Source organism: Rattus norvegicus, chromosome 19, assembly GCF_036323735.1.
Source record: "Rattus norvegicus strain BN/NHsdMcwi chromosome 19, GRCr8, whole genome shotgun sequence".
NCBI classification, from domain to species: domain Eukaryota; kingdom Metazoa; phylum Chordata; class Mammalia; order Rodentia; family Muridae; genus Rattus; species Rattus norvegicus.
In genome coordinates, this window is record NC_086037.1 from 17955488 (window position 1) to 18027576 (window position 72089).

A 72089-nucleotide genomic window follows, 5' to 3' on the forward strand; every position below is an offset into this window, starting at 1 on the left:
ATTTGTATGCACTCTTAATGTGGACCTAAAAAAAGAGAGATCAAGGTCCTTAAAATAGAAAGATCAGTTCCAGTTGTTTTCTACCATTCCAAACAGAACGACTGGTAGGGAGAGAATGGTAAATAATCGAGAATTCGTAGATGATGCTTTGAATGAAGTGTGGATTTCTGTGCTGGTTTAAAACAGGGTCTCAAGTATCACATGTTGCCCTCTGCCTGGCTGGCCAGGATCACTTTGAGCCTTGATAAACCTCCTTTCACTTTGCAATGAATAGGCTTATAAGAGTGGCCTCCAAGGACTGTGCAGACAGCATTAGCCTTTCACAGTTGAGGTGTGTAACCCACAACTATAGTTTTAGCCATGTTTTTTCATGTCTGTCAGCTATTTCAGATTGTTGCTGTTATATGCCTGACAATCAAGGATGCAGAAAAATAACCTGATACAGAGTAAGGACATGGTGACCACATGGTGATCACATGGTGCCTCTTCCGTACGTTCTGGATGAGGTTTGTTAAAATTCCAATATTGCAAAAAGCTTTATATAGGGCCCATCACATTAAGGGTCACTATGCACTGTTCTATCTAAAATGGCCTAATCAGAACTGACTCCCATATAACACTTCCTGCAATCCTCATATGAGAAGCTTGAGCTTTTAGTTTTGACTTTTTCTTTTCTCGTTCTTTCTTATTTTTTGCTATATAAGTTGAGACAAAGATAGTTAAGGCCATGAATTTGCCCCCAAAATTTGAACTACGGATGTGATCAATCAGTGTTAGTGGGTGCATTTTATAAAGTATTCATTTTTTACCATGATAGATGCTTTTGTGTTTGGTGGGGTGGCCATTTCCCAGTGTACAGGTGCTGGGACCTTGCTCTATCCACTTAATCATGTTTATAGCCTCATTTTAGACGTTTCTGTGCACCCTCTATATCTCTTGTGTATTTTATTTTTCTGATAGAAGCTCATGGTACATCTTACTCAGGCCTGTGAGCAGTGCTCCTTTGGTAACATTGGTGCAGAGAGGAGAACCCCACAAGCAGCATGAGGTTCCCGTCATTGGTGGCTCCAATATTGCACTTTCCTCTGCCAACTGGTCTCCACACATTTCCTAGCACCTTAAAGACTTCAACTCTTTCTCCTAAGGAATTTTCTGGCAATTGTTGATTGCTAAGCACATGACTTCATGAGTGTTCCCCTAACACACACCCATGTTGTAACCTACCATGCAGACTATTTCTTGATGTGATATAAAGCACCCGTACAGAATGAGACAGGAGAACTTTTGACTGCATATTCAAGCTGGTGTGAAATCTCAGGAAGTTTTAATGGCTAACATTGGTGAATGAGGACAATTTGAGTTAGGATGAGACATTTTTTGGGAAAGATTTGAAAGGAAACATTCATTTAGATGCATAGGAATTACTAAGGTTTTATAATCAAGCCTTGAGGAAAATTTGGCTTTGGAAGCAGGAGATGCTCAGTGGCTCTCCCCAGGAAAGTCTCCTGGAAAGGGCACCTCAGCTTATGCTCAGTACAGGGAGAACATTAGCAGGAAGGCAAAGTCTGCTCCCCATGACATCAGTTGTCCCTTCTTGGACATTCTATTTTCTCCTAGAGAGTTCTGGCATCCTCTGTGATGTCACCAGTGTTGTAGTGACAACCAGTGCCCTAGTTTCTCTCAGTCTGAGTCTGGCGGTTACAAGCTAAGACATGTTTTCCCGTCTTCGCAAGCTTTTTGGGAGGGGGAACGTCGATTCTGGAGAGACTAGAGTGAAGGAGTCTGGCCTTTCGTCTCAAAGTAATGATGGACAAAGACAGCACTTCTGGGGAATGTGGAGTAAGTTCTGGGCAGTGTATTTTGAGCTTCCTGCCAGGGTGGCTGCAGGCTTAAGCTGACCTTTCTAGCAATGGGCCACAGCAACTGGAGCATCTGAAAAGGAATTGAATTTCCATGAATAGCACAATTCCCTAAAGTCAAGGATTTCAGAACTTTAGTTTCCCCATCCCCACTGGGAGGATATGGTAAGGCCAATGCTATTATACTGTGAACTTCTGGTCTTTACTTTTCAGTTCATTTGCTCTGTTACATTGATATAATAACACCATCAGTGGTCATGGAGGGTCCACCTTTTCTGAGTTTAGACAGGACAGCAATGTATTTCACTATCATTGCTTCTTTAAATACAGTGGGTATCTGACAGTAGTAACAGGGAGAGATTGTGCTTCAGGCAATAATCTTATGTTCTTAGACCTTCTCCGATTTCTTCTAACTGGCAGGGTCATCGTTTGCTTTATATATTAGAGGTTGTATGTTACAAAAATTTTTCTACAATACCAAAACTATTTGGAATGTGTAGACCAAGATTCAGCCTGTAACCTATTCGCACTTCTGGGGCATTTGGTATTTCACATAGGGACACTGATAAGTCTGTTGAACATATCCTCCCTGGAAATGCGTTTTAAATCCAAAGTTGTTGCTTTAGAGTATCAGGGTAGGACATCTGAGTGTCTCCAATCACTCAAGTTTTGTGGATGGTGAATTTATCATCTGAGTTCTGAAGCCACAGGGGTGAGGGTCCTGAAACCAAGCTGTACCCTGTTCAGCTGATAATAATCCTGGAGAAGCCATCTCCGTGGTACATGTAAGCACGTGATGTCCAGCATAGGGAACACCTGGATGCTTACATCTCTTGGTCTCTATAGAGTAGTGCGAGAACTGAGATCCCCTGAGGAGGTCTCTTAAGCATAGACCAATCGCCTAGCAGTGACACTGGGTTCCAGGCTTGTTCTCCTGTTTAGGCCTCACTGTGATCTATGTACACTCTATGCATTCTCCCCATGCAGGTTCACTTGTGTTCTTCTACCTACAGACGCTGGGATAGAAACATCTTCCCATGGCACTGACCTAAGCAAGAATCAGGCCATGAAGGAAAAGGAGAGGCTGATTAAAGAGCTGTAGCTCATTACCGAGGAGAGAAATGACCTGAGAGATCGCCTGAGGTTTCTGACAGAGAGATCCATGAAGAACAGGTATGAATCACACCAAATGCTCTTGTTTCATTCCTGGGTCTGCAAGGTCACCTTTTTCTTATCCTGTTAAGGTTTTGGGTTCTAGAAAGCTGTGCCTCCCTAACCACCCTGTGCTAAACCTCACCTCCCATATAGTGGAGATTCAGAACCTTACCCTTCCTCAGGAGTGAGATTGAAAATGGACTCATCTGCTTCCACTTATTTAAAAGCAGAACTTGTGGTCTGAATGAAGAATTCAGGGATAAAGTCAGGGAGAGTGAGTTCCCAGTGTGCATTTGCAAAGCCCTTGACAGCTGGTGGCTTTGCAAGATTGTAATTGCAGTGAGTTTATGGTGAGTCTCTGTACTTGCTAGGCAGGGGACTGAGTGCTGGAAGATCCAGGCAGCAGCCTGGAGTAATATAGGACCCACCCTGAGTTCATATATTCCTAAATGCCGATGTTCATTGTATTCTATCATTTGGGGCCAGGCCACACTTCAGGCCAAATCCATATTATGAAGACCTGGAGAGAATGGAGGAGGCGGTCATGTCAATTCTGCACAACTTAGAGATGGAGAACACTGAGGTCCATGAGAACAACCATAAGCTGAAGAAGGAGATTACCTTCTCTAGGTAAGTCCTGGTCAGAAAGGCTATCACTTGTGGAATGGCCATTTCTGACTTTCTTTGTTCTGGATTGGACGGTCTTCAGCTCTGGTTCTATCTCTTGTGCTATTTACCCATCAGTGTTCCAGGGTCATTAGGACTCAGTTTTCAGTTCCATAAAAGACTGTTACTCATCCCAGGATTGTCTAGGCATCTTCAGAAGGCTCTAGATAGAACAGTACTGATTGAAGTCAGCAGAAGGTTATTAGGCTGACCTGGACCTATGGTGTCACACCAGGTTTTATAAAATTCAGTGCGTGGACCACATGGTTAGCATGACCTTCTCTTGGTTCTACTGACCTCCTTTGAGGGTGTTAGCCCACTACTAATTGATGTTGGCCCCATGCATTGGGCTTTCATGGATAGTTGTAGATCCATGTTCTTTCTCAGAGGTGTGGACACTAATTGGTGTCAGGCCAAGCAAACAATTTATTCTTCCCCGAATTAACTCTTTATGGTTTGTGCAGCAGCCTTATATGTATCAAGATGCATTTTATTAAGTCTTCATGGGTATCTGGGATCTGGTAGAGTTAGTGGGACTTGGGAGTAGGAATGGGAGGAAGGGCCAGCATGATCTTACTATGCATACTGTATTTCCAGAAACCTGCTTAGCCAGCTCCTGATGGAGAACACATGTAGGAAGAAGTTGGTCCCCCTGAAGCAGGAGAGCAAGGAGGTACATCTTGATTGTGCACTGAACCAGAAATATTTGGTTGACTGCAACAAGAAAGATAAAGACCATCAACGGCCAGAACCAGCATTATCAGGTAGGGATGAGCAGATGTGTTAGCTTAACAATATCTGATAAAATTTGCCAATTTGATACATCTTTGCTTCTCTTACCACCTTTCTAATTTACACTCACAACCAGCCAACCACCTCATGTAATGGAATTGTTCATTGCTCTGCCTATGCACAAGTATTCTGGGAAGTTAACCACTTTTCAGAAACTGAATTATTGTGCAAGCATATTTTGCTGCTCTTTTTGAAGCTGCAGTCTAGAAATGGTGACAGATGAATAACATATCTAAAATTGCATATCCATGTGATAGATTGGATCCTATGTAGAGTTTTGAACAATTTCTTGGTTCTTGAACAATTGACACTCTGTGGTCATGTGACCTCTTGTGTAGGAAGCACCTTTGGGATAAGAACCAAGTGCAAATGTCAAATTAGTACTTGTCATTGGCTTTAACCTTGGTGACATATGGACATCTCCTTTCTTCCTGCAACCCGATGAGGTCTCTTCCCATTGCCCTGTTCTTGGTTTGCACTGGTATAAGTCTGGGTCCCAGATTGGCAGCCCACATTACTGTGAGGCTTGCTGGAGATTTTGCCCTGCCCACAGAGTTAGCAACAATGATATCAGTTAAAAGGTCCATGTCGATTGTCCAATAGAACTGAGGTGGTAGAAGGCAGCATTCTGACAGCTGGCTTGCATTTCCCCACCAAATCAGTGTCTGAAAAACTGCCTTCCTCTCCCAGGTCTCAGAAAGTGCAAGAGAGCTGGAATTGGACACACCCCAGTAAGAGAGCTTCCTGAAGAATAAGTTGCTTTCTCAGGAGTCCCTGATGACCAACATCCTGAATGGTAACAACATTTTTTGGATGAGTATTCTTCCTCAGAGTTAATTTGTCATTTATTAGAGACCCTAAATTTATATACCACTAAGCCATCCTGACTGATTGAGGTCTTACTCACTTTCTTCTTCAGAAAACAGCACTTGAGAGACAACTTGGGGGACCGCCTTTCATTATTTGTGCTAGAGGAGAAACAGCAATACGTCTGTGCTTCTAAATGTTCGTTAAGAATATGCTGTTTAGAAATATTTTTGATATGATTTTAATTGAAGTTTTCTTTTTGTTGTTTCATATTTATATGTTCTTGTTACTATTTTTACTTTCAAATATTTTTAAATATTTTTATTCATTTTAATCCTGTTTTGTTGTAAAAATGTATTTGTTATGAATAAAAATTGAATTCTATGTCTTGACTCTTAAGACTATCTTTCTTACTCAAGGGTTCTGTCCCTTCCTGTGGACCTAGAACTTACAGCTACAGATGGATCTCTGCATGTTCCATGGAGCCTGGGCTAATAAGTGAATTCAAAGTCACCCAGGTGTACCCAGTGTGACAGTGTCTTTTGTGTGGATAATGTGGCTGTGTCTCGGACACACACTTTATGATGTAATCACTGACACACTTTACCCAATTGTTAGGGTCCATGTGGTTCTTCTGAGAGAGCAGCAGATGCTCTACCCTGTGAGTCATCACCACAGCTCCTGCAGGTGGCTTTTGTTATTCCACATGAGGTGCTATATTAGGTGGACAGGATCACCTCCAATTAAATAGAGAGATCTCAGGAGATGTGTGTTCACAGGGAACTTACTGAGGCGTGCGTGCTCAACGTGTTAGGTTGTCAGGCATCCCTACAGAGCTCTGGTGTTCCCACTGCTCATTGTGTGTCAGGATCATCCTCCAGCATCACTTAGTTTTCATATTAGAGCAGATCTTTCACCTATTATCAGTGATGACCATATGTATTCTGCACATCTGATAAAATACAGAATAGAAACTAGCTTCTTGTAGGCCAGATTGGCATAATCAGTTTTTTGATTGTTAGCAAGAAAATTATTTTAATCTAAGCAGTTTAGGAAGGAACCTCCAGAGCATCCATAGTGAGTGTAGCTTGCAGCTGTGAACACAGGTTTCTTTTGGAGAGCAGGCCTGTGCAAGCCCAACCTAGGTGGGACAGTTCAAGCTACCCTTTTTCCATGGCCAATCTGGGATCGTATTGAGAATGTATTTTTTCCAGGTGACTGATTTCCAATTTGTGGAATTGATCTAACTTGCTGAGAGTGGAGGTGACTCAGAGAGTTAAAGTACAGAAGGACCAATGCAGTATGTCCACAAAAGCTTGCTGTCACCCCAGGGCTTTTAAAAGCTCAGCAGCTAGAGAAGCAATGTAGTATTTGGTTACTCTCATGCTTAGGTCTAGTCATTCATTAAAAGCTGACCATGACACAAAAAGTGTCATTTGTGTCACAATACAAACTAGTTGTAACTAGATTCACCCCACACTATCACATCACTACTGTGTTTGAGGTTCTCAGTTACTATCTAAGAACCTGGAAGAGGCCTGGGTCTTGCTACACAAACTCATAATTTATGTCTTCATGACACTGTGTGCTTTGTTCTGTTGATGCTACCATTGGCATACAATACCTTGGATACTTTGTGCTGACATCTGTGTCCTAAGACAATAGTTCATGTCATCCTAACCTGAATAAACTGTCCTTAGAGTACAGTGTAGTGGGAGGGGCCTTCTTTTCCTATGAGATACCAAAACATTTCCAGTCTTCAGTCAAGTCTGTCAGCCATTGTCCAGTGCCTGTCTTGAGATGTCCACCTTTTCAGCTGAGAGTCTTCATCCAGGCAGCTCTGTAATTCTGTAGAAGATTAATAGGGTTCCAGCCCTATTATTTAATTCACTGTGACTGTACTTGCCGAACATGCTCAAAGCCCTGTGATCCACCCTAGCCCTCTGTGCTTTAGAGAAAGAAAATAAAGAACCACATTGCACTTGAAGTTTCTCCTCCAACAAAAGGAGAGCCTGCATAGGGCCTTTAAGTAACTCTAAGCCCCAGCTTCCCCACAACTCCCTCCATCAATTCCATGATTGGTGTGTTTTCACTACTACTCACTTTCTTCTGTGTGCAAAGAATGTGCACCATGTCAGTAATTGTGTGTGTATGTGTGTGTTTGTGTGTGTGTGTGTGTGTGTGTGTGTGTGTGTGTGTGTGTGTGTGTAGTCCCTAGTGAAAACTGTCGAGATACATGCAGACTCATGCTACTACTGTCCCATGGCACCTTGCAGGGAACCCTGAAATGGTGGCTACTTTAATACAGTCTAAACCGGGTGTGCATGGTTTCTGTAAGGTCACCACTACAGAGAGCAGGAAAAGCTTCAGTAGTCACATGGATGTGATCAATCAGTGTTAGTCATGCCCTTCCAGCGTGGTAGACTGCAGGTTGTCTGTCCCCATCACTTTGCTCTCTTGTGCCCAAACAATGCCAAGGTCAGGGCCATTGAGCCGTGAGGCAGAGGCTTACCACCCTCAGTTCTGCCTACGACCCCTAAGACTGTCTCTTTCGGGTGTGTGTGTGCTGGACACTCATGGATCCTGAGATCTCCGCAGCTGAGGTGAAACAGTACCGGAGCCATTGCAATGTGGGCACACATTTGGTTGTGGAGCTGGGCCACTCTTTGACATTTGGTGAGTGGAGAGACAACTGTTGGCTGAGCCTTTGGTGAACCGGATGTCCCCTGGCCACATCAGCAGTCAGCAGTATCAAAGCTGAGCAACCAGTGTTTTATGTTCCATTTTGTCATCGCTGGTCAGTGTTCTGATGCCACAGCACATGGCTGGTCTCAATCTCCCCATGTGGCCACAATCCCTAATTGATATTGCCTCCACTTCCCAAGTGCCACTGGGATTTCTGTAGAACCCCTAAGGCAGCAGCAAGCAGGAGCTCCTGGCTATTCCCTCCCTGCTCTCTGCATCTGCATGTCGTTCTGTGTACATATGGCTATGTCCTCATATACACTTGATGCCATGATACCTTAATAAACACTTGAATCATGCCCTGATGGCCAGTTTTCAACTGCTACCTGACACAATCTATAATCGCCTGGGAAATGAGGGACAGTCTGGATCAGACTGGCCTTTGAGCATGACTATGAGTGACTGTCTTTGTTGCTGTGGGAGATGCCAGGCAGCCTCTTTTCTGATCCTAGAGTCCCTATACCCAGCCACTTGTCCCCTCTACAGCCAGACCCTACTTCTGCTCCTAGGCACTGTCTTGGACTTCCTTCCCTCAGGTGGCTTCTCTCCTTTGGCTGCTACAGAAACCTGTTATGAGGACAGGAACAGGGAGTTAAGAGTTCAGAGCCATCTTCCCTTTGATGTTCTTTCTCAGAGGTCAGTGGGACACTTAAAGAGTTTTGTGTATACATTTTATTAAGCAAGGGACAATCATGCATCAGGCACAGGAAACTAACAGCACATCTACCGGACCTCCTTCAACACCTGGGCATCTCTTCTGGCCTGTGCTTCTGTGTGCTGAAACCTGGGGACCAACTTCCTGTGGGGTTTCCCAGGATGACTGTGCACATTACTACACTGACGTAAATCCTCAAAACTCACAAACAGCAACAGGACTGACCGCCACAGGAACGGTTCTCCATCAACAGATACCACAGACCAGCAAGCAGAAGCATGGGCAGGTGGTGCTGTGGTTCACACACTTCTCTTTCCTCACTAGGGCAGGTGACCCACTGAAGAAAACAAGGAGGCAGCAGGATGGAAGAGGAAAACTACAACCCAGTCCTTGCATTAAACACCCAAGCACATTTAGACTAGAGGAGAGAAGTTTGCCAAGAATGAGGGCCACTTTGGACATCCATCATCAATAGCCCTGGCTGTCTAGGCCAGCATCAGATCCAGCCGTCTCCAGGCAGGTGTCCGCCAGGCCCTCAAGGGCACTAAGAGCATTAACCATGAAAAATAGAACAAGATATCTGCCTCTTGCCTGCCTGACAGCCAAGCATGTGTATGCCCTGGCTATGCTCACGCTGGGACCCCTGCTAGATATTAAGATATAGAGACCTGATAGTTGATTAGGACCCTGTTCGAAAAGGAAGATACAGGATATTTCCCTCTGGCATCCATATGTGCATGCATGGTTGTACAAGCTGGTAGAATCTCTCTCTCTCTCTCTCTCTCTCTCTCTCTGTCTCTCTCTGTCTGTCTCTCTCTCTCTCTCTCTCACACTCTCTCTCTCTGTCTCTCTCTGTCTCTCTCTCTCTCTCTCTCTCTCTCTCTCTCTCTTTCTCTCTCTCAAAGTTTTGAAGCACAGCAGAAGAATCTCTGGGACTCTAAGCCTGAGCAACCTCATCTGTGAGCCACAGCTTCTGTGTGAGAGCTCCTTTGTGTGAGAGGCATAGGGTGACTGAGGAAGGTTGCTGGTGTCCATCCCTGGCCTGCATGTGCATGCATACAGACACATGGATACATGCACACGCTGAGTTCCCCTCATCCAATCCTGAAATCTGAAAACACTGAATTTCAAATCCAGGCGTTCTCCTAACCTACACCTTCCCTCAGGAATTGGAGATGAGGCCTTGCAGGAATCCTCAACCAGTGAGACTGGCCCAGACCTTCTGAGATCCATTCTGCCCCAGGAGAACACAGCAGGTGTTATCAGGACAACACAGAAACTCAAGACTCCAGCCTGATGCAGGGACCGCCTGCTGGGTTAGGAGAAGACTCAGCATCAGGTTCCTGAATGAAAACATCACCTCTGAACACACAGGGTCGCTGTGGCTATGCCTTCAAGGCATCTTCAGCAGCAGCTTAAATGGACTAGGGATGACTATGGGAATCTGCCTGCAGGGTGATTTGGGAATCCTTTTGCTAAGGCTTGATCGCTAGATGTTGCCACAGAAACCCTTGAACTCTTCTTGGAGTACAGTCCAGGCAGATGCTGAACATAAAACATTCTGATTATGAACTGAGTTTAACAGATAATCCGGAACCTGAAGGCCACAGGTCCAAAGGTCTGCACTGCAGGGGTGAGGCATCACTGCAGGGATGACCACACAGTGCAGGGGTGAGGTGTCACTGCAGGAATGACCACACACTGCAGGGGTGAGGTGTCACTGCAGGGATGACCACACAGTGCAGGGGTGAGGAATCACTGCAGGGATGACCACACACTGCAGGGGTGAGGTGTCACTGCAGGGATGACCACACACTGCAGGGGTGAGGCATCACTGCAGGAATGACCACACACTGCAGGGGTGAGATGTCACTGCAGGGATGACCACACACTGCAGGGGTGAGGAGTCACTGCAGGGATGACCATACACTGCAGAGGTGAGGCGTCACTGCAGGGATGACCACACACTTCAGGGGTGAGGAGTCACTGCAGGGATGACCACACACTGCAGGGGTGAGGTGTCACTGCGCGGATGACCACACACTGCAGGGGTGAGGTGTCACTGCGCGGATGACCACACACTGCAGGGGTGAGGCATCACTGCAGGAATGACCACACACTGAAGGGGTGAGATGTCACTGCAGGGATGACCACACACTGCAGGGGTGAGGAGTCACTGCAGGGATGACCACACACTGCAGAGGTGAGGCGTCACTGCAGGGATGACCACACACTGCAGGGGTGAGGAGTCACTGCAGGGATGACCACACACTGCAGGGGTGAGGAGTCACTGCAGGGATGACCACACACTGCAGAGGTGAGGCGTCACTGCAGGGATGACCACACACTGCAGGGGTGAGGAGTCACTGCAGGGATGACCACACACTGCAGGGGTGAGGTGTCTCTGCAGGGATGACCAGGAAGCTGACTGAGCTCCTCAGGGCTCTCCCTGTCCTGAATGTGCTTCCCTTCTAGGTGAGCACTGCAGCTTTCAGGGTGCTGAAGGCCTGTGTGGGCAGCAGTAGAAACTGCTAGCCTTGTTATTCACAGCTGAAACTATCACACAGGGAATTCCAGAAGTGAACACCACCAAAGTGGGGCCTTTCACAGCATTCTGGGTAGGATGGCACAAAGCCCCATGACAATTTCGCCTGTGATCCATACCAAATGTCTGCTGTCACTGCCTGTCTCTTAGGAGCCACCTGGATGATCCAGGGGATGGTCCTGAAGAAAAGGCTTGGCAAAATTGAGGTCTCCAAAGCCAGAGGAGCAGTGAGGAGGTGCAGGGGCCGTAGACCATGGAGACTGATATATTCTGATGTTAGACTACCCAGACTCATCCCTGTGTCCAAGTCTGGATGTCACAGAGGCACCTGGCAAAGGTCCCAACAGTTTCCTTCAGGATTCAGCTGTCTCCCTACTTGCCCTCCACCTAACCCACTTCCTGTGGTTCTGGGAGTCAAGGACTTCATCACCTTTTTCATTTTCTTGTCATATTGCAGGTACTGTGACTCGACCACTCTTCCTCCTGCAGGAGACACATCGTTTGTCACAGAACAGGACTGCTGCACCAGGAAGACCCATAGCATAACCAGGACGCTACAATGAAAACATGACTGGCCCTTCATGCTGAATGACAGGAAAAGCACCCAGCCTTCTCTTTGTTGCAGACTGGATTCCTCAGCCTTCCTGTTATGAACAGGGCATTAGTACCCTTCACAGGATACTTAGTGTTTATAAGACATTTATAGAATTCATCTTGTATATAAGGCCATTGGGCTAGGAGCCAGCATCAAGGCATCAAGTAGGAGGAAATACAGAAACATTCTAGGAAGGGACAGCCAGGGGCCAGTGGGATGGCTCAGTGATTGAGGACCAGAGTTCAGTTTCCAGCACATGGATGTTCACAGTCATCTGCAGAATCAGATCTAGGGCGTCCCATGACCTCCGCAGCTCCCAAGCAGCTACATGTATGGGTCTTAGACACTTCCTACTCACCGTGAAACAACCTAAGCCACAAAACATCCCACACCTTCTTGGATGGGCCCATCCCTGGGGGAGTCTTGTGTGTTCTGGGCTTCAACTCTAGGAAGGCTTGGCCTTGTTTTATAGGATGTCTTATTCCTTGTATCAGCAGAGAGAGAAAAAAAAAAAAGATCCAGTCCTGGAACCCTAGAGGACACTGCCATGATGTCACTGCTGTGCTGGCATAGGCTTAGAGATATCTCCATGATCCATCCGAGTCACCTAGAGCTCAGGGAATGATGGAAAAGTCCATGTGAGATCGCCCAGCGCTTGCAACCATGAGAAAGCTTGGAAAACACAGGGCACATGTGGTGTTTGATCCTGTGACAGTTCAACCCTCTTGAGCCTGCAGCTAAGACAAACAGTTACACTGGCCTGAGTGCACAGGCCAGATCTCAGAACCTGTTTGCCAACCATGGAACACTCTGGATCCCTCCTCACAGCTGGACCTTGATCTGCTACACCTCATCCACCCAAGCTTCTCAAGAAATGAAGCTACCAGGTTAATATAACAACTAACTGAAGGCAGCAAGAGCCTTCAGCCGCCCTGTGGCAGTAAGGTCAGTCCATAGGTCTCCTGTCCCTGCACCCTCAGTACCTGTGAGAGCCATGGCCACCTATTCCCTTCTGAGGTGAGAACAATTATACACACAACCTTGCTTTCAACAAATCCTGCCTTGGCCACTGGTGGGACCCTCATGAGATGCAGCAATCTGATGCAGACCTCCTCAGACACTTTGGCTTCCTTTCTGGCTGCTGGAGCTTGGGCCCTCTGGCCTGGCCTAATGTAGGATCAGCAACATCCAACTCTGTTGGGCCTCAGCCATCCCACATTGGGGGCCCTGCTTCACTCTTAGGTGCATCCGTTTCCCACATCTCTCCAGTCTCTCCCTCATCCCTAATTCCCCTAGCCTCTCAGGCCCAGCCCTTCAGTCTCTGATGGAGACTGTCCTGGAAGGACAGGAGCCACTCCCCTGAGATACTCTCCCACCCCATGCTGCTGGACTCATCTCTACAGGAACAGCCTGCTGCTCCCCTGCCCCTGCAACCCACTTCCTAGCTCTGCTTCACACAAACACTCTAAGATCTCTACACTGGATTCCTGTTCTATTTTGCTCCCTCTCTGTCCTCCAGAAGTTCTGCTGCTCTCTCTCACCACAGCAGGACCCACCAAGACACTGCTCCTGACCCCAGCAGCCACCAGCAGCCCAGGTCATGGGGCTACTAACAGCTTTGGCCCAGGACTCAGGGCTCCTTCCTTCTTCAGTATCGAGTCCAGGCTGAGACCATCTGGCCTGCTGCTGGGTCCTTGAAACCCTCAGTCTCACAGCCTCTGGGCACTCTGAGCCCTAGTCCTTATGGCTAACAAGTAGCTGCCCAGTCAAGCAACATGGGCCTCACTGGCTTCCTGGTGTGCCATGATGCTTTCCCTGCATGGCCGGGGATGACTGCATGCTAGGATTATGTCTGGAACTAGACCTGCAGGTAACACCTGATGGGTTGGCCAGGCTGTCCTCCTACTCCTGTTCTCAGGAGATTCTCCTGACTAAGCCTCCCAAGTGCTGGGATGAGAAGTATGTGCCACCATGCCAGCTAGGGGTCTTCAGGTGTGATGAAAGACTGGGATCTGTGGTCCTGGTTATTTCCAACAGTGGGGACACCAGTGTTCTGAGCATTCTGTCATCTAGGACTTATATTCCATGTACTTCACATGAACACTGTGAGACTTCTGCACTGGTTACCTGTTCTCTTTGAAACCTGTCTTCAGGTATCTGACAGTGGGAGTCTCCATGAAGTTTTTGTCACCCTGAGGATGTGGCTATATTAATAAGCTCAGGCAGCATGCAAACACAGCAGAGGTTACAAACAAGACTACCAGGCTGGGGCCACTAAGTGATAGAGTGCTCCTTTGGCATGGTGAGGGCCCAAGTTCTCTTGCAACCAACATCTGCTGGGGATGTAGCTCAGTGATTAGGCACTTGCCTAGCGTATGTGAGGTCCTGGGCTCCATCCCTAGGACTAAACCCTCATCCCCTACCCTGAACTCACCAGGTCCAGGCATCACTGTCAATCCTGAGGGCTTGAGTTTGATCCTTAGGCCCTCTCTGATACAAAAAGAGAAAAAAACTCCCTTGATTTGTGTTTGACCCCCACATGTGTCATGCCCGCCCCACTTCGAGTGTACAATTAAGGAAAGCATGAGTAAGTGGTTGAGAGGCACACACTGCCCTTGCAGGAGACCCCAGTTTGCTTCTCAGCACAAACTGCATGTGACTCAGCAGGTCTCAGGGTGGAACTGGATATGTGACCCTGTGCTATAGCACTGTCCAGAGTGGTAAATGCAGCTTCTGAAGAGGAATGCAGGCCTGGCCTCCAGACCTCCACCTTCAAGTCCTGTCTGGAGAGCCTGATGCCCTGGCAAAAGAGACTCCTTCTCTCCAGAGGAGCACTGCACTCAAATGACACCTCAGTGATGAAAACTATCTGTCCCCAAAGGCATGCCACTGAGCAGAGATAGCCTCAGTCATGCACCTCTGCCCATCCCCAGTTCCTCATGTCAATAACTCAACCTTTCATGAACTAGATGGTAATGCTTGAGGTAGGATGATCAGTAGTTTACTGGCCAGTCTGGGCTGTATGAGATGCTCTCCCTGAAATCAGAGTCAGCAAGAAATTCAGCATGAAAGCTCTTTGTAAAGAAGCTCAATGACCCAGTTCAGAGCCTGGGACCCCGCACAGTAGGATAAAGTGACTCCCATGGCTTTTCCTCCACCTTCAACACTCATGCTTTGGCATGCACACCCCTACAAGGAGATCAATACACATGGAATAAAAAATTAAACAGAAACATTAATGAAGACAATGCAGATAATGTTTTAAAGGATCCCGGGAACCCTCACTTAGCACTTTCCTTTCCTTTGTCTTGGGAACAGCACCTGCACCAGAGACTGGAGACTTCCTGCAAGAGAGAGAGGAGAGATGCACTGTTCATTCAGCTAGAGAGCTGTGCAAAGACCAGAGCCACCCTCCTTTTTCTGACAGTGGGAGCTGGGCCCAAGTGTGGGCTGCTCCTACTAGAGGCACCACAAGAAGAGGACCCCCTTCCTCAAACCTTCCTGGAAGTCAGAGCACTGGCTATGGATGTCCCTCAGTCCTCAGAGGACTCTCTTTCAGCGATGGCTCAGAGCCTGTTAGGACAGAGAGGGACCAGAGCTTCCCCCCAAAGCAAGATCCCTGTCTTATCTGACAGGTATGAGGGCTTAGGGATGGGACAGAGGATGTGACAAGGTTACATGTAGCACAGGGCTAGGTTAGTAAGGCAATCAAAGAGGAAAGAATCCTGGAACATTCCTCATCTGTTCTTTGGGCTATGTTCGTAGGGATGAGGGGCAGTGTGGGTAGAGGACTAGGACACAGCACAGCCTTCTCTGCACATGGTTAGCTTTCTAGGCTGCCTGGTCACTGTGACCAGCAAATTTTCAACTGTGCCATTCTACTACCAAGGCTGACACAACTGGTGCACCATGTAGCAATAGGACTTTACTGACTTAGCGACATTTGGAATCACACAATGATCATGTGTCACAGAAGAGTTTTTTTTTTTTTTTTTAAGAAAAGGATTTTAAAAAACTAATTATTTTGTCCATCTGAGTACGCTGTCCCTGTTTTCAGACACAACAGTAAAGGGTAGTATATGAGAGTAGAAATGGTTATGAGACACAATGTGTGGTTGCTGGGGATTGAACTCAGATCCTCTGGAAGAGCAGTCAGTGGTCTTAACCACTGAGCCATCCCTCCAGCCCCAGTATACTGTATTTTCAATGTTGTTTGTTTTTATTTCCTTTTTCACGTATGTCTGTATGGCGTTTCTGTGAGTACAGGTGTGTGTGTGCCTGTGTAAAGGTCAGAGACAAACTGAGCATAGGTCCTCACCTACCTCTCATCCATGGCTGTGATTGCTAGGCTAGCCCTTCCCCCTAATCCTAGAGACTGTCCACTTTAGGTTCATATTTCCCAGTAGGAAGGGCAGGATGACAGACACTACTGCATCCAGGTTTACGTGGCTTCTAGGGACCTAAACTGTTGTTGGGCTTGTTCAGCATGAAAATAAATCCCATTTCACAGCCCTGGCTGGGCCAGGCAGCGCACAGGTCTTTGCTGCTCTTGCAGAAGACTTGGGTTCAGTCTCCAGCACCAAGGTCAGGTGGCTCACAACCAACTGAGACTCCAGGTCCAGGTACTTCCAACCTCTTTCTGGATAAACCTACATGGCAAAAGCAGGGCTGGGAGCTGGAGGTTTCTGGTGTTGGCTTCTCCCTGCTGCAGGGGGCAAATCATGGGCATGTGAAACATATACCCCTGTAATTCTACAAAGTGCAGAAGCTCCTGAGGTCCCTCATGGTGCCCTAGAGCCTGTCCACCACTCATGGAGGCTTCGGGAACATGGCTTTTTCCTGACCTGTGTGCACTGTGCATCCTCACTCTCTACCCCCTGCTTTTCAGGGTTGGAAGTCTCAGGTATAGGAGGCGCCTACCATAGGCCTCTTCTCTCAGCATTTCAGCATTTTACCCACTTGACCTTCACCAAGCATCCTTTGCTCTACACAGTTACCTCAGCCTGTGACCCTCATCCTCCAGACTCTTGTGAAGCAAAAACCCATGGGTGTGCAGCTCTCATAGTTAGCCAGGCTAAAGGGGAAGGCAGCAAATCCTTCATGAACTCTACAGCTCCTAAGGCCTAGGAAAATGTCTATACCGGGGCTAAACTCATGCTGACCTGTAAGACTACATTTTTCCTTTAAACAGAAGGATGTGTGGTGGTGGTGGCACAGGCCTTTGATCCTAACACTTGGGAGGCAGAGGCAGACAGATTTCTGAATTCTAGGCCAGCTTCCTCTACAGAGCTAATTCCAGGTCAGCTACACAAAAAACAACACTGTCTCCAAGAGTAAATCAAAAAGAGAAAGAAAGAAAGAAAGAAAGAAAGAAAGAAAGAAAGAAAGAAAGAAAGAAAGATAGAAAGGAAGGAAGGAAGGAAGGACTCATATTTTGTATACAATGAGATGCCTGCCTGTCTATACCTGAACCACCATGTTAACTATAACTCTTGTCACATCTGTATTAATTCAAATACTGAAGGCCAAATGGTTAAATCTTAATGACTATACAATTGGGGGGTGGTGCTGAAGAGATGGTTGGTTTAGTGGCTAAGAGCAGAAGACCAAGGTTCAGTTCCCAGTGTCCACATGGTGGCTCCTATTAACCTGTAATTGCAATTCTAGGGAATCAGTCTGGACTTCACGGGCACCACACATACCACATGGTGCACAAGCATTTATTAGGTGAAGCACTCAGGCCCATAAAAATAAGTAAATAAGATATATGGTTAACAGACACTGTGATTCAGGAAGTTCTTAGTGACTTTGGTTATCATTTCTCTCTCCCAGAGACCTGTCTTCCTCATGCTCAGCCTCCCTGGCTTCTAGGACATTTCCTAGCTCTGTGGAGCATGAAGTACTCAACACCATAAGCCAAGCATTGCAAAGCCATCTGCACCTTCACTGCTACACCTTCTCCATGGCTGTGTCTAAAGGGAGAGACTTGGAATCCCACAGATGCAAGGACAAACCTGTTGGGCTATATGAGCCCAGCCACCCAATAGTCAGATCTACTCCTGTCCCTGGCTATGGCATGAGGCTCTTAAGACAAATTAATCTGAAGGATCTCAACAGCTATGTTGTTAGACCTCTCATTGCTCTGCCCGACCTACAAGCTCCTTTACTGGCTCAAATTCACACCCGAACTCCTCTCCTGCCTCAGCCACCATCAGCTCTTCTACTCCTCTCCACCTGTGCTCTGAAGAATCCACACTAAGGTGGATGTTAACCTCTCCATGGACCTCCAGACATATGCTTGTGATTACTCTTCATTGGCTGTTTTGTATAGGTAGGCGGGTTCTTCTACTCTCATGCAGAACACTGCTCACACATTTTGGAACTTACAACACCCTCTTGATTGAGAATCCTGACTAATGACTGACTGAACCTTCCATGCCTGAAGTCACCCTCTGTCTCCCAGTCCAAGATGAGAATCCCCACCCTAACCCCATAGTGTCCAGTTTCATCTCAGAAGGTAGGCTCTGTACTACCCAATATCATTTGGATCTTGGCCTCTAATAATCTGTTAAATCGTTCCTCTCTTCTTTAAAACAAATTCATTTTGTTGTTTGTTTTTTGAGACAGGGTTTCTCTGTTTGGCCCTGGCTATTCTGACATGCTCTCTGTAGATCAGACTTGTCAGGAAGCCAGATATCTGCCTGCCTCGGCCTCTTAAGCACTGGGATTACTGGATTGTGCCAGCATGTTTAATTAAAAATTAATTAGTGGCAGTGCATGTTGGCACATGCCTTTAATTCTGTCCGTTGGGAGGCAGAGGCATTGTGAGTTCCAGGACAGCCAGGGCTATAAATTAACACCTTGTCTCAAAGAAAACAAGCCAAAAATGAAACAAAAATGTTGCAATATGGTCTTAGGAATGTAACTGAGTCTGTTCTTGAACTCTGAATCCTCCCACTTTCACTCAGGTGCTAATCAGCAGGCTTCTGTCTTGACTTTCACTGAGCACTCAGGCCTGCCAGGACTGTTACCTCTCCCAGTGTAACTCCTGACTCTCTCATCAGCATCATCACAAAACTCCTGCTAAGAATTAAGGAAACCTGAATTCTAAGGAACAGTCGGAGCTCCAGTATTTCCAAAGCTCACTCTAATACAGATGGATCCTATGCTACAGAAAATGGTCACAGCTGGAGGTCTTAATTCCAGGACTTGGGACAGAGGGGTTGGAGGATCTTGAATTCAAGGTTATTTTTCTGTTACAGTGTTGCTCAAAGCGAGTTGGGCTGCTACAAGATGCCCTGTCTCAAAATTATACCAAACACACCTAAAATGAAACAGAGGAGTTTGAGTGGGCACAGATGGGAAAGCTCGGCACTTTATGGCTAAGCCACCTGCTGCCAGCACCAAAGTCCATGCACAGCCCCAATTCTGAGCTGTGTCTGGGACCCCACTTAGGAGCACGCACCAAAGTAGCTCAGATCCAGGGCTTTTGGTCTAAGAGGAATTCAGGCAGTCACACTTTGGATGCCAGTTCTCCAGCTCAAGTGCCTGTCAGCCCAGGATCTGGTCTTAGTCATGGCTTGGCATCCCTAAATTCGTCCCAGCTGTGCTCTGAACTCACCCTGTGCCCCGTTCTGATGAATCTGCCATTCTCCATGGGAGTAGCCTCAAGAAGTCCCTCACATCTGAAGCACCACTCTGAGTGCACTAAATACTGCAGGGGAGGGGCGTGGCCAGCAGAGCACCCACCCCTTTCAGCTGTAGAACATTTAGCTCTAGAGTGAGCACTGCTGTGCATTGTGGAACTTAAGCAGTATCCCAGGCTTGGCCTGGGAAGAGCCATTGACACCCACACTTTCTGGGGTGACATTGTCTCCTGAGGATAGAGTCAGGTCAGGAGCAGCAACTGATGTTCACGAGAGACAAACTTTCTTCACCACCTGCCCATGCTGGCCCTAGGATCTGGGCTTTTTGGGTGACATGAGTGCTGAGCCCCCCAGGTAGATGGGTTTTCAGGGGTCAGGTGGTTATTGTCACCAAAGGTATCCACAAGGATAAGTCATACTGTACTAATTCCCATATTAGATCCCTTCTCACGGGTCACAGAGGTCGTGCTGGGTCCTAAATGTGGACCCAGGTTCCTGCGCACTTTTGAGGAGACTGGTCAGGGCGCAGGCTTCAGGACATTTTGTTTGAATTATTTTGGGGGATTTTATTTTTACTGTTGGGGACAAACCTAGGGCTGCAATGTGCTGGGAAAAGGCTTTGCCACAGCTGTAGATCATCCCTAATTATAAACTCCTAAATTCTCCCAATCCTGGAACTTTCTAGGTCCCTCACATGATGCAACCTTTGGGGGATTCCTCACATAGAATCATGGGGTGGAATGCATCCCAAAGAGAGACAGTGGGAAATGTTCCCCAGTGTCTCCCTGTGGCTGTGGTGATGAGAGTGCTGACCAGTAGATGGCAGGGCCCATGTGAAACCCTTTTGTTTTCTACTTGAGTGGAATATTCACCATGCCTTTTTTTTTTTTCTTGAAACACAGGTTGCCCTGGAACTTACAGTCTTCCATCACTCTGACTCAGTTTCCCATGACTAGGATCACTGGCTTAAATTACTATGCCCATCTTTCTTTTTTTGTATTTATAAATCTTCTAAAAGCCAGAAGGATCTAGCATTTAAAATTTTGCGGTCCAAGGCATTTCCAACAGGGGATTCTTGACCTAGGAGTATCCAGACCAGTTTTTATTGTGTGGGTACTTCATTCCCATAACAGCTTATGCTTGACAAAGAGTTCCAAGGTGTGATGTCACTGGGCATCAGGCGGTGTCCCAAATAGCAGCACTGACTCAGGTTGTAATTTAGGCTGGAGAAACTTACTAGGACCCTGGTAATCCTAGCACCCTGGAGCCTCACATGTCCTTAGTCTGATCTATTGATGAATCAACTGCTCTTGAGGGTGGATTGGAATTCTAGTCACTGTGAGGCAGGAGCATTAGTATCCTACAGCCACTCTGGGCTCCATAGGAAGACCCTGTTTCAATAGTAAAAGGGGTCACTTGTGAGTTCTTACTGTCTTCCCTGAGGCCTTCCTGCTGGAGTTAGAATAGCTGTCTCACCAAGTTGAAGTAGAGGGCAGAATGTTGGTGCCTTCTATAATGAGGACGAGTGACAGATAGTCTATGGAAATTCTAGAAAGATCTACAGGTATTTATGTCCTGTGCATGGGAATTGCTGGCTTCCCTGTGTCCTTTGCCTTTAATTTGCAGTCCATGGGGCACCTGGGAATGTCCCAAACCAGGCTGCACACAGGGCTTGTCCCATGATTCTCACTTGCACCCAGTGCCTGCCTGATTGTCATAAGTCTGACAGAGCCACTGTATGCTCTCCTGACACCTGCAGAGAGCACTATATGGGACCCTACTATCCCGACATTGCCCATCAGTGTCTACAATGTCCCTATATGGCACTGAGATGGTCTAAGCTGCTTCCCGCCTATATGCTGCATCAGAATCTGACCATTCCTAATTTACTCCTCTCACACCCACACTAGAAGCCCTGTACCCACACTAGCCCCAGCTGGCCTGTTGCCTACTAACATCTCATGGACTCTGCCCCAATCCCCTGCCCTGCCCTGCCCTGCCCTGCCCTGCCCTGCCCTGCTCCAATGCACTGCCCCAATGCCCTGCCCTGCCCCGCCCCAATGCCCTGCCCAATGCCCTGCCCTGCCCTGCCCCAATGCCCTGCTGTGCCCTGCCCCAAACCCCTGCCCTGCCCCAAACCCCTGCCCTGCCCCAATACCCTGCCCCAGTGCTCTGCCCTCCCCTGCCCTGCCACAATCCCCTGCCCTACCCTGCCCTGCCCCAATCCCTTGCCCTGCCCTGCCCTGCCCTCACTCAGCTGACATTGTGGACATCTCAAAAAAGTCAGTGGACAATGGCTGACACACTTGTCTGAAGACTGGAAATGTTTCTCGATCTTGGAGAGGAAAGAAGGACCCTCCACCTACACTTTCCTCTAAGGAAGTTTATTCAGGTGAGGGATGACAGGGACTGTTTTGTCTCATGTCACACATGTCAGTAGAAAATATCCTAGGTATTGGATGGCGCTGTTAGCATTAACAGAACAAAGCCCATAGTGTTGGGAAGGATAATACATTATGAGTAGGATTAGAAAACCCCAAGCCTCTTCCAGGTCCTAAGAGGGCAAAAAATAGCACCAAACATAGCATTAATGTGATAGGTTGGTTAAATCTAGTTACTAGGTTCTAGTGTGATACCTATGACCCTTTTTGTGTCATGGTCAGCTTATAATGACTAGAGGACCTAAGCTTGAGAGTCACCAATGCCTCTCCCTTGCTTCTCCAGCTGCTGAGCATTGAAAAGCCCTAATGAGACAGCATCTGTTTGCAGACATACTGGATTATTCTTCTTCACTTTATCGCTCTGAGTCACCTCCACTCTCAGTAAGTCAGTTTAATTCCATAAATTGGAAATGAGTCCCGTGGAACATATACTTTCTCAATACAATCACAGATTTCCATGAAAAAGGTGAAACATGAACTGTCCCACCTAAGCTCTGGGCTTGCACAGACGTGCTATGCAAAAGAAACATGTGGTCACAGCTGCAGTCTGCATTCACTATGGATGCTCTTGAGGTCCTCCCTGACCTGCATAGATTAAGATAATTATCTTGCTTTCTATCAAAAGAATTCATTATGCCAAGTTGGCCTGTAGAAGGAGGCTAGTCTCTTCAGTATTTTATCAGATGTGCTTAATGTATATAATCATCGATAGTAAGTGAAAGATCTGTTTGGAATTGAAACTGAGTGATGCTGGAGGATGATCCTGAATGCACAATGAGCAGTGGAGGCACCAGAGCCCGGTGTGGATGCCTAGCAGGCTACCACATTGAGCAGGCACCCCTCAACCACCTGTACATACACATCTCCTGAGATCTCTCTACTTAATGGGAGATGATGGCGTCCATCTAGTACAGCACATGCCCTGGAAGGACAAAAGCCACCTGCAGGAGCTGTGGTGATGGCTCACAGGTTAGAGCATCTGCTGCTCTCTCAGAAGAACCACATGGACCCTAACAATCATCTACAATGGGGAATGCTATTCCCTCTTTTGGATCCTGAGGGAAATGCACTCAGGAGTGGCCCAGACATACATTTGAAAAAAAAAAGATCCATTGAGTTACATGATAAAAATAAATATAATCAGCAACAATAAAAAACACAGCATATGAATGATCAAGTGAAACAGCACCTATAAAAACCTATTTCCCAAAATGACGTTAATGGTTATTATCTTTGTGGTTTAATACTAATGCTGTATTGTAAGAAAAACTGAGGCACATGGTTCTCCATTAGGATTATTCTATATTCCTTTGTGAAAGTTGTCATTTTTTCTGCAGCTCTACAGGCATGAGTGTGTGTTACTCAATATTTGGTGCACACTGTCAATAAGGAATGTGTGTTGTAGACTGATATAGTTAGGATGAGAAGAATACATGACAGCATGGATACAGTATGTCAGTGATTACATCATAAAGTGTGTGTCCATAAAAAAAGTCACATTATCCACACAAAAGACACTATCACCCTGTGTACCCCTTGGTGGCTTTGAATTCCCTGTTTACCCATGCTGCCTGGTCCATGCAAAGATCCATATCCAGCTGTCAGTTCTAAGTCTACAGGAGGGGAAAGGACCCTTGAATAAGATGGTCTTAAGAGTCAAGAGTTTCAAATCAATTTTTATTCATAAGGAGTACAATTTACAAAAAACAGGAATAAAATGAATACCTAAAATGGTATAAAATGAAAAACAGTAACAAGAATATATAACTATGAAATAACAAAAAGAAAACTTCAATGAAAATCATAACCAAAAACATTTCTTAACAGCATTTTCTTAATGAACATTTAGAAACACAGTTGTAGTGCTGTTTCTCCTCTAGGACGTGAGATGTCAAGGCAGTCCCCTCAGTTGTCTCTCAAATGGTGTTGTCGGTATGAGAGAGGAGAAAGACCTCAACCAGACAGGCTGGCATACGGATACATAAATGTAGGGTCTCTATACATTGAGGAAATTATCTGAGAAGAAGAATATTCACCCACAAAAAGTCTTTGACTGTGAGGATTGTCGTCACAGGGAACTCCTGAGAGAGAAACTCATTCTTCAGGGGGCTGTCTTCCTGGGATCCGTCCTATTCCATGTCTCCTGCAGTTCCTGAGACCTGGGAGAAGAAGGCAGCTATTAAGACACGGATGTGGTGGGGACACGCATACCAGCTGTAAAGTTGCTGCCTTCAGTCATGTGATATGTTATTCCTCTGTCACCATTTCTGGATTGCAGTTTCAAAAAGGGCAGAGAAGTATAATTGCCCATAATTCAGTTTCTGAAGAGTGGTTAACATCCCAGAATACTTGTGCATAGACAGAGCAATGAATAACTCTATCACATGAGGTGGGTGACTGACTGGGTGTGGGGAGATTAGAAAGGTGATAGGGGAAGCAAAGATGTATCCAATAGGCAAATGGTATCAGACATTGTTAATCTGACTCAGCTGCTTGTTCCTACCACATTTTGCTGGGTCTGGAGGTTGCTGGTCTTCTCCTGTTCGTCTTCAGCATTCGGGTTCAACTCAAACAAATATCGCTGTAACTCCTTGCACTCCTGCTTCAATGTGACCAACTTCTTCTTCATACATGCCTGGTCCATCAGGAGCCTGCTGTGCAGGTTGCTGGAAACACACTCTGCATAGTAAGATTCTGAAGCCTCTTCCTCCCATTCCAACTGCCAAATCCGACAAACTCCACCAGGACCCAGATTCCCATAAAGACTTCGTAGAATACATCTCCATACATGTAAGGCTGCTGCACAAACAGCAAATGGCCAATCCAGGGAAGAATAAATTGTTTCTGTGACCCAAGCACCAATAAGAGTCCATGTCTCTCCAAAAGAACAAGGGATCTACAACTATCCATGAGAGCCCAATGCATCAGGGCAACATCAATTAGTAGGCAGTAAACAACCACAAGAGGACAGTAGAACCAAGGGAGGTCATGCTAACCATGTGGTCCACACATTCAGCTTTGTTAAACCTGGTATGACCCCAGAGGCCCAGGTCGGCCTAATAACACTCTGATGCCTGAATCAGTATAGTTCTATCCAGAGCCTTCTAAAGATGCATAGACACTGTGCTGAGAAGTCACAGTCTCTTATGGAACTGAAACTGAGTCCAAAAGACCCACGGCACAGTGATATTTAAACAGCAGAAGACATGGACCCAGAGCTGCAGACCCTCCGGTCCAGAACAAAGAGAGGCAGCAATGGATATTCCACAAGTGATGGGCCCTTCTGACCAGTACTTACCGATAGAAGTTAATCTCCTTCTTGAGCTCCTGAAATTTCTCACGATGTTCAATGTTCTTTGTGTCTAAGTTGTGCAGTAATGACATGACCTGTTTCTCCTTTATCTTCAAGTTTTCATAAAATGGATTTGGCCTGAAGTACGGGCTGGCCCCAGGAAGATAGAACCCAATGAACATCGAGGTTTAGGATTATATGAACTCAGGCTGCGTCCTGTACTACCCCAGCCCTGGAAGGACACTTTCTGAATTCTACATATTTGGATCTTCTTCAGCTTCAGAAACTTGGAATTGTGTGCCCAGGATAACAGAAGCTAAGCACCCAGATAAAGGGTTCCCTGGCTCACTTTTTTCAATCAGGAGGGCTGGATCTGCATTCAAACCTGTTATGCTGTCAAGAGCCTAGGCCATAGAGCTTACCCAACCACACACACACACACACACACACACACACACACACACACACACACACTTCCAGAAACCTCTGATTTCATTTTTCCTGTTTTGACAAGTGGAATGCTACAAGCCGAATAACTAATATTCTAGAGGCAGACAGTACACATAATTCTGGAGATGAGACCAGATATTGCCACAAACTTATAATCTGCCCAAGGCATACAAATGTATAGACAAATGTGACCACACAGGCAAAGAACTGTGCTGTTGAAATTGGGGCTTCCAAAATAAAGCACTCACACCTCCATGAAACTATTATACAGGTAAATCCTGAGGTCAAAAAACAGACCCCTAAATTCCAAGGGTGGAGGGACACAGAAACATATAAAAGTTGTGCATATGCATGCAGACCTGTGCACACACAGACACACAAACTGGGACACACCCACAAGAAAAGGAAAGTAAACAGACTCAGAGAATGAGAAAGAGAGACAAATATGGAAAGAGCACAATGAGAATCAGTAGAAATGTATGCACCATTACTGTCTCGGAATTTAAGGCACAGAGACAAGAAGGAACAGGCCTGAGCCTCAGGACTTCTAGTTAAGCATTGATATGAACACTGTGGGACCTGTCACCTAAGGGTGCTGCCATGAGATGATAGCATTCAGTCACCTTCCTAGCAAGTACAAACACTCTCCATAAACTCACAGCACCTAGAACCTTGCAAAGCTACCACCTGTCAAGGGCTTTCCAATTGTACACTGGGAACTCATGCCCAAGTGACTTTATCCCTGAAATCTTCACTCAGATCACAAGTTCAGATTTTCAACAGGTGGAATCAGAGGGTCCATTTCCAAACTCACTCCTCAGTAAGGGTCAGGTTCTGCATCTCCTCTCTATGGGAGATGAGGTTTAGAACAAGGTCGTTTTCTTGGAGCAATGCATACCTCTTGCTCATGGATCCACCTGTCACATAAAGGAGGCGATCTGTCAGCTCATTTCTCTCCTTGGTAGTTAGCTCCAGTTCTCTATTCAGCCTCTCCTCTTCCTCATTTGCCTGCACCTTGTTTTGGACATTTTCAGGGGATGACGTCTGTCTGCAGGCCTCTGTAAGTAGAAGAATACAAGTGAACCCGCATGGGGCGAATGCATAGAGCATACACAGACCACAGTGTCGCCCAAACAGGAGAACATGCTTGGAAGCCAGTGTCACTGCAAGGAGTTTGGTCTATGTGTAAGAGGCATCCTTAGTGGATCACAGTTCCCCCACTACTATATACAGACCAAGAGATGTGAGCAGCCAGGTGTTCCCTATGCCCAACCACACAGGCTTACAAGTACCAGAAAGAGCCTTCTCCAGGATTATTATCAGGTACGCAGGCTACAACCTGGTTTCAGAAGTCAGATCATCAATTCAGCATCCACAATGACTTGATTGATCAGGGATACTCAGATATCCTACACTGTTACTCTAGTCCAATGACTTTGCATTAAAAAGTCATATAGGGGGAGGACATGGTCAACAGACTTATTAATTCCCCCTACAGAAATGACAAATGCCCCAGAAGTGCCAATAGGTTACAAGCTCTTTCTCTACCTGCTCCGTATATTTGGCTACTGTAGAAAAATATCTGCCACACAGAACCTCTAATATATGAAGGTAAGATTGGCCCCGTCAGCCAGAGGTAGTCAAAGGAGTTCTAAGAATATAAGGTCATGGCCAGGAGCACAGTTCTCTCCCTCTTACTACTGTCAGATAGTCACTGAATTTAAAGAAGCAATGAAAGTGAAGTACATTGATGCCCTGTTTAATTCAGAAAAGTTATACCCTCCATGACTACTTATGGTGTTATTATATCAATTTAACATACCGAATGCACTGTAAAAGTAAAGACTAGAAGTTCACCCAAAAATAGCATAGGCACTGCCATATCCTCCATGTGGTTATGGAGAAACTAATGATGTGAAAACCTTGACTTTCAGGAATTGTGATAATCATGGAATTCAATATCTGTGGAGATGTTCCAGTGGTTGTGGCCCATTACTAAAAAGGCCAGCAGAAGACCCCCACACACAACCCTGACAGGAAGCTCAACATACACTGCCCAGAACTTACTCCACATTCCCCATGTCCTGTGTCCATCATTACCTTTAGGTTTCGTTTGCTTCACTCTAGACTCTTCTCTATCAACATCAACTCTCCCAAAGCGCCTACAAAGACGGGCAAACATGTCTGTGGATATATCCTTTGGACACTAAGAGAAAAAGTAGGGAATTGGTTGTCACAACGGTACTGGTGACATCACAGGGATTCCAAGGTCTCTCTAGGAGACAATAGAATGTCCACGAAGGGACGGCTGATGTCACGGAGAACAGACTTTGCCTCCTTGCTAATGTTCTCCATGTACTGAGCAAAAGCTGATGGACCCTTTTCAGGGGACTTCCTTGTGGCATAGCCACTGAGCACCACATGCTTCCAAAGCCAAATTTGACTCTAGGCTTGATTGGAAAAACCTAAGTCATTGCTATGTATCTAAATGAGTGCTTCCTCCCCAATCCCTGCACAGAAATGTTTCATCCTACCTCAAATCCTCCTCAGTCAGCAATATTACCCATTAAAGATTACTGAGAAATCACACCAGTTCCTATAAGTAGCCAAAGAGGTCTCCTGTCTCATCATGTGCAGGTGCATGAAATCACACCCAGAAATAGCCTGTAGGGTAGGTTGCAATGTGGGTGTGTGTTATAGGTACAACCTGAAGCTTTGTGCTTAACATTTGACAGTTGCCACCACATTCCTTAGGAGAAAGAATTGCATTAATTATGGTCCTGGCAACAATGTGGTGATCTGTTAGCAGAGGAAACTGAAATATTGGATCGACCAGTGAATGCACCCTCAGGCTGAGTGTGGGGCTCTCCTCTTTGCACTTAAGTTACCAAAGTAGAATTGCTTACAGTCCTCTCTAAGCTATAACGTGTGATTTCATCTGAAAAATAAAATAGTCAGCAGATGTGGGGGGGGGGGGATGCAGCCAAAGGAGTAGGACAAGCCTAGAGACATAACTCAGTGGACAGAGTAAGAAACAAGCATCTTTACTCCTGTTTCATGGATTACCCCACAAAACTCAAACGCATCTATCCTACTAAAAAAAAAAAATACAGTTATTTTATTGAATGCATACACTAATACTGTTTACAGTATTAGTAGCAAAGCTCAGATTTTGGGGGCAGATCCATGACTTGAACTATCTTCCTGACAACATATAAAGCAATAAATAAATAAATAAATAAATAAATAAATAAATAAGAAAAAAACACAAAAATAAAAAACACAAAAAGCACAAGCCTCTCATGTGAAGTTACAGAAGAGTGATCCAGTGGTCCCTTCTGACCAGGCCATTTTAGCTATGACAGTGCATAGTGACCCTTAATTTGATGGGTCCTATATACAGCTTTGTGCAATATTGTCATTTTAACAAACCTCATCCAGAACATACATAACGACACAGGATATGATTGCCATGTCCTTGCTGTGTATCAAGTTATTTTTCTGTGTCCTTGATTGTCAGGCATATTACAGCAACAATCTGAGATGGCTGGTAGACTTGGAAGAAAGTGGATATGAAAGATCCCCGTTTGATATCAGTACAGCCATTTCTTACGAATGAGAATCTTTTAAGCTGGCCCTCGCTTAGCCCCTACACATTAGACAATAGAACAGAAAGTACAGAAAGCACATTCCCACCCACTCTCTAGGAAGCTGCCTGACCATAAGAACAGAGGGTATAGAACATATTTACTGCAGGGCAATTACAAGACAGGAAACATCTCTGGGAAGCTGACTGACCACTATAGAAGTGAGATGTCCTTAGTACTGAATGCAGCTGTGCTATAGGCTGACATAGCTATAGCCTTGTCCTGGGAACTCCAGAAGAGAAACACCTGCCAAGACAGATATCCTTGGTCCTTGTCCTGGGAACCCCAGGATAAGAAAACATATATCAAGTCAGACGTCCTTCATACTGAAATAGCTGCATTGATGTGGTTACGGCCTTATCCCAGGAATTCCAGGATGAGAAACATCTGCCTAGTTATCCTTGGCACCGAAATACCTGAGGTAATGAAATTGTGTAATCTTAACTGACTATTTAAGCTGTACATTTCTGTTGTTCGAGGCTCCTCACATCCCTCCTGCGTGTGGACCATGTCGGGCCCCAGTGCATTGGTATCCCAAAGTAAACCTCTTGTTTTTACATCAAGACTGAGTCCTGTGTGTTCATGGGGTGGTGATTGTCCTCAGGACTGGAGCGAGAGTCTCCTCTGTCTGAGGGTCTTTCAGATAAAGCTATAGTTGTGGGTTACACACCTCAGCTCTCATTGGCTAATGCTGTCCTCACAGTCCTTGGAGGCCCCTTTGTAAGACTACCTGTTGGAAAGTGGAAGCAGCTTTATTTGAGCTCAAAGTGAACCTGACGAGCAACTTAGAGAACAAGATGGGGTAATTGAGACCCTGTCTAAAACCAGCACAGAAACCCACCCTCCATTCAAAGCATCATCTACCATTTCTTGAATTTTTACCATTCTCTGCCAACCAGTCTTTCATTCAGGAAAGGTAGAAAAGAACTGGAAATGATCTTTTTATTCTAAGGACCTCGATCTGTCTTTCCTTAGGTCCACGTTAAGAACAAATGAAATGGGTATCACCATCTGAATAACTTAATATTACCTACTCAGCATTTCTAGCCTAATACTGTGCCTATGGCAATCTCAAGCTTCCCTGAGTGTTGCTGCCCTAGCAAGAAGAATGAAGAACTGAGGTCAAACCCCAGTGAACCTTTCAAGGGGTTAGAAGAAAGCCATCAGAGATACTGCACTTCTTTGTCCTTAGATTAAATCAAGATGATACAACGTGAATCTATTGGGCTATTCAACCACACATCTTCCTCACAACCCCACCTATCTGAGTTCATTGCTTGGCAGAATTCATGCCCCACCATCCTAGATATTTCTTGATTCATTGCTGCCAAGGGCCAGGTTTCCTGAGTTTTGTTTTTTATAGAATTGGGTGTAGTCAATCATAGTTGCCCTCTGTAAGAAATGACAAATATCTATAATAACTGACCACACTGTACTTGTGTATACAAGTACAGTAGTGGAAAATTCAGCATAACTGAGGAGTGGGAAATCACCCCTGTGTCCTGGCCTTTCTCTGCCCATATCACAGCTCACAGGCGGCTGGGGCAAACCTTGAGTTCCTCTGTAGAAACAGAGTGATGTTGAATGGACACTGAGCAGGCAGAGCAACACAGCTGAGGCAACTCAATTCCAGCAACAAATGCATTATGTGTTTCCCATCTTAACAGCTCCTTTTGAGGACTTGTCCCCACACCTAGCTTAAACACAGCAATTTTCATACATGCCCGCCTGCTATTTCATATTGTTGCTGTAATACGCCTCCACATCATAGATTTCAAAAAAGAAAGAAAATAAACCTGACACTGAGAAGGGTGAAGCTTGTCAACATCTAGTGCATTGGGGGCCCAGGTACGGTCACAAATAACCAGGACACAGAGGATGCAGAGCAAAGGCAGATGCAACTGCATGCAGCTGCAAGTTTATTAACCCTTATATAGGCATGAATATGGATTACCTAACTTTCCCTTTTGGCAAGATATAATAAGATCGTTATTCCCATGATACCAGGAACGACTGAGGCAAGACTAGGCAAAGAAGTGAGACTAAGCAAAGGCTTCTCCTTAAAATATCTGTATAGCAAATCACCCCTCTTCCTAGTATCACAATATACTTGTCATAACCCAGAGAGCATGAGAGCCGCTTCCACAAAAAACAGACACAGTACAGCATAGTGTAAGGTAAAGTGAGAAAAACATTTTCTTCTCAAGGGCAGCGTTCCAGCCCCTGCTTGCATCTCTCAGCCGTCTTTCCTTGATCCTGTCTGGGAAGTGTCTCTCAGTGACTCCTCAATTTCTCTCTTTGTCCTTTTGTTTTAAAAGTAACACTTTCTATAACATAGCTAAATGTCCTTGAAGGGGTTTAATCATGCAAAAAGAAAGCAATATAATATATAATGTATGCAACCTTTAATGAGTGTATCTATTTTCTTAGGGGTATTTTTCAGATACCTTCCCAGATCTGGATTTAACTTTGGTAATTGTTATCTGTCTACAAAATCAACAGTATCGAATAAATATTCCAGTGTTCTGGCGTAAAGTCCTCGGGAGTAAGAACTAATGATTTTGGAATTTGCTCGGTTTCTATTCTTATGTCCCTCATTTCATTTCTGATTTTTAATTCATGTATTGTCTCTCTTGTGCATTGTTAGTTTGAGGAAGGGGTTGTCTCTCTTGTGGATCTTCTCAAAAAAAAAAAGAGGAAGAAAAGAAAAAGACAGCTCTTACTTTCCTTGACTTTGCATTTTTCTCTTTGTTTCTAAAGGCTTGTTTTCAACCCTGAGTTTATTGCCCTTCATCAGATCCCACCAGACTCTCTATGGGATGAGGTTTTGCCTCCTCTTGGTAACAGCAGCATGGAATAAATGAAGCTTCTGCTGATCTCTGTTGTGGTGTTGCACATCACAATCTCACCGAAAACCATGCATAGCCTGGTTTTAGGCTCTATTAAAGCGGCCCACTATTTCAGTGTTCCCTGCAAGGTGCCATGGAACGGTAGTAACATAATTCTGCATGCACATCGAAAGGTTTCTCCACGGTCTTCTGGGTCATTTGATAATAATTTATAGTGAGTTCATGGATGAACACACACACACACACACACACACACACACACACACACACTTTACTGACATGGTGCAAATTCTTTGCACACCAAAAATAAAGTGAGCGTTACTGAAAATGCACCAATAATGGAATCGATGCAGGGAGCTGTGGGGAAGTTGGGGCTTAGAGTTACTTAAAAGACCTGATGCAGATTCTCCTTCTATTGGAGGAGAAACTTGATAGACAATGTGGTTCTTTATTTTCTTTCTCTAGAGCACACAGGACTAGGGTGGCAGCGAGGGCTTTGAGTGTGTTTGGCAAGTACAGTAGCACTGAATTAAATCCTAGGGCTGGAACCCTATTAATCATCTACAACAATTACAGGGCAGGCTGGATGACGACACTCAGCTGACAATGTGGACATCTCAAGACAGTCACTGGACAATGGCTGACACTCTTGTCTGAAGACTGGAAATGTTTCTCGATCTTGGAGAGGAAAGAAGGACCCTCCAACTACACTGTCCTCTAAGGAAGTTTATTCAGGTGAGGGATGACAGGGACTGTTTTGTCTCATGTCACACATGTCAGTAGAAAATATCCTAGGTATTGGATGGCGCTGTTAGCATTTACAGAACAAAGCCCATAGTGTTGGGAAGATTAATAAATTATGAGTAGGATTAGAAAACCCCAAGCCTCTTCCAGGTTCTAGGAGAGAAAAAAATACCACCAAACATAGCATTAATGTGATAGGTTGGTTAAATCTAGTTACTAGATTCTAGTGTGATACCTATGACTTTTTGTGTCATGCTCAGCTTATAATGACTAGAGGACCTAAGCTTGAGAGTCACCAATGCCTCTCCCTTGCTTCTCCAGCTGCTGAGCATTGAAAAGCCCTAATGAGACAGCATCTGTTTGCAGACATACTGGATAAGTCTTCTGCACTTTATCTCTCTGAGTCACCTCCACTCTCAGTAAGTCAGTTTAATTCCATAAATTGTAAATGAGTCACGTGGAAAATATACTTTCTCAATACGATCACAGATTTCCATGTAAAAGGTGAAACATGAACTATCCCACCTAAGTTCTGGGCTTGCACAGACCTGCTCTGCAAAAGAAACATGTGGTCACAGCTGCAGTCTGCATTCACTATGGATGCTCTTGAGGACCTCCCTAAACTGCATAGATTAAGATAATTATCTTGCTTTCTATCAAAAGAATTCATTATGCCAAGTTGGCCTGTAGAAGGAGGCTAGTCTCTTCTGTATTTTATCAGATGTGCATAATCTATATGATCATCGATAGTAAGTGAAAGCTCTGTTTGGAATTGAAACTGAGTGATGCTGGAGGATGATGCTGAATGCACAATGAGCAGTGGAGGCACCAGAGCCCGGTGTGGATGCCTAGCAGGCTACCACATTGAGCAGGCACCGCTCAACCACCTGTACATACAAATCTCCTGAGATCTCTCTCCTTAATGGGAGATGATGGCGTCCATCTAGTATAGCACATGCCCTGGAAGGACAAAAGCTACCTACAGGAGCTGTGGTGATGGCTCACAGGTTAGAGCATCTGCTGCTCTCTCAGAAGAGCCACATGGTCCCTAACAATCATCTACAATGGGGAATGCTATTCCCTCTTTTGGATCATGAGGGAAATGCACTCAGGAGTGGCCCAGACATACATTTGAAAAAAAAAGATCCATTGAGTTAAATGATAAAAATAAATATAATCAGCAACAATAAAAAACACAGCATATGAATGATCAAGTGAAACAGCACCTATAAAAACCTATTTCCCAAAATGACGTTGATGGTCATTATCTTTGTGGTTTAATACTAATGCTGTATTGTAAGAAAAACCGAGGCACATGGTTCTCGATTAGGATTATTCTATATTCCTTTGTGAAAGTTGTCATTTTTTCTGCAGCTCTACAGGCATGAGTGTGTGTTACTCAATATCTGGGCAAACAGTCAATAAGGAATGTGTGTTGTAGACTGATATAGATTAGGATGAGCAGAACACATGACAGCATGGATACAGTATGTCAGTGATTACATCATAAAGTGTGTGTCCATAAAAAAAGTCACATTATCCACACAAAAGACACTATCACCCTGTGTACAGCTTGGTGGCTTTAAATTCCCTATTTACTCATGCTGCCTGGACCATGCAAAGATCCATATCCAGCTGTCAGTTCTAAGTCTACAGGAGGGGAAAGGACCCTTGAATAAGATGGTCTTAAGAGTCAAGAGTTACAAATCAATTTTTATTCATAAGGAATACAATTTACAAAAAACAGGCATAAAATGAACAACTAAAATGGTATAAAAATGAAAAACAGTAACAAGAATATATAACTATGATATAACAAAAAGAAAACTTCAATGAAAATCATAACCAAAAATATTTCTTAACAGCATTTTCTTAATGAACATTTAGAAACACAGTTGTAGTGCTGTTTCTCCTCTAGGGAGATGTCAAGGCAGTCCCCTCAGTTGTCTCTCAAATGGTGTTGTCGGTATGAGAGAGGAGAAAGACCTCAATGAGACAGGCTGTCATACGGATACATAAATTTAGGGTCTCTATACAATGAGGAAATTAACTGAGAAGAAGAATATTCTCCCCAAAAAAGTCTTTGACTGTTGAGGATTGTCGTCAGCAGGGAACTCCTGAGAGAGAAACTCATTCCTCAGGGGGCTGTCTTCCTGGGATCTGTCCTATTCCATGTCTCCTGCAGTTCCTGAGACCTGGGAGGAGAAGGCAGCTATTAAGACACTGATTTGGTGGGGACACGCATACCAGCTGTCAAGTTGCTGCCTTTTGTCCCTTCAGCTGCATTGGACAGACAGCACTGATCTTTTCACTGAAATCATTGCTGATATCTCTGCAGCCTGGGGAAAGTCACCAACAACCCTCACAGTACTGTGGGAGAACAAGCTGCTCCTCAAACTTCTACCAGTGATAACCAAGAACGGGGAAAGGAGAAGAGACCTAACTGGGTTGCAGGAAGAAAGTAGAAGGCCACATGATACTGAGATCAAAGCCAATGACCAGGACTCATTTGCCATTTGCACTTGGTTCTTATCCCTACAAGGTGCTTCCAACCATCACATGACCCCTGTATGACCTTTGTCACACGACCAAGAACTCGTTCAAAACTCTTCATAGCATCCAATCTGTAATAGGGAGATGCAGTCATGTGATATGTTATTCCTCTGTCACCATTTCTGGACTGCAGTTACAAAAAGGGCAGAGAAGTGTACTTGCCCATAATTCAGTTTCTGAAAAGTGGTTAACATCCCAGAATACTTGTGCATAGACAGAGCAATGAATAACTCTATCACATGAGGTGGGTGACTGATTGGGTGTGGGGATATTAGAAAGATGATAGGGGAAGCAAAGATGTATCCAATAGGCAAATGGTATCAGACATTGTTAATCTGACTCAGCTGCTTGTTCCTACCACATTTTGCTGGGTCTGGAGGTTGCTGGTCTTCTCCTGTTCGTCTTCAGCATTCGGGTTCAACTCAAACAAATATCGCTGTAACTCCTTGCTCTCCTGCTTCAATGTGACCAACTTCTTCTTCATACATGCCTGGTCCATCAGGAGCCGGCTGTGCAGGTTGCTGGAAACACACTCTGCATAGTAAGATCCGAAACCTCTTCCTCCCATTCCAACTGCCAAATCCCACAAAGTCCACCAGGACCCAGATACCCATAAAGACTTCATAGAGTACATCTCCATACATGTAAGGCTGCTGCACAAACAGCAAATGGCCAATCCAGGGAAGAATAAATTGTTTCTGTGACCCAAGCACCAATAAGAGTCCATGTCTCTCCAAAAGAACAAGGGATCTACAACTACCCATGAGAGCCCAATGCATCGGGACAGCATCAATTAGTAGGCGGCAAATAACCACAAGAGGACAGTAGAACCAAGGGAGGTCATGCAAACCATGTGGTCCACACATTGAGCTTTGTTAAACCTGGTATGACCCCAGAGCCACAGGTTGTCCTAATAACACTCTGATGCCTGAATCAGTGTAGATCTATCCAGAGCCTTCTAAAGATGCATAGACACTGCGCTGAGAAGTCACAGTCTCTTATGGAACTGAAACTGAGTCCAAAAGACCCACGGCACAGTGATATTTAAACAGCAGAAGACATGGGCCCAGAGCTGCAGGCTCTCCAGTCCAGAACAAAGAGAGGCAGACATGGATATTCCACAAGTGATGGGCCCTTCTGACCAGTACTTACCGATAGAAGTTAATCTCCTTCTTGAGCTCCTGAAATTTCTCACGATGTTCAATGTTCTTTGTGTCTAAGTTGTGCAGTAATGACATGACCTCTTTCTCCTTTATCTTCAAGTTTTCATAAAATGGATTTGGCCTGAAGTAGGGGCTGGCCCCAGGAAGATAGAACCCAATGAACATCGAGGTTTAGGATTATATGAACTCAGGCTGTGTCCTGTACTACCCCAGCCCTGGAAGGACACTTTCTGAATTCTACATATTTGGATCTTCTTCAGCTTCAGAAACTTGGAATTGTGTGCCCAGGACAACAAAAACTAAGCACCCAGATAAAGGGTTCCCTGGCTCACATTTTTCAATCAGGAGGGCTGGATCTGCATTCAAACCTGTTATGCTGTCAAGAGCCTAGGCCACAGAGCTTACCCAACCACACACACACACACACAAACACACACAGACACACACACACACACACACACACATCCAGAAACCTCTGATTTCATTTTTCCTGTTTTGACAAATGGAATGCTACAAGCCGAATAACTAATATTCTAGAGGCAGACAGTACACATAATTCTGGAGATGAGACCAGATATTGCCACAAACTTATAATCTGCCCAAGGCATACAAATGTATAGACAAATGTGACTACACAGGCAAAGAACTGTGCTGTTCTGCACACACAGACACACAAACTGGGGCACCCCCACAAGAAAAGAAAAGTAAGGTCTCCAGCTCCGAAAAAAAGAACCAAAAAAAAAAAGAAGAAAAGAAAAGTAAACAGACTCAGAGAATGAGAAAGAGAGACAAATATGGAAAGAGCACAATGAGAATCAGTAGAAATGCATGCACCATTACTGTCTCAGAGTGTAAGGCACAGAGACAAGAAGGAGCAGGCCAGAGCCTCAGGCCTTCTACTTAAGCATTGATATGAACACTGTGGGACCTGTCACCTAAGGCTGCTGCCAGGAGATGATAGTGTTCAGTCACCTTCCTAGCAAGTACAAACACTCTCCACAAACTCACAGCACCTAGAACCTTGCAAAACTACCACCTGTCAAGGGCTTTCCAATTGTACACTGGGAACTCATGCTCCAGTGACTTTATCCCTGAGTTCTTCACTCAGATTGCAAGTTCAGATTTTCAACAGGCAGAATCAGAGAGTCCATTTTCAATCTCACTCCTCAGTAAGGGTCAGGTTCTGAATCTCCTCTCTATGGGAGATGAGGTTTAGAACAAGGTCGTTTGTTTGGAGCAATGCATACCTCTTGCTCATGGATCCACCTGTCACATAAAGGAGGCGATCTGTCAGCTCATTTCTCTCCTTGGTAGTTAGCTCCAGTTCTCTATTCAGCCTCTCCTCTTCCTCGTTGGCCTGCACCTTGTTTAGGACATTTTCAGGGGATGACGTCTGTCTGCAGGCCGCTGTAGGTAGAAGAACACAAGTGAACCTGCATGGGGCGAATGCATAGAGCATACACAGACCACAGTGAGGTCCAAACAGGAGAACATGCTTGGAAGCCAGTGTCACTGCAAGGAGTTTGGTCTATGTGTAAGAGGCATCCTAAGTGGATCACAGTTCCCCCACTACTATATAGAGACCAAGAGATGTAAGCAGCCAGGTGTTCCCTATGCCCGCCCACACAGGCTTACAAGTACCAGAGAGATGCCTTCTCCAGGATTATTATCAGGTACGCAGGCTACAACCTGGTTTCAGGACCCTCACCCCTCTGGTTTCAGAAGTCAGATCATCAATTCAGCATCCACAATGAATTGATTGATCAGGGATACTCAGACATCCTACACTGTTACTCTAGTCCAATAACTTTGCATTAAAAAGTCATGTAGGGGGAGGACATGGTCAACAGATTTATTAATTCCCCCTACTGAAATGACAAATGCCCCAGAAGTGCCAATAGGTTACAGGCTCTTTCTCTACCTGCTCCATATAGTTTGGCTACTGTAGAAAAATATCTGCCACACAGAACCTCTAATATATGAAGGTAAGATTGGCCCCGTCAGCCAGAGGTAGTCAAAGGAGTTCTAAGAATATAAGGTCATGCCAGGAGCACAGTTCTCTCCCTCTTACTACTGTCAGATAGTCACTGAATTTAAAGAAGCAATGAAAGTGAAGTACATTGATGCCCTGTTTAATTCAGAAAAGTTATACCCTCCATGACTACTTATGGTGTTATTATATCAATTTAACATACCGAATGCACTGTAAAAGTAAAGACTAGAAGTTCACCCAATAATAGCATAGGCATTGCCATATCCTCCATGTGGTTATGGAGAAACTAATAATGTGAAAACCTTGACTTTCAGGAATTGTGATAATCATGGAATTCAATATCTGTGGAGATGTTCCAGTGGTTGTGGCCCATTGCTATAAAGGCCAGCTGAAGGCCCCCACACTCACCCCTGAGAGGAAGCTCAACATACACTGCCCAGAACTTACTCCACATTCCCCATGTCCTGTGTCCATCATTACCTTTAGGTTTCGTTTGCTTCACTCTAGACTCTTCTCTATCAACATCAACTCTCCCAAAGCGCCTGAGAAGACGGGCAAACATGCCTGTGGATATATCGTTTGGACACTAAGAGAAAAAGTAGGGAATTGGTTGTCACAACGATACTGGTGACATCACAGGGATTCCAAGGTCTCTCTAGGAGACAATAGAATGTCCACGAAGGGCCGGCTGATGTCACGGAGAACAGACTTTGCCTCCCTGCTAATGTTCTCCTTGTACTGAGCAAAAGCTGATGTGCCCTTTTCAGGAGACTTCCCTGTGGCATAGCCACTGAGCACCACATGCTTCCAAAGCCAAATTTGGCTCTAGGCTTGATTGGAAAAACCTAAGTCATTGCTATGTACCTAAATGAGTGCTTCCTCCCCGATCCCTGCACAGAAATGTTTCATCCTACCTCAAATTCTCCTCAGTCAGCAATATTACCCATTAAAGATTACTGAGAAATCACACCAGTTCCTATAAGTAGCCAAAGACGTCTCCTGTCTCATCATGTGCAGGTGCATGAAATCACACCCAGAAATAGCCTGTAGGGTAGGTTGCAATGTGGGTGTGTGTTATAGGTACAACCTGAAGCTTTGTGCTTAACATTTAACAGTTGCCACCGGATTCCTTAGGAGAAAGAATTGCATTCATTATGGTGCTGGCAACAATGTGGTGATCTGTTAGCAGAGGAAACTGAAATATTGGATCCACCAGTGAATGCACCCTCAGGCTGAGTGTGGGGCTCTCCTCTCTGCACCTAAGTTACCAAAGCAGGATTGCTTACAGGCCTCTCTAAGCTATAACGTCTGATTTCATCTGAAAAATAAAATAGTCAGCAGATGTGTGTGTGTGGTATGGTGCAGCCAAAGGATTTGGACAAGCCTAGAGACATAACTCAGTGGACAGAGTAAGAAACAAGCATCTTCACTCCTGTTTCATGAATCACCCCACAAAACACAAACGCATCTATCCTACTTAAAAAAAAAAAACAAGTTATTTTATTGAATGCATACACTAATACTGTTGTAAACATTGGTATTGGTAGTAAAGCTCAGATTTTGGGGGCAGATCCATGACTTGAACTATCTTCCTGACAACATATAAAACAATAAATAAATAAATAAATAAATAAATAAATAAATAAATAAATAAATAAGAAAAAACAGAAAAATAAAAAAACACAAAAAGCACAAGCCTTTCATGTGAAGTTACAGAAGAGTGATCCAGTGGTCACTTCTGACCAGGCCATTTTAGCTATGACAGTGCATAGTGAACCTTAATTTGATGGGTCCTATATAAAGCTTTGTGCAATATTGTCATTTTAACCAACCTCATCTAGAACATACATAACAACACAGGATATGATCACAATGTCCTTGCTGTGTATCAAGTTATTTTTCTATGTCCTTGATTGTCAGGCATATTACAGCAACAATCTGAGATGGCTGGTAGACTTGGAAGAAAGTGGATATGAAAGATCCCCGTTTGATATCAGTACAGCCATTTCTTACGAATGAGAATCTTTTAAGCTGGCCCTCGCTTAGCCCCGTGACATTAGACAATAGACCAGAAAGTACAGAAAGCACATTCCCACCCACTCTCTAGGAAGCTGCCGGACCATAAGAACAGAGGGTATAGAACATATTTACTGCAGGGCAATTAGACAGGAAACATCTCTGGGAAGCTGACTGACCACTATAGAAGTGAGATATCCTTGGTACTGAATGCAGCTGTGCTATAGGCTGACATAGCTATAGCCTTGTCCTGGGAACTCCAGAAGAGAAACACCTGCCAAGACAGATATCCTTGGTCCTTGTCCTGGGAACCCCAGGATAAGAAAACATATATCAAGTCAGATGTCCTTCGTACTGAAATAGCTGCACTGATGTGGTTACGGCCTTATCCCAGGAATTCCAGGACGAGAAACATCTGCCTAGTTATCCTTGGCACGAAATAGCTGAGCTAAGGAAACTGTGTAATCTTAACTGACATTTTAAGCTGTATATTTCTGTTGTTTGAGGCTCCTCACATCCCTCCTGTGTGTGGACCATGTCGGGCCCCAGTGCATTGGTATCCCAAAGAAAACCTCTTGTTTTTACATCAAGACTGAGTCCTGTGTGTTCATGGGGTGGTGATTGTCCTCAGGACTGGAGCGAGAGTCTCCTCTGTCTGAGGGTCTTTCAGATAAAGCTATAGTTGTGGGTTACACACCTCAATTCTCATTGGCTAATGCTGTCCTCACAGTCCTTGGAGGCACCTTTGTAAGACTACCTGTTGGAAAGTGGAAGCAGCTTTATTTGAGCTCAAAGTGAACCTGACGAGCAACGTAGAGAACAAGATGGGGAAATTGAGAACCTGTCTAAAACCAGCACAGAAACCCACCCTTCATTCAAAGCATCATCTACCAATTCTTGAATTTTTACCATTCTCTGCCAACCAGTCTTTCATTCAGGAAAGGTAGAAAAGAACTGGAAATGATCTTTGTATTCTAAGGACCTCGATCTGTCTTTCCTTAGGTCCACGTTAAGAACAAATGAAATGGGTATCACCATCTGAACAACTTAGTATCACCTACTCAGCATTTCTAGCCTAATACTGTGCCTATGGCAATCTCAAGCTTCCCTGAGTGTTGCTGCCCCAGCAAGAAGAATGAAGAACTGAGGTCAATCCCCAGTGAACCTTTCAAGGGGTTAGAAGAAAGCCATCAGAGATACTGCACTTCTTTGTCCTTAGATTAAATCAAGATGATACAACGTGAATCTAGTGTGCTATTCAACCATACATCTTCCTCACAACCCCACCTATCTGAGGTCATTGCTTGGCAGAATTCATGCCCCACCATCCTAGATATTTCTTCATTCATTGCTGCCAAGGGCCAGGTTTCCTGACTTTTGTTTTTTATAGAATTGGGTGTAGTCAATCATAGTTGCCCTCTGTAAGAAATGACAAATATCTATAATAACTGAATATTCTGAAGGTTTTATACTGGTTTTATTATACATATAACTATGAAACGGAAAACATACATATTTCATCAATGAAATGAGTAAGATTGATTTAATGAAAAGAAAAATGGATGGAACTTCAAAACTTCCATGATTACATATTATCTATTTAATTCCCTCCACAATAGCAAGAAATGGACATTATTATTTACCTAAACCGAGAAAATATTAATTGTTTGGCCTGCTTTTCTGAGCTTCCTTAAGGTATAGTTAATTGACAGAGCTGTGGTTTAAAATTAGGGTCCATATTCTTCTGTTTTAAATGTGTGCCTTTTCTTTCTATTTTTTTCTCCATCTTTATTAAATTGGGTATATCTTATTTACATTTCAATTGTTATTACCTTTCTGGGTTTCCAGGCAAACATCCCCCTAACCCCTCCCCCTCCCCTTCTCTATTGGTGTCCCCTCCCCATCCTCCCCCCATTACCACCCTCCCCCCAACAAGCCCCTTCACTGGGGGTTCAGTCTTGGCAGGACCAAGGGCTTCCCTTTTATTTCTAGTGGGTGCTGCTCTCCCTGCTCTGTGGGAAGTGGATAGGGGGAAGGCCCGGGCCTGAGGTGAGTTGGAACTGGGGTAGAAAGGCATAGGGTCTCCTAGGTGAGAATGTCAAACTGCCACTGCTGCTGCAGCCACCATGGAGAAGCCCTTGTTCCTGCTGCAGGGAGGAGAGTCTGGTGCCCACAAGATGGCTGAAGGGGAGCTGAGAGTGGACAGCTTCATCACCCGCCTGCTGGAGGTATGAGGATATCGTCCGGGAAAAATTGTGCAGATGACTGAAGCAGAAGTCCAAGGGCTGTGTATCACGTCTCGTGAAATCTTTCTTAGCCAGCCAACAGCTGTGAACACAGGTTTCTTTTGGAGAACAGGCCTGTGCAGGCCCAGAACCTAGGTGGGACAGTTCAAGCTACCCTTTTTCCATGGCCAATCTCAGATCATATTCAGAAAGTATTTCTTGGGCTAAAGAGATGGCTTAGTGGTTAAGAGCACTGACAGCTCTTCCAGAGGTCCTGAGTTCAAATCCCAGCCACCACATGGTGGCTCACAACCATCTGTAATGAGATATGATGCCCTCTTCTGGTGTGTCTGAAGACAGTCACGGTGTACTTGTATATAATAAATAAATAAATAAATCTTTAAAAAAAAAGAGTATTTCTTCCAGGTGAGGAATTTCCAATTTATGGAATTGAACTAACTTACTGATGGTGGAAGTGACACAGAGAGTTAAAGTACAGGAGGAATAATCCAGAGTGTCCACCAACAGTTGCTGTCACACCAGGGCTTTTAAAAGCTCAGCTGTTAGAGAAGCAATGTAGTCTTTGGTTATTCTCAAGCTTAGGTCTTCTAGTCATTATAAGCTGACCATGACACAAAAAGAGTCATCTATATCAAAATAGAGAATAGTAACTAGATTCACACCACACTATCACATTACTACTGTATTTGAGGTTCTCAGTTACTATCTAAGAACCTGGAAGAGGCCTGGGTCTTGCTACACATACTCATAATTTATGTCCCCATTGTCAGCTGAGATTCTTCATGCAGCCTGGGGTCAAGGAGGTCATCCCACAAAGCACAAAACACCCATCTCAGATAAACATGTATGGTTTATTGAATCCAAAACATCCATGAATTTCAGGACACAATTAAATGTTGAAACCTAAGGATAATAGATAGAGAAGAGAATTAAGATTTCTAGTTCATAGATCCAGTAAACACCTTCAACAAATCATAGCAGCAAACTTCCATAAGGTAAAGAAAGAAAAGACCATAAAGGTACAACAAGCCTACAGAACATCAAACTAATTGTACCAGAAAAATTCCTCCATTCACATAATAATTAAAACGCTAAATGCACAGATCAAGAAAGAACATTAAAAGGGGTAAGGTATAAATATCTAGTAACAAATAAATTCAGACATATCTGAATTACACCAGACTTCTCAACAGAGATTCTAAAAGTAAGAAAATCTTGGGCAGATGTAATGCAGACACAGGCTCCTATATCCAGCATAATCCTCAATCACCATAAAAGGAGGAACCAGGATATTTCATGACAAAACCAAATTTAAACAATTCTTTTCTCTAAGAAAGCACAACAGAGGCTAATAGGAGGAAAACTCCAAGACAGTGAACTAAACTATACCCAAGAAAGACCAAGAAATTAATCTTCTCTCAATAATTTAAAAAAAGATAAGCACACAAACAAAATTTCACCTATAACCAGAAAAAGAAGAGAAAGCAGCAATCATTGGCTTTAATATCTGACCAGATCCTCTTTCCCTAATCCCCAAGCTCCCAGGGGCTAAACTGCCAGCCAAAGTGTATGCAAGGATGCTCTATGGTTCAAGGTGAGGCCTGTAGCCCCACCAAAGGCAGATCCTAGAGGTGTGAGGTGGGGATATGTGTGGATATGTGTGGGTGCAGGAGCACTGTCACATAGGCAAAGCTGAGCAGAAATGGGATGTAAGGTTTGATGAGGGGCGTGTGGAAAGCAGGACAACAGTTGAAATGTAAATAAATAAAATAACCGATTAATAAAAAATTGCCAAAAATAAAATAACAAGTAAAAAGGTAAATGAAAATTAAACCAAACCAACCAAACAAACAAACAAAAGCCCCTGTAGTGGATTGGCCTAATGCTGCTTGTATTTTAATGCTAATTTGTTGAACTCAAGACTGGTTAACCCCAAATAACTGACCCTGCTCCCAGTTAACTGTGATTATAAAGAAGCCAACACCAACAGCCAACAGCAGAGAGATGGGGGAGGGGAGCTTTGAGGGCTTTGCTAGAGAGGATCATGAGGAGGGAAGAAGGAAGAAGAAATTGCCAAAGAATAAAGGAAGAACATGTGTGATGGAGAGGAGAGAGGAAGAGGACAGCAGCCATGGTTAAGGGAGAGGAGAGCCTGGTCCTGAGGGCTGTCCAAGTGAAACAAAAACAGTCAAGATGCTACACAGTCAGTAAGAGCAGCTCTCAGCGAGCAGAGATCAGCAGAGACCCCAGACCAACAAGATACGAAAGCATAACTCCATCCAAACTCCCTCTCAATATCCCGTGTCCTCCATGGGTCTGGCCTCAGTGTGTGTCCTGCGTCAGCACATGTGTTTGTCTCAGCTGACATCACTCTGCCCATCAGCCCGAGCCCCAGGAAACAGCGAGAAACTACAGCAGCCCACCAGAAGGGTTTTTGCTGTGGTTCTATGAAGTCCCAACAAATGCAGCTCAACTACAGAATGCAAGGCAGACCAATGCATGTGTGTCCTTAGTGCAGAACCCTTCATCACGTGTCCTTTCACATTCGTGCTTTAGCAGAACATCCTTTTACCTGCCTCTGCTTCAGTGAAACGTTCCTTCACACATCTGCCTTAGCCTTTCACCTGTGTCCAATTCAGGGAACCACTCCTTCAGGTGTAGAATTTCTCTAGATTAGCAAACCGCATACAGAACATTCAGAACAAAACAAGGTGTGTGGTCAGCATGTCCTTGAGCCAAGTCCCTTCTCCTCGTCAGTGACAGCAGGCGTGTTACAGGAACAATATGAAATGGCTGGCAGGCATGGAACAAAATGGCAAAGGTCTTCTGGGGGATGTCAGACCGTACCAGCCAGCAGCTCAACTGAATTTTTAAGTTTTGATGTTACAAGTGAATATACTTGACCTTCAAACGCTGAGAGAGCCCATTATAATATGAACTATATAAACTAGGCCAAGACCACCTCTAGGGCAAAGGCCCTCAGCCTGGGGGTCGTGACCCACACAGGGTCTCCTATCAGACAGTTTACACTACAAGAAAGATTCATTACAGTAGCAAATTTACAGTTGTGAAGTAGCGACAAAATAATTTGTAGTTGGGGTCACCACAGCATGAGGAACTGTTCTAAAGGGTTGAGGCCATAGGAAGGTTGAGAAACACTGCTCTAGGAAATTATGTTTTCTTTCTCTTTCATATTTTTCAGACAGAATCTCAAACTGTAGCTGAGATTGGCTTGGCTTGGAACACGTGTGTAGTTCATGCTGGCATCAGACTTATGGCAATTCTCCTGCTTCAGCCTCCTACTCAGGAGCCTACCAGGGTGAGATCACAACCACGGGTAATGGGATTGCTGTTCTTGGTTGTCAACTTGAGTGTACCTGGAATTAACTAATGCCAAATGGCTTGATGCCCTGTGAGGGGGATTTATCTCTCTCTCTCTCTCTCTCTCTCTCTCTCTCTCTCTCTCTCTCTCTCTCTCTCTCTGTCTCCTTCCTTCTTTCTGTTTTCCTCTCTTCAACCCCCTCCTCTTAGTCCTCCTCCACTTCTTTGTTTTTTTTTGAGACAGGGTTTCTCTGTGTAGCTCTGGCTGTCCTGGAATTCATTTTGTAGTCCAGGCTGGCCTTGAACTCAGAGATCCACCTGCCTCTGCCTCCTGGATGCTGAGGCTAAAGGCATGAGCACCATTGGATTTTTTTTCTTAATTAAATTATTTGAAGCAAGAATACCTACTTCTGATCCAAATCTTTGAGATGAGGAGATAAATCTTTAATTCAGATCTTTTGAGATGGAAAGGCCCACTTCTAATCTGGACCACACCATCTTTATTTTTTTTTATCTTTATTAACTTGAGTATTTCTTATTTACATTTCGATTGTTATTCCCCTTCCCGATTTCCGGGCCAACATACCCCAACACCTCCCCCTCTCCTTCTGTATGGGTGTTCCCCTCCCCATCCTCCCCCCATTACCGCCCTCCCCTCAACAATCACGTTCACTAGGGGTTCAGTCTTGGCAGGACCAAGGGCTTCCCCTTTCACTGGTGCTCTTACTAGGCTATTCATTGCTACATATGCAGTTGGAGCCCAGGGTCAGCCTTTGGGTAGTGGCTTAGTCCCTGGAAGCTCTGGTTGGTTGGAATTGTTGTTCATATGCGGTCTTAACCCCCTTGAGCTCTTTCAGTCCTTTCTAAGATTCCTTCAACGTGGGTACCTTCTCAGTTCAGTGGTTTAATGATGGCACTCGCCTTTGTATTTGCTGTATTCTGGCTGTGTCTCTCAGGAGAGATCTACATCTGGTTCCTGTCAGCCTGCACTTCTTTGCTTCATCCATCTTATCTAATTGGGTGGCTGTATATGTATGGGCCACATGTGGGGCAGGCTCTGAATGGGTGTTCCTTCTTCCTCTGTTCTAAACTTTGCCTCCCTATTCCCTGCCAAGGGTATTCTTGTTCCCCTTTTAAAGAAGGAGTGAAACATGAGTGTTTTGGTCTTTCTTCTTGAGTTTCATGTGTTCTGTGCATCTAGGGTAATTCGAGCATTTGGGCTAATATCCACTTATCAGTGAGTGCATACCATGTGTGTGTTTCTGTGATTGGGTTACCTCACTCAGGATGATATTTTCCAGTTCCATCCATTTGCCTATGAATTTCATAAAGTCATTGTTTTTGATAACTGAGTAATATTCCATTGTGTAGATGTACCACATTTTCTCTGTCCATTCCTCTTTTGAAGGGCATCTGGGTTCTTTCCAGCTTCTGGCTATTATAAATAAGTGTGCTATGAACATAGTGGAGCACGTGTCTTTGTTATATGTTGGGGCATCTTTTGGGTATATGCCCAAAAGAGGTATAGCTGGATCCTCAGGTAGTTCAATGTCCAATTTTCTGAGGAATCTCTAGACTGATTTCCAGAATGGTTGTACCAGTCTGCAATCCCACCAACAATGGAGGAGTGTTTCTCTTTCTCTACATCCTCGCCAGCATTTGCTGTCACCTGAGTTTTTGATCTTAGCCATTCTGACTGGTGTGAGGTGAAATCTAAGGGTTGTTTTGATTTGCATTTCCCTTATGACTAAAGATTTTGAACATTTCTTTAGGTGTTTCTCAGCCATTTGGCATTCCTCAGCTGTGAATTCTTTGTTTAGCTCTGAACCCCATTTTTTAATAGGGTTATTTGTCTCCCTGTGGTCTAACTTCTTGAGTTCTGTGTATATTTTGGATATAAGCCCTCTGTCTGTTGTAGGATTGGTAATGATCTTTACCCAATCTGTAGGTTGTTGTTTGGACCACACCTTCTGCTGGCAGCTCATATCAAGGACATGGAAGAAGGAAGTATGCTTTATTAATTTGCCTACTTCTTCAGGATTCCTGCATGTACTGAAGACCAGCTGAAATATCCAGGCTTATGGACAAAACTGTTGGGGTTCAGGAGTTGCCCCATAAACCACACAAACTCTGACCTCACTTAGAGAGGGATGGTTTTTTGAATGCCCACCCTAAGACTGATCATCAGAGACCTAGCTGAGAATTTGTCAGGCTAGGACCCTGGACATTTTTCTATGTCAATTTATAAAGTCTAAAACTGTGAGGTCATAGGCAGGTGCTGGAAGGGCTGTCTGGTTGTCAGCCCTGACTCAAGCCATTTTAGACAACAAAGGTTCATACTGACTTTTTATCTGTTTAAAGATTTATTTATTTACATATAAGTATACTGTAGCTGTCTTCAGACACACCAGAAGAGGGCATCAGGTTTCATTACAGATGGTTGTGAGCCACCATGTGGTTGCTGGGATTTGAACTCAGGACCTCTGGAAGAGCAGTCAGTGCTCTTAACCATGGAGCCATCACTGCAGCCCTCATATTGACCTTTAATTTTATTGGTCCTACATTAAGCTTATACTTATGGAATTTAAGATTAAGAAACCTCACAACATAAACAACTTCCTCCCAGTGGTTTGGGAACGGGTGGGTGGGGGAACACCCTCGAGGAGGCTGGGGAAGGGGGTGGAATGCAGGGTTATTGTAGGGGAAACTGGAAAGGGGGTTAACATTTGAAATGCAAATAAACAAAATAACCAATAAAAAAAAACATACACAAGTTATGTGATCATTCCTGACCCTGCTCTGAGTTAAATTATTTTCAGACAATCATGACAGGCAGACATATTACAGCAAGAATATGAACTATCTGGCAGGCATGGAACAAAATGGCTACAGCTATGCTGGGGGATTGGCTTCAACAGGGGCAACTACTGCGTTTTAGACCTTCCATTCCTTGTTGAATTAGCTGTACCACAGCCTATAAGCCATTCTAATAAATTTTCTTTATATACAGAGTCATTCTAGGAGGGATGATTGGTTATGTATTATTAAATGCAATGCTGATCATGAAGCCCCACCACTTCCAAAGCATATGCAAGTGTAAGTAAGTTACTGAACAATTGAACAGAAATTAAAATTTACTGCATTTATTGCGTGTGTTGGCAGGCATAGGGAACACCTGGCTGCTTACATCTCTTGGTCTCTATAGAGTAGTGGGAGAACTGAGATCCACTGAGGAGGTCTCTCTCTCTCTCTCTCTCTCTCTCTCTCTCTCTCTCTCTCTCTTTGGTTCTTTTTTTTCTGGAGCTGGGGACTGAACCCAGGGCCTTGCCCAGGGCCTTGCACTTCCTAGGCAAGTGCTAAATCCCCAACCCCCTGAGGAGGTCTCTTAAGCAAAGACCAAATTCCTTGCAGTGACACTGGGTTCCAGGCTTGTTCTCCTGTTTAGGCCTCACTGTGGTCTATGTACACTCAATGCATTCTCCCCATGCAGGTTCCCATGGACTGAACTCAGAAAGTTGGGGTTAGGAGAAAGATGTCTGGTTAAATAGTCCACCAGGTTCACATTGTGTCAATGTGATTTAATCTAAGGACAAAGAAGTGGAGTTTCTCTGATGGCTTTCTTCTAAACCCTTGAAAGGATCACTGGGGTGTGACCTCAGTACTTCATACTTCTTGCTGGGTCAGCAACACTCAGGGAAGCTTGAGATTGCCATAGGCACAGTATTAGGCTAGATATACTGAGTAGATGATACTAAGTTGTTCAGATGGTCATACCCATTTGCATGGGTTCTTAATGTGCACCTAAGGAAAGAGAGATTAATGTCCTGAGAATAGGAAGATCATTTCCAGTTCTTTTCTATCATTCCAGACTGAAAGACTGGTAGGGAGAGAATGGTAAATAATCAAGAATTCACAGATGATGCTTTGAATGAAGGGTGGGTTTCTGTGCTGGTTTTAGACAGGGTCTCAAGTATCCCATGTTGCCCTCTACATGGCTGGCCAGGTTCACTTTGAGCTCAGATGAACCTCCTTCCACTTTCCAATGAATAGGCTTACAAGAGTGGCCTCCAAGGACTGTGAAGACAGCATTAGCCTTTGACAGTTGAGGTGTGCAACCCACAACTATAGTTTTAGCCACCTTTTTCCATGTCTACCAGCTATTTCAGATTGTTGCTGTTCTATGTCTGAAATCAAGGACGCAGAAAAATAACCAGATAGAGAGCAAGGACATGGTGATCACATCCTTGTCTCTTCTGTACGTTCTGGATGAGGTTTGTTAACATTCCAATATTGAAAAAAGCTTTATATAGGGCCCATCACATTAAGGGTCACTGTGCACTGTTCTATCTAAAATGGTCTAATCACACCTGACTACCATATAATACTTCCTGCAGTCGTCTTATGAGAAGCTTGAGCTTTTTGCTTTGACTTTTTTTTCTCTTTCTTTCTTATTTTTTGCTATATAAGTTGAGAGAAAGATAGTTAGGGCCATGAATTTGCCCCAAAAATTTGAACTACGAATGTGATCAATCAGTGTTAATGTGTGAATTCTATACAGTATTCATTTTTTACTATGATAGATGCTTTTGTTTTTGGTGTGGTGGCCATTTCCCAGTGTACAGGTGCTGGGACCTTACTCTATCCATTTAATGATGTTTATAGCTTCATTTTAGACGTTTATGTCCACCCCCTATATCTCTTGACTATTTTATTTTTCTGACAGAAGCTCATGGTATATGTTACTCAGGCTTGTGAGCAGTGCTCCTTTGTCGACATTGGTGCAGAGAGGAGAACCCCACAAGCAGCATGAGGTTCCCTTCACTGGTGGCTCCAATTTGCACTTTACTCTGCCAACTGGTCTCCACACTTAGCCTAGCACTTTGAAGACATCAACTCTTTCTCCTAAGGAATTTTTTGGCAATTGTCGATTGCTAAGCACATGACTTCATGAGTGTTCCCCTAACACACACCCATGTTGTAACCTACCATGCAGACTATTTCTTGATGTGATATAAAGCACCTGTACATAATGAGACAGGAGAACTTTTGACTGCATATTCAAGCTGGTGTGAAATCTCAGGAAGTTTTAATGGCTAACATTGGTGAATGAGGACAATTTGAGTTAGGATGAGACATTTTTGGGCAAGATATGGAAGGAAACATTCATTTAGATGCATAGGAATTACTAAGGTTTTTTATAATCAAGCCTTGAGGAAAATTTGGCTTTGGAAGCAGGAGATGCTCACTGGCTCTGCCCCAGGAAAGTCTCCTGGAAAGGGCACCTCTGCTTATGCTCAGTACAGGGAGAACATTAGCAGGAGGCAAAGTCTGCTCCCCATGACATCTGCTGTCCCTTCTTGGACATTCTATTGTCTCCTAGAGAGTTCTGGCATCCTCTGTGATGTCACCAGTGTTGTAGTGACAACCAGTGCCCTAGTTTCTCTCAGTCTGAGTCTGGCGGTTACAACCTAAGACATGTTTTCCCTTCTTCGCAAGCGTTTTGGGAGGGGGAACGTCGATTCTGGAGAGACTAGAGTGAAGGAGTCTGGCCTTTCATCTCAAAGTAATGATGGACAAAGACAGCACTTCTGGGGAATGTGTAGTAAGTTCTGGGCAGTATATTTTGAGCTTCCTGTCAGGGGGTCTGCAGGCTTAAGCTGACCTTTCTAGCAATGGGCCACAGCAACTGGAGCATCTGAAAAGGAATTGAATTTCCATGAATATCACAATTCCTGAAAGTCAAGGATTTCAGAACTTTAGATTCTCTGTCCCCACTGGGAGGATATGGTAAGGCCAATGCTATTACACTGTGAACTTCTGGCCTTTACTTTTCAGTTCATTTGGTATGTTACATTGATATAATAACACCATGAGGAGTCATGGAGAGTCCAACTTTTCTGAGTTTAGACAGGGCAGCAATGTACTACACTATCTTTGCTTCTTTAAATACAGTGGATATCTGACTGTAGGAACAGGGGGAGAATTGTGCTCCAGGCAATAACCTTATGTTCTTAGGCCTTCTCTGATTTCTTCTAATTGCAGGGTCATTGTTAGCTTTATATATTAGAGATGTGTGTTACAAACATGTTTCTACAATACCAAAACTATTTGGATCGTGTAGAACAAGATTCAGCCTGTAACCTATGGGTACTTCTCGGGCATTGGGTATTTCAAATAGGGGAATTGATAAGTCTGTTGACCATGTCCTCCCTGGAAATGCGTTTTAAAACCAAAGTTGTTGGCCTAGAGTATCAGGGTAGGACATCTGAGTGTCTCCAATCACTCAAGTCTTGTGGATGGTGAATTTATCATCTGAGTTCTGAAACCACAGGGGTGAGGAAACCAAGCTGTACCCTGTTCAGCTGATAATACTCCTGGAGAAGCCATCTCCATGGTCCATGTAAGCACGTGATGTCCAGCATAGGGCACACCTGGCTGCTTACATCTCTTGGTCTCTATAGAGTAGTGCGAGAACTGAGATCCACTGAGGAGGCCTCTTAAGCATAGACCAATCGCCTAGCAGTGACACTGGGTTCCAGGCTTGTTCTCCTGTTTAGGCCTAACTGTGGTCTATGTACACTCTATGCATTCTCCCCATGCAGGTTCACTTGTGTTCTTCTACCTACAGACGCTGGGAGAGAAACATCATCCCCTGAAACTGCCCTAAGCAAGAATCAGGCCAAGAAGGAAAAGGAGAGGCTGATTGAAGAGCTGCGGCTCATTACCGAGGAGAGAAATGACCTTAGAGATCGCCTGAGGTTCCTGACAGAGAGATCCAAGAACTACAGGTATGAATCACTCCAAAGGCTCTTGTTTCATTCCTGGGTCTGCAAGGTCACCTTCATCTTATCCTATTAAGGTTTTGGGTTCTAGAAAGCTGTGCCTCCCTAACCACCCTGTGCTAAACCTCACCTCCCATATAGAGGAGATTCAGAACCTGACCCTGAGGATTGAGATGGAAATTGGACTCATCTGCTTCCATTTATTGAAAAACAGAACTTGTAGTCTGAATGAACAATTGAGGAATAAAGTCAGGGAGAGTGAGTGCCCAGTGTGCATTTGCAAAGCCCTTGACAGCTGGTGGCTTTGCAAGATTGTAATTGCAGTGAGTTTATGGTGAGTCTCTGTACTTGCTAGGCAGGGGACTGAGTGCTGGAAGATCCAGGCAGCAGCCTGAGGGGCCTGGTCCCAAACTGTTCATCTCAGTGCTTGACTAGAAGGTCTCAGGCTCAGGCCTGTTTGTTATTGTCTGTGTGTCTTGCCCTCTGAGACAGCAATGGTGCATGCATTTCTCCTAGTTCTCACAGTGCTCTCTGTTTCCATATTTGTCTTTCTCTGACTCTGTTTACATTTCACTTTTTTTTGGGTGTGTCTTAGTCTGTGAGTCTGTGTGTGCATACATCAAAATGCATATGGACAACTTTTAAATGTTTTTATTTCCCTCCACATAGGAATCTAGTGGTCTATGTCTTGGCTTGAGTATTTACTTGTAACACCTTCATGGTGATGTGAATGCTCTGTTCTGGGAGCCCCACTGTCAACAACACAGTTCTTTGACTATGTGACCACTTTTGTCTGTTTATTTTTATTCTTTGTGCAGATTATAATTTTGTTTTGATATATGGTCTGTTATCAAAACAGGAGAAAAGAAATCACAGGTTTCTGGCTGTGTTGGGGTGGGGGAGCATGGAGAGGTGTGGCCTAGGCACTTGATAGCTTAACTGGCTTGACTGCAGATTTCCTCTTGATTGAACAAAGGGAGCCAGGGAGCCCTCCATCTGGATGCTGAGATTCTGGTGTCCTGGACGCAGAAAAACAGGTTTCTGAAGCTGAAGAAGATCCCAATATGTACAATTCAGAAGGTGTCCTTCCAGGACTGGGGTAGTACAGGACCCACCCTGAGTTCATATATTCCTAAATGCTGATGTTCATTGTATTCTATCATTTGAGGCCAGGCCACACTTCAGGCCAAATCCATATTATGAAGGCCTGGAGAGAATGGAGGAGGCGGTCATGTCAATTCTGCACAACTTAGACATGGAGAACACTGAGATCCATGAGAACAGCCAGAAGCTGAAGAAGGAGATGACCTTCTCTAGGTAAGTCCTGGTCAGAAAGGCTATCACTTGTGGAATGGCCATTTCTGACTTTCTTTGTTCTGGATTGGACAGTCTTCAGCTATGATTCTATCTCTTGTGCTGTTTACACATCAGTGTGCCAGGGTTATTAGGACTCAGTTTTCAGTTCCATAAAAGAGTGTTCCTCATCCCAGGATTGTCTAGGCATCTGCAGAAGGCTCTAGATAGAACAGCACTGATTGAAGTCAGCAGGTTATTAGGCTGACCTGGAACTCTGGGGTCACACCAGGTTTTACAACACTCAGTGCGTGGACCACATGGTTAGCATGACCTTCTCTTGGTACTACTGACCACTTTTGAGGGTGTTGGCCCACTACTAATTGATGTTGCCCCCATGCATTGGGCTTTAATGGATAGATGTAGATCTGTGTTCTTTTTGAGAGATGTGGACACTAATTGGTGCTCGGGCCAAGCACAGAATTTATTCTTCCCTGAATTAACTCTTTGTGGTTTGTGCAGCAGCATTATGTGTATCAAGATGTATTTTATTAAGTCTTCATGGGTATCTGGGACCTGGTAGAGTTAGTGGGACTTGGGAGTAGGAATGGGAGAAAGGGGCAGCATGATCTTACTATGCAGACTGTATTTCCAGAAACCTGCTCAGCCAGCTCCTGATGGAGAACACATGCAAGAAGTAGTTGGTCCCACGGAAGCAGGGGAGCAAGGAGGGACATCTTGATTGTGCACTGAACCAGAAATATTTGGTTGACTTCAACAAGAAAGATAAAGACCAGCAACGTCCAGACCCAGCATCATCTGGTAGGGACGAGCAGCTGTGTTAGCTTAACAATATCTGATAAAATTTGCCAATTTGAAACATCTGTGCTCTCTCCTACCTCCTTTCTAATTTACACTCACAACCAGCCAACCACCTCATGTAATGGCATTGTTCATTGCTCTGTCTATGCACAAGTATTCTGGGAAGTTAAACACTTTTCAGAAATGGAATTATATTGCAAGTATATTTTGCTGATCTTTTTGAAGCTGCAGTCTAGAAATGGTGACAGATGAATAACATACCTCATTATTGCATATCCATGTGATAGATTGGATCCTATGCAGAGTTTTGAACAAGTTCGTGGTTCTTTGACAAATGACACTCTGTGTTAATGTGACTTCTTGTGTAGGAAGCACCTTTGGGATAAGAACCAAGTGCAAATGTCAAATTAGTACTTGTCATTGGCTTTAACCTTGGTGACATATGGACATCTCCATTCTTCCGGCAACTCAATGAGGTCACTTCCCATTGCCCTGTTCTTGGTTTGCACTGGTATAAGTCTGGGTCCCATATTGGCAGCCCACATTACAGTTAGGCTTGCCGGGGATTTTGCCCTACCTGCAGAGTTAGCAACAATGATATCAGTTAAAAGGTCCTTGTCGACTGTCCAATAGAACTGAGGTGGTAGAAGGCAGCATTCTGACAGCTGGCTAGCATTTCCCCACCAAATCAGTGTCTTAAAAACTGCCTTCCTCTCCCAGGTCTCAGAAAGTGCAAGAGAGCTGGAATTGGACACACCCCAGTAAGAGAGCTTCCTGAAGAATGAGTTGCTTTCTCAGGAGTCCCTGATGACAAACATCCTGAATGGTAACAATATTTTTTGGATGAATATTCTTCCTCAGAGTTAATTTGTCATTTCTTAGAGACCCTAAATTTATATAACACTAAGCCAGCCTGACTGATTGAGGTCTTACTCACTTTCTTCTTCAGAAAACACAACTGGAGAGACAGCTTGGGGGACCGCCTTTCATTATGTGTGCTAGAGGAGAAACAGCAATACGTCTGTGCTTCTACATGTTCGTTAAGAATATGCTTATGTTTAGAAATTTTTTTGTTATGATTTTAATTGAAGTTTTCTTTTTGTTGTTTCATATTTATGTGTTCTTGTTACTATTTTTCACTTTCAAATATTTTTAAATATTTTTATTCATTTTAATCCTGTTGTGTTATAAAAAAGTATTTGTTATGAATAAAAATTGAATTCTATCTCTTGACTCTTAAGACCATCATTCTTACTCAAGGGTTCTGTGGACCTAGAACTGACAGCTAGAGATGGATCTCTGCATGTTCCATGGAGCCTGGGCTAATAAGTGAATTCAAAGTCACTAAGGGGTACCCAGTGTGATAGTGTTTTTTGTGTGGATAATGTGGCTGTGTCTCCAACAAACACTTTATGATGTAATCACTGACATACTTTACCCAATTGTTAGGGGCATGTGGTTCTTCTGAGAGAGCAGCAGATGCTCTAACCTGTGAGTCATCACCACAGCTCCTGCAGGTGGCTTTTGTTATTCCACATGAGGTGCTGTATTAGGTGGACAAGATCACCTATGATTAAATAGAGAGATCTCAGGAGATGTGTGTTCACAGGGAACTTACTGAGCTTGCCTGCTCAATGTGTTAGGTTGCCAGGCATCCCTACAGAGCTCTGGTGTTCTGGACAGCTTCATCACCCGCCTGCTGGCGGTATGAGGATATCGTCTGGGAGAAATTGTGCAGATGACTGAAGCAGAAGTCCGAGGGCTGTGTATCACGTCTCGTGAAATCGTTCTTAGCCAGCCAACAGCTGTGAACACAGGTTTCTTTTGGAGAGCAGGCCTGTGCAGGCCCAGAACCTAGGTGGGACAATTCAAGCTACCCTTTTTCCATGGCCAATCTCAGATCATATTCAGAAAGTATTTCTTGGGCTAAAGAGTTGGCTTAGTGGTTAAGAGCACTGACAGCTCTTCCAGAGGTCCTGAGTTCAAATCCCAGCAACCACATGGTGGCTCACAACCATCTGTAATGAGATATGATGCCCTCTTCTGGTCTGTCTGAAAACAGTCACGGTGTACTTGTATACTATAAATAAATAAATAAATAAATAAATAAATAAATAAATCTTTAAAAAAAAAGTATTTCTTCCAGGTGATGGATTTCCAATTTATGGAATTGAACTAACTTACTGATGGTGGAAGTGACACAGAGAGTTAAAGTACAGAAGGAATAATCCAGAGTGTCCACCAACAGTTGCTGTCACACCAGGGCTTTTAAAAGCTCAGCTGTTAGAGAAGCAAGGTAGTCTTTGGTCATTCTCAAGCTTAGGTCTTCTAGTCATTATAAGGTGACCATGACACAAAAAGAGTCATCTATATCAAAATAGAGAATAGTAACTAGATTCACACCACACTATCACATTACTACTGTATTTGAGGTTCTCAGTTACTATCTAAGAACCTGGAAGAGGCCTGGGTCTTGCTACACATACTCATAATTTATGTCCCCATTGTCAGCTGAGATTCTTCATGCAGCCTGGGGTCAAGGAGGTCATCCCACAAAGCACAAAACACCCATCTCAGATAAACATGTATGGTTTATTGAATCCAAAACATCCATGAATTTCAGGACACAATTAAATGTTGAAACCTAAGGATAATAGATAGAGAAGAGAATTAAGATTTCTAGTTCATAGATCCAGTAAACACCTTCAACAAATCATAGCAGCAAACTTCCGTACGGTAAAGAAAGAAAAGGCCATAAAGGTAAAACAAGCCTACAGAACATCAAACTAATTGTACCAGAAAAATTCCTCCATTCACATAATAATTAAGACGCTAAATGCACAGATCAAGAAAGAACATTAAAAGGGGTAAGGTATAAATATCTAGTAACAAATAAATTCAGACATATCTGAATTACACAAGACTTCTCAACAGAGATTCTAAAAGTCAGAAAATCTTGGGCAGATGTAATGTAGACACAGGCTCCTATATCCAGCATAATCCTCAATCACCTTAAAAGAAGGATCCAGGTTATTTCATGACAAAACCAAATTTAAAGAATTCTTTTCTGTAGGAAAGCACAACAGAGGCTAATAGGAGGAAAACTCCAAGACAATGAACTAAACTATACCCAAGAAAAACCAAGAAATTAATCTTCTCTCAATAATTTAAAAAAAGAGAAGCACACAAACATAATTTCACCTATAACCAGAAAAAGAAGAGAATGCAGCAATCATTGGCTTTAATATCTGAACAGATCTTCTTTCCCTAATCCCCAAGCTCCCAGAGGCCAAACTGCCAGCCAAAGTGTATGCAAGGATGCTCTATGGTTCAGGTGAGGCCTGTTGCCCACCAAATGGAGATCCTAGAGGTGTGAGGTGGGAATGGATATATGTGGGTGGGGAAGCACTGTCACATAGGCAAAGCTGAGCAGAAAAGGGATGTAAGGTTTGATGAGGGGAGTGTGGAAAGCAGGACAACAGTTGAAATGTAAATAAATAAAATAACCGTTTAATAAAAAATAGCCAAAAATAAAATAACAAGTAAAAAGGTAAATGAAAATTAAACCAAACCAAACAAACAAACAAACAAAACCCCTGTAGTGTATTGGCCTAATGCTGCTTGTATTTTAATGCTAATTGTAGAACTCAAGACTGGTTAACCCCAAATAACTGACCCTGCTCCCAGTTAACTGTGATTATAATGAAGCCAACAGCCAACAGCTGCACAGCAGAGAGATGGGGGAGGTGAGCTTTGAGGGCTTTGCTAGAGAGGATCATGAGGAGGGAAGAAGGAAGAAGAAGCTGCCATAGAATAAAGGAAGAACGTGTGTGATGGAGAGGAGAGAGGAAGAGGACAGCAGCCATGGTTAAGGGAGAGGAGAGCCTGGTCCTGAGGGCTGTCCAAGGGGAACAAAGAGCAGCCATGATGCTACATAGCCTGTAAGAGTTGAGCCTTATTGTTTGGAAAGTAGATCTGGTCCATGGAGGTCAGGCAGCTTCACAGCTACTGTGCTGACTAATGCACACTAAAAATAAATTTAACACAATATGAGTAACCAGTAAGACAGCTCTGTAGCGGATCCTAAAAGGAATACTTTAGTTTGAAAGGAAGGACAAAACACCAGAGAACACAGGGGATAAATTAATAAAACTAGGAAAGTTAATCAAAGAAGACTGTGAAAACCACAAAAATTAACAAAATGACAAAATTTAATACATAGGTTTTAATAATAATTACATATCACTAAACTCAATATCTAGGGTGGTGGGGCATGAATTCTGCCATGGTCTGAACTCAGAAAGGTGGGGTTGGGAGAAACATGTCTGGTTAAATAGTCCACCCACATTGTGTCAATGTGATTTAATCTAAGGACAAAGAAGTGGAGCATCTCTCATGGCTTTCTTCTAACCCCTTGAAAGGATCACTGGGGTGTGGCCTCAGTACTTCATACTTCTTGCTAGGTCAGCGAAACTCAGGGAAGCTTGAGATTGTCATAGCACAGTATTAGGCTAGATATACTGAGTAGATGATACTAAGTTGTTCAGATGGTGATATCCAATTGCATGTGTTCTTAATGTGCACCTAAGGAAAGAGAGATCAAGGTCCTTAGAATAGAAGGAACATTCCCAGTCCTTTTCTACCATTCCAGACTGAAAGGCTGGTAGGGAGAAAGTGGTTAATAATAAAGAATTAATAGATGATGCTTTGAATGAAGGGTTGGTTTTTGTGCTGGTTTTAGACAGGGTCTCACGTACCCATGTTGCCCTCTCCCTGGCTGGCCCGGTTCACTTTGAAGTCAGTGCTTCCATTTCCAATAGACAGTCTTACAAGAGGGGCCTCCGAGGTCTCTGAGGACAGCATTAGCCATTGACAGTTGAGGTGTGCAACCCACAACTATAGTTTTAGCCACTTTGTTCCATGTCTACCAGCTATTTCAGATTGTTGCTGTCTATGCCTGACAATCAAGGACACAGAAAAATAACCTGATAGAGAGCAAGGACATGGTGATCACATCTTTGCCTCTGCTGTATGTTCTTGATGAGGTTTGTTAAAATTCCAATATTGCAAAAAGCTTTATATAGGGCCCATCACATTAAGGGTCACTATGCACTGTTCTATCTAAAATGGCCTAATCAGAACTGACCGCCAGACAACACTTCCTGCGAAGTTCCTATGAGAAGCTTAAGTTTTTTGTGTTTTTTCTTCTTCCTCCCTTCCTTCCTTCCTTCCTTCCTTCCTTTCTTTCTTTCTTTCTTTCTTTCTTTCTTTCTTTCTTTCTTTCTTTCTTTCACTTTATAGGTTTAGAGGAATGTATTTTGGGCCACGGATCTGCCCCTAGTATCTTAGCTATGGATGTGATCAATCAGTGTTAGTGTGTGCATTCAATAAAATGTCCATTTTTGACTAAGGTAGATGCTTCTGTGTTTTGTGCGGTGACCCATTGTCAATGTGTAGTGAGTTGGGGCCCTGGGTATGGTCGCATACCCCAGGACACAGGGGGTGCAGAGCAAAGGCAGAAGAAACTGCACGGAGTTGCAAGCTTTATTAATCCTTATTAAGCTAAGAATATGCATTACTACAATTTTCATTGTGTCAAGATACCATAAGATCATTATTCCCAGGATACCAGGAACAATGAGGGAAGATTAAACAAAGAAAGACGAATAAACAAAAGCTTCTTCTAAAAAAATTCATATAACTAATCACCTCTCTTATTATAATCAAAATATACTCACCATTACCAAGAGAGCGTTAGAACCACTTCCACAAAACGGGACACAGCAGAACATAATTTAAGGCCAAGTGAGAAAAACATTTTCTTCTCCAGGGCGGCATTCCAGCCCCTACTTGAATCTGTCACCAGGCCTTTCTTGACCCTGCCTGGGAGCTGCATCTCTATGTCTTAACAATTCCTTCTTTTTTCTTTTGTTTTAAAGTAACACTTTACATAACATAGCTAAAGGTCCTTGTAGGGGTTTAATCATGTAAAAATAAAGCAACATAATACATAATGTACATAAGATTATGGCAAAACTAGCTCCTCCCATGCTATGGAAAATCCTTTGAAGCCAAGCCTTGGGATCTAATCCTGTCAATTGATCAGCCAATAATTTCGCTATTTCCATAGGGGTTGTATCTACTAGCTGTTTACCAGAAGACACTCGAACATCGTATTTCAAGGCATTAATTACTTTTGAAGCACTTTCATTACCCTATAAATAGGCTTGAATTAACTTCCAATCATGTTCTGTGTCATTATCCATATATTTACTAACAGAAAAGTAGTAGGATTTCATCATGATAAGCAATATAAGCCCGATAACTGGCATTGGCCGCAGCAGAAGAAACCATGAGTAAAACCCACATTGCTAAGAATAAGTGCTCAGCAGTAAAGGACTTTCCTGAAGGAGACAAAATTATTCCTTTCAGTGCTTAATCGCTTCACCTGACCCCACATAGGTAATAGGGTTGTCACTGCAAGGATCCTTATCCATTGTTGTTTGTGGACACTAAGAGGAGCCAGGGCCTCAGTAATGGAGGACACCTCCTCATCTCCTGAGAACATCCATCAGGAGAAAATGTAGCTGGTTTAACTGGATTCCTTTGAGAGTAGGGAGCAGTTCTTATTATTCTGTGCTTGGATCCGTCTCGCGGGTAACCAGAATAGTCTCCCATCATGTAATGAGACAAAACCCTCTCCCCTATATACAATGATGTCCCTTCCTGCCATTCAGCATCCCGGGCAATTTTTATCCATATTGTCTGTTCCATGCCTTCTGGGGGGAAGTTCAACAAAGTGTCTATCGGCTCTTGATATAACTTCACCTTGTGGTAAATTAAGAAAATTAATAACGTATAATGCTTGTGCCATATAGCTCTGGGACTGGTCTGCAAACTCCATTCAGGTTGCATAAGGCCATCTCTTTTCCCCCTTTTTAATTTTATAATTTGTCATTTCAGGATATGGTGAATTCTTTCAACAAAAGCTTGTCCTTGTGTATTGTGTTCTGTACCAGTAATATGTACAATATGATATCGTTGACAAAATTGTTTATATTGATAAGAAATATATGTTGGTCCATTATCAATTTTAATTTTAGAAGGCAGTCCCATAAAGCAAAAGTTTCCAATAGATGCTGTATAACATGAGCAGTGCGTACTCCTGGCAATGGTGTAGCCCACACAAATTTTGAAAAATTATCTATGCTTACATCTATATGTGAAAGGCGACCAAACTCAGAAATATGGGTTATATCGATCTGACACGATGTATTAAGTTGCATCCTTCTGGGATTAATTTGAGATGGAACACATTTTATACGTGAAGACTGACACATAGGACAATTAGCAATAATTCGTTTGGCTTGAGGATAGGGAAGCTTATATTTAATATGTAAATATCCTGTATTGGCATGATTATGACTGTGTTCTTCTGGGGTAGCAAATGCCACTAATTGATCTACCATATGATTGCCAAGTGTTAAAGATTCTGGAAATTTGGATGTGATATAGTATGTGTAATGAATATTCTAGAGTTTCATAATAACAATAGTCCTTTAATATGTGAGAATAACATTTAATATAGGCTTAGATGTAGAAACAACAGCAGTCGCAATATTCTGTACTACTCCTACAACATAAGCGGACTCAGCTATAATATTTTTACATCATGAGTAAAATCCTGGAATACATTAAATACCGCTAATAATTCATTTTGTTGTACTGACCCAAAAGAAGATTCTTGTCCCCAAAATTAATCTTTGGTCCAATAAGCCATCTTGGTCTTAGAGCCATCTGTAAACACAGTAAAGGCTGATGGTAATGGTTCAACAGAAATTAGTGTATTTATCAAAATTTTTTTTAAAGCAATCCCACAATTTACTATGGGGAGGATGAAATTCAATATTTCCAGTGTAAGAAATCATGGCTAATTATAAAACCTCAGACATCTGCATTAAATATTTCCCTTTATCTTTGCTTAATGGGAAAACAATTGCAGCACAATCATATCCCCACAGAGTAACAGGTCTTTGTATGCCTTGCTGAATAATTAAAGAAATTTGTTCCTCATAATTTGTTAATGTTTGGTTAAAGTTTTATTTAATATATATATCCATTCTAAAGGCAACTCATCCTGAGCGAAAGTGCCTGTAGGATATTCAAGAGTATTTAAACATATAATTTAATAACTCTATCTGGATCAATACATGCCAAATATGCATCTTTCCATTTTCAGAAAAGATACCCTTGCATGCCTTCATATAAGCATTAATATCCCCAGCCTCCTTTATAGATAATAATGCTCTCCTGTACTCTTCATTAGCATTTTCAAAAGCAAGCATTTGCAGCAGTTGTCCTCCAGCTTCCTCTCCTACCATTGTGCTTTCCAATGTTAATTTTAATATACATAAAAACTTAATACATGGTTCATAGAAAGCTACTACCTTTTTCAACCAACCAGTATCATCCTTTATAATAAGTCGGTTGGGCCACACCTTGAACCGATGCTGGCCTAATTATAGGAAAAGAAAAAGCAGGTGAATTTGTCATCATCATCATGTGAATCTAATGGTCAACATGCCATCCTCGGGAAACGACTTAGAAAAACCTGCTTCAGGTAGTGGTGCAGAGGGCAAAACTTTTACTTTCGTTTTGTCTTAATGAAGCTCTAGCTTCTTGTTCTTTATTCGTTATTACCCTGTCTGCATTCATGGCTTTGAACACAGTAAAAATTACAGCCCAAAGAGACCAGAAATTGGAATCTTTTTGCCCTGCCTGACAGCCTTTTTCACCTTAACTTTCACTTTGACCCAGATATCAGAATCCCTGGAACCCTCGTCAGGGAACCATGGAGTTTACTCTTGTTGTCTCTAAACACTTTTCTAAACCCGACTGATAGACATGAATTCCCTGAACTCTTAAAGATGCTTAAGCATAGGGAGATGAGGAGAAGATTTATCGTGTCCCATTTCCTTGTAATAAATTGTACTTACCTTATCTGACTGTCCAGACTTACCTTCAGGGACCCTGTTCCAGTGCCATAGGTCGACGTCTAGGGTGTTGGGAGCCCTGTGTCCGGTCGCATTCCTTTCTGTGTTTCCCGATGCTTAGTGGCCATGCCACTCCAGCATGCTTCGAAATGAACCAGTCCGCAACCACCACCACCACCACCACCACCACCACCACCACCACTACCACCACCACCACCAGCACCACCAGCACCACCACCAATCTGGTTTTGTAAATAAAGTTTTATTGACATTGCCAACCTCAGCATTTACATCCTGTTCAGTGCTGCTTCTGGCTGCAGCTGCAGGGCTTAGGAGCCACAGAGCCCTTTAGGCTCCCAGAGCTGAGAGCATTGACCTTTTGCCTTGTTTGTGAAAGAGGTGACTGACCCCTGTGCTCGAGGTGGACTTTCCATGCCCCTTAACCCATAGCATAGGTCTCTGTGCCGTCCTCTCCCTTTGCTGTGGTGTGCACTTCCTGGTACATTTCCGTTAGCTCTTGACATTTCCAGAGCATTGGGTCTTGCAAATTGAATTTGCATGGCACCAGGAATAGACCTGATAGCAGGGTGTGGGACACTCCCTATGGGGACCCTGCCCAGGGGCATAAGCTTACTTTTCCAGTCAACTCCCTGAACAGTGAGCCTTTGTGGGACAAGGTAGTTCACGACATGACTTGACCTCTCTGCACTGCACCCAATCCCTGCTTGGCTCAGATGTCCCCCAGAGAGGTTGTGTGAGTGTCCCCAGTAGAGGCAGCACTCTGTGTGGTGGCATTGACATGGCATCCAGGAAAGTCAAAACCAGAGAGACATGTCGGGCAGTTGGAAGCAGATGTCTGCGTCCATGGGGAGAAGGATGGACTAGACACTCCTGCAGGGGGTGAGCTGAGAAGCACTTCCTTGCCTTTTTCACAACCATACATCCTGCATGCCATGCTGTGTACCCATGCAGAGCTGAAGCCCCAGGCTTTGAGTCTCCCACAGCTGTTGTGTCCTGGGTCCAGGGTAGGATTAAGCAAACTTCAGCAGGAGAAAGGTGAAAACCCTGGTTGCGGGGTGGGGATGGCACAGTCATAACACACCTGCGCATGAGGCCCCTGACTTAGAGCCATATAGCAGCTGTGACAAGCCAGCTGTGGTGACACTCATCTGCAATCTCAGCCCATGGGGGGTAGAGGCAGTAGGATCAGTTGTTTAATTATCCTTGGCTACACGGCAAGTTCGAGGCCAGCCTGGGCAACTTTGTCTATGAAAATAAGACAAAATGAGGTCTTGACTCTGAGCATCACAGTCTGTACCTGGCACAGTTGCCCCACCCAGGTAAGAAACCCCTCTGTCCAGAGGCCATAACTGCAGGAGACCCCTGGCCAAGTGTCTATACAGCGCCCTGTTTGACTGGACTGTGCTGAGGACCAACCACGCTCTCCTCAACAGGAAGGACATGGGAGAGGCTGTTTCTGTGAGATTCTGGGCCCTGAGACGGCCGATAATAAACCCTGTCCTTGGGAAAAGCCATGGAGACTGGGAACCCATGGGATCTCTGCAAACACCAGGGCTGGCAGAGGACTCTGATCCTCTACAGCAGCTGCTCTCAATCTGTGGGTTCTACATCAGCGCTCCTGCACACCAGACATTTACATTACAGTTCCTCACAGTAACAAAGTTACACTCATGAAGTAGCTCTCCAATAAGTTCATGTTGGGATGACAACGACATGAGGAACTGAAATAAAGAGTCACAGTGTTAGGAAGGGTAAGAACCGCCATTCTATAGGAACCCAGGCATCTGCACTCGGTGTCTGGAGTGTGATAGGCTAGGCTTCACCCTCAGCGATGCCAGCATGTGGGCACCAAGCCTAGGTTCCACCCCAATGCTTCCTGGATATGTGCAGGCCTGGTTCCATCAAGAAGTAATAAAGGAACCCTTGGTAAAAAACACTGGGTACCAAACTGGTCAGGAAAACACACCCCCTCTTCTGCAACTCCTCTCAGGAGGGCTAGTCTTTCCAGGAGGCCCCGGCTATAACCAAACCTTGTCTCCCAGTGCTTGCCCATTGGTGTCTTGGCCATATTCAGATTTGAGGACTTTGAACAGAATAGCTTCCAGCAGATTTGCATCAATGAATCCAACAAGCAGTTGCAGTTCTACTTAATCCAGAGCACCTTCAAGCTGGAGCAGGTGAGAGTGGACACCTATTCGCCAGCCCAACCCAGCCATCACCCTGAATGTGAGCTGTGTCCCTCAGTATCAGCAGGATGGGGCCTGGGCACAGTAGGTTCCCCAGGACCTAAAGCTATGTCCTTGAACTCAGTGCCATGCTCAGCCCTTCCAGCCTCTTTCAACCCTTCTGGAAGCTCAACTGCTCCTGCAGCAAGGCAGCAGTGTGCACATTCTGTCACGTCATTTGTGTGTGTCTACAGGAGGTCAGAGCCTGTCTCCTCTGTTCCTTTCTTTTGCTGTATTTGCCTTTCTGAGGAGGCAGCACCCACAGGTATGGGAGGCAGCCACATGCATATTCTGCAGCCATGTCTGACTCCTCTGAGGCTCAGTCCCACTTACACACCTACCCTCCAACCTCCCCACTCCATGTCACCCCTGGGGCTCTGTAAACCTTCCTGCTTTCTGTCTTTATATAATTGGTGACACTGCAGCCCTCAGTGGTGTCATGCAGTGTTAGTTTGTCTTTGCACTGCCTGGAGGTCTGACTTAGGAGAATGGCTACCATTCTCGTTCCTGTTCAAGGGTCAGAATCTGAATCCTATGTAAGGCTGAATAATATTCCAGCACATGGCTGTGCCATGTTGAATTTACACAGTCACCTATGGATCTTATATTTTGACTTGTAAACACACACATATAAGACTCAAGTGACACCCAAGTGGGGAATTGCTGGAGTCCTCCATGGCTTTCTGAACCGTCTGAGAGACCATCCTGTCCACAGTGTATAGGGCACCATCTACTCATTGCTCACACAGCATGAGAAGATTAGGGAGGGTTAACCTAGCTTCTCTGTCTCCTACTTTCTGCCACACTAGCCTTAGCATCTTTCTGTATTGCAGTGAACGTTTAGAACCCAGGAGGATTCCAGCTTCCTTGCTCAAATATAGCAAGTTCCTCCTTGCCTGCTTTGAGACTGAGTCTCATGCAGCCCAGGCTGGCTTTGATCTCACCATTAGTTAAGATGGCCATGAACTCCTGGTTCTCATGCCTCAGACGTCTCTGAGTGCTGGGTGACAGGTATGCACCACTCTCAAGTCCTGCCACTGGGACAAGAGTGAGCAGAGCCAGCTCTGAAGCACACACTTTGCTGGTGTCAGTGATGACTGACTTATGATCCTGTCTTCCTTGCACATGGCCCTTCTCCTTGGTGCATGCCATCCTTCCTCCCTGTGACTCATGGGGGACACCAAGCCTGAGGATGTCAGGAAGAAGTTTACTTACTTCACTGGGTTGGAGGCTGTTAGGTTCCTGCGTCAGTAGGTGAGATTCAAGCTAGAAGGTTTGTGGCATGAGAAACTGGAACAGAACTGGAATGGCAGGAACAATCGTCGCCTGGCTCTGAGAAGACCAGGTGGGCAGAAACTCATCGTTGGGCAGGTAGTGAGCTCAAGACCAGGCTGGGCATTGCTCAGCGCATGTGAACAGGTCTGCTTACATGGACATGTGTTTCCCCCACATGGTCACCACTTATCCAGGCACGGTGAATACTCCAAGGAGCTTTTTATGTTTTAACATTGTGTGTGTTTGTGTGTCCATACATACATATACACATACATTCGTACATATACACGAATACACGTACATGAAAACACATGCATATACATGACTATATACATTCATGCTCACACACACATATATACACACCTACATGCATACACACATACACACACACATACACACACATACACACATACATGCATACACACATACACATATACATACACACATACACACACATACAATACATATACACACATACAAATACACCTATACACACATATAGACAGACATATACATATACACGTATACACATACATGCATACACACATTCATATCCACACGTACATACAGACATATACATATATACTCACATACATGTAAGCACATGAGTGGAAGCCAGAGGACAGCTTGGCCCTTGGTTCTCTCCTTTTTACCACGTGGGTCCTGGGGATTGAGTCAAGCTCATCAGACTTGACAGCAAGCCCCTTTAACTGTAGAGCCCTCTCATTGGCTGCCAGTTGCCTCTTTCCACAAATTCTATCTATGGTGGGATGTTTAGAGTTGTTATTCTCATGATTCCTTCAGCAATAGCGCAGACATCATTTACACTGCATTAGGAGTTATAATTCATGTAGATGTCAGGAGAGCTGGAGGCGTGGATCAAGAAGAGAGCCCACTTTCAATGTCATTATGTGGTATTGCCTTAGGCCCTTTTATACACTCCCCTGGCTTTGTCTGAGTATATGTTTGAGGTCTCTCTATGACTGTGCAAAGAAGTAAGAGATAGGGCTGGGCCACAAAATAGGGAAGTACTTGTTCATCCAAAAACAAAAACAAAAAACAAACAAACAAACAAACAAAAATAGATCTAGGGTTAAATATTGGTGCTAGTACTGAACTACACAGCCAGAAGGTATTTTTATAAGTAAATAACACAATATTGGGGATGACAATATGATCAAATATCCTACAACATAAGTTTGCAATGTTACCTACATTTTATAAATCAAGTCTGACCACCGTTTTGGTTGTTTCCAATCCTGTCTGAGTGCATCATCATGGGAATCCCAAGGAAAATCAGAAATGGGTTCTTGAAGCTGTTGCACAGGGCCAGTATAGACAAAATACCACAGAGGAAACCTTGATACTTATCTCAAGGGATCATTCACCATCCCTCTTGTCACATAACTTATGACAAGACGTCACCTTTCCTAAACTTAGCCTTTTTCCCGAGTGCTGCAGAAGGGAAGACCTGGTGTCAAGGGGTCTGGATTCAAACCACAGGACACTGAATTCATTTAAATAGGTGTAGTTTATTAATGCACACACCAATACAGTTCAACCAGAGCAACAGCTCACAACTGTGTACTGGACATTGCTAGGCCCCGCTCATTGCAAAATCCACATGGGCTCATGCACAAGTGCTAGAAATGCTTCGGTCTATGGGCCCTAACTCAGGCCATTTTACACATAATTGTTCCTATTTTCCTTGAATCTATTGGGTCCTATGTGAAGAATACACTTGGGGAACTTGTTAAGATTAACAAACCTCATAACATACAGAACATAACAGGGTATGTGACCAGCACCACACAGTTCAACGTCAGAGTTTTTTGTTCTTTGTTAGTGTTTTTCTTGGCATCCATGATGTGGAGGCGTATTACAGAACAATAGGAAAGAGCTGGCTGCTGTGTAACAAATTCGCTGCTATTAAGGTAGGTATGGGGGCAAGACCTCAGCAGTAGCCCTTAAGATGGGAAGGAGATGATGTGTTTGGTAACTGAAAGGAGCTGCCTCAGCTGTGTTTCTCTGCCTGCTCAGTGCCCATTCAACATCACTCTGTCCCTGAAGAGGAACTCAAGGTCTGCCCCCTGCTGCCTGTGAGCCAGGAAGAGGCACAGAAAGGCAAGGCCACAGCACTGGTTTCCAATCCCTCAGTAATGCTGGATTTCCAATAATGTACTTGTATACACAAATACACTGTGGTAAGTTGCAATAGATACTAATCATTTCTCACAGAGGGCAGCAGTTGATTGACTACAACTAATTTTATTAAAAAAAAGAAACCTGGCTCTTGTAGAAATATACAAAGAAATATCTAGGATGGTGGGGGATGAATTCTGCCATGGACTGAACTCGTGGAAGTGGGGTTGGGAGAAAGATGCTGGTTAAATAGCCCACCAGGTTCACATTGTGTCAACTTGATTTAATCTAAGGACAAAGAAGTGGAGTATCTCTGATGGCTTTCTTCTAGTCCCTTTAAAGCATCACTGGGGTTTGAACTCAGAACTTCACACTTCTTGATGGGGCAACTACACTCAAGGAAGCTTAAGATTTTCATAGACACAGTATTATGCTACATATACAGAGTAGATAATACTAAGATGTTCAGATGGTGATGTCCATTTGTATGCACTCTTAATGTGGACCTAAAAAAAGACAGATCAAGGTCCTTAAAATAGAAAGATCAGTTCCAGTTGTTTTCTACCATTCCAAACAGAACGACTGGTAGGGAGGGAATGGTAAATAATCGAGAATTCGTAGATGATGCTTTGAATGAAGTGTGGATTTCTGTGCTGGTTTAAAACAGGGTCTCAAGTATCACATGTTGCCCTCTACCTGGCTGGCCAGGATCACTTTGAGCTCAGATAAACCTTCTTTCACTTTGCAATAAATAGGCTTATAAGAGTGGCCTCCAAGGACTGTGCAGACAGCATTAGCCTTTCACAGTTGAGGTGTGTAACCCACAACTATAGTTTTAGCCATCTTTTTCCATGTCTACCAGCTATTTCAGATTGTTGCTGTTATATGCCTGACAATCAAGGATGCAGAAAAATAACCTGATACAGAGTAAGGACATAGTGATCACATGGTGCCTCTTCCGTACGTTCTGGTTGAGGTTTGTTAAAATTCCAATATTGCAAAAAGCTTTATATAGGGCCCATCACATTAAGGGTCACTATGCATTGCTCTATCTAAAATGGCCTAATCGGAACTGACTCCCATATAACACTTCCTGCAATCCTCATATGAGAAGCTTGAGCTTTTAGTTTTAACTTTTTCTTTTCTCGTTCTTTCTTATTTTTTGCTATAAAAGTTGAGACAAAGATAGTTAAGGCCATGAATTTCCCCCAAAATTTGAACTACGGATGTGATCAATCAGTGTTAGTGGGTGCATTCTATAAAGTATTCATTTTTTACTATGATAGATGCTTTTGTGTTTGGTAGGGTGGCCATTTCCCAGTGTACAGGTGCTGGGACCTTACTCTATCCACTTAATGATGTTTATAGCCTCATTTTAGACGTTTCTGTGCACGCTCTATATCTCTTGTGTATTTTATTTTTCTGATAGAAGCTCATGGTACATCTTACTCAGGCCTGTGAGAGGTGCTCCTTAAGCAACATTGGTGCAGAGAGCAGAACCCCACAAGCAGCATGAGGTTCCCTTCACTGGTGGCTCTAATATTGCATTTTCCTCTGCCAACTGGTCTCCACACTTTGCCTAGCACCATAAAGACTTCAACTCTTTCAACTAAGGAATTTTCTGGCAATTGTCAATTGCTAAGCACATGACTTCATGAGTGTTCCCCTAACACACACCCATGTTGTAACATACCATGCAGACTATTTCTTGATGTGATATAAAGCACCTGTACATAATGAGACAGGAGAACTTTTGACTGCATATTCAATCTGGTGTGAAATCTCAGGAAGGTTTAATGGCTAACATTGGTGAATGAGGAAATTTGAGTTAGGATGAGACATTTTGGGGCAAGATATGGAAGGAAACATTCATTTAGATGCATAAGAATTACTAAGGTTTTTATAATCAAGCCTTGAGGAAAATTTGGCTTTGGAAGCAGGAGATGCTCAGTGGCTCTGCCCCAGGAAAGGCTCCTGGAAAGGGCACCTCTGCTTATGCTCAGTACAGGGAGAACATTAGCAGGGATGCAAAGTCTGCTCCCCATGACATCTGCTGTCCCTTCATGGACATTCTATTGTCTCCTAGAGAGTTCAGGCATCCTCTGTGATGTCACCAGTGTTGTAGTGACAACCAGTGCCCTAGTTTCTCTCAGTCTGAGTCTGGCGGTTACAAGCTAAGACATGTTTTCCCGTCTTCGCAAGCGTTTTGGGAGGGGGAACGTCGATTCTGGAGAGACTAGAGTGAAGGAGTCTGGCCTTTCGTCTCAAAGTAATGATGGAGAAAGACAGCACTTCTGGGGAATGTGGAGTAAGTTCTGGGCAGTGTATTTTGAGCTTCCTGCCAGGGTGGCTGAAG

The 72089-nt window shown here is 44.0% G+C and overlaps 2 protein-coding genes across 2 annotated transcripts; both read right to left on the minus strand.

The window, feature by feature from the left end:
• Window positions 1-23564: 23564 nt before the first annotated feature.
• Window positions 23565-26790, minus strand: LOC134483414 (disks large homolog 5-like). Its single transcript, XM_063278687.1, has 3 exons — window positions 26547-26790; window positions 25205-25348; window positions 23565-24572 (listed from the first exon to the last, which is right to left on the minus strand). The coding sequence occupies exons 1-3, from the start codon at window positions 26756-26758 to the stop codon at window positions 24392-24394; spliced, it is 537 nt and encodes a 178-aa protein (XP_063134757.1). The 5' UTR covers window positions 26759-26790; the 3' UTR covers window positions 23565-24391.
• An 8820-nt stretch (window positions 26791-35610) lies between these two features.
• On the minus strand, window positions 35611-38302 carry LOC134483415 (disks large homolog 5-like). The gene is made up of 2 exons (XM_063278688.1): window positions 37852-38302; window positions 35611-36737 (listed from the first exon to the last, which is right to left on the minus strand). The coding sequence occupies exons 1-2, from the start codon at window positions 38061-38063 to the stop codon at window positions 36590-36592; spliced, it is 360 nt and encodes a 119-aa protein (XP_063134758.1). The 5' UTR covers window positions 38064-38302; the 3' UTR covers window positions 35611-36589.
• Between the last annotated feature and the right edge of the window lie 33787 nt (window positions 38303-72089).

Excerpts from the sequence above, each read along its gene's own strand:
- LOC134483414 (XM_063278687.1), bottom strand. The coding sequence starts at position 26,758 with ATGCTCTATGCATTCGCCCCATGCGGGTTCACTTGTATTCTTCTACTT. Across the intron at positions 25,349-26,546 it reads GGTGGATCCATGAGCAAGAG|CCCGTACTTCAGGCCAAATC; the intron begins GTATGCATTGCT and ends TCCTGGGGCCAG. Across the intron at positions 24,573-25,204 it reads AAGGAGATTAACTTCTATCG|CAACCTGCACAGCAGGCTCC; the intron begins GTAAGTACTGGT and ends GTGTGTTTCCAG.
- LOC134483415 (XM_063278688.1), bottom strand. The coding sequence starts at position 38,063 with ATGCTCTATGCATTCGCCCCATGCAGGTTCACTTGTGTTCTTCTACCT. Across the intron at positions 36,738-37,851 it reads GGTGGATCCATGAGCAAGAG|CCCCTACTTCAGGCCAAATC; the intron begins GTATGCATTGCT and ends TCCTGGGGCCAG.